This window comes from Apium graveolens, chromosome 10, assembly GCF_009905375.1.
Source record: "Apium graveolens cultivar Ventura chromosome 10, ASM990537v1, whole genome shotgun sequence".
Taxonomy (NCBI): Eukaryota; Viridiplantae; Streptophyta; class Magnoliopsida; order Apiales; family Apiaceae; genus Apium; species Apium graveolens.
Window position 1 is genome coordinate 35,111,116 of NC_133656.1, and position 72,089 is coordinate 35,183,204.

General features: G+C 36.3%; 1 protein-coding gene and 1 non-coding gene across 2 annotated transcripts; one reads left to right on the top strand and one right to left on the bottom strand.

Annotated features, from left to right (window-relative positions):
- Window positions 1-5,219: 5,219 nt before the first annotated feature.
- Window positions 5,220-5,326, top strand: LOC141694795 (small nucleolar RNA R71). Its single transcript, XR_012564078.1, has one exon. It is a non-coding gene; the product is annotated as a small nucleolar RNA R71 (small nucleolar RNA).
- A 47,695-nt stretch (window positions 5,327-53,021) lies between these two features.
- On the bottom strand, window positions 53,022-54,206 carry LOC141690502 (uncharacterized). Its single transcript, XM_074495296.1, has one exon. It carries the CDS (start codon window positions 54,204-54,206, stop codon window positions 53,022-53,024), a length of 1,185 nt encoding a protein of 394 aa, XP_074351397.1.
- Window positions 54,207-72,089: the final 17,883 nt, after the last annotated feature.

Consider the following 72,089-nt stretch of genomic DNA (forward strand, 5'->3'; position numbering starts at 1 on the left):
TTGCTCCTTAGCAATAGTCTTCGAGAGAAGCCTCATGTACTCCTCCTCATCCTCAAGAGTAGAAAACCTGGGCCTCACACCACCCGCAGAAGAAGAGTCGGTGGTGCTGCTTCCAACTTATGTTCTTTGTCTCTTGGGTGCCATCAGGATTGAAGAAGAAAGAATAAAAACTTAAGTTCTTACAAAGAATTTGTGTTGAGAGGTTGTGAATTGGTGGAGAAGTTGTGTGTAAGTGTATGTATTTATAAGTGCAGAGGTATGAACTCTATAAGGAAAAGAAGTGGAAATTGATTATGGGAATTGTGGGAATAAGGGAATTGATTAGGAGAGGGAATTATGGGATGTGGAAGAGTAAAAAATTGGGCTGGAATTCATTTTTGGTTAAAAATCCCGATTTTACCTCAAAACTGCCATTTTTATATTTTTTTAGAACAGGGACCCGGCGCGGCCCCGCGCTAGGACAGCGCGGGCGCGCTCACTCTCTGAAAAACCGGCGCGGCCGCGCGCTAGTTCAGGGCGCGCGCGCTTGGCTACTGGAAATATGGCGCGGGCGCGTGCTTGTTCAGCACGGGCGCTTCCAGCTTCTGCAGTTGGCCCTGAATTGTTTTCCTTTTTCTTGTCTTTTTTGTATTTTTCTCTTTTCTTCTTGCTTCTTCTACCTACTAATGTACAATATACTCGGGTTGCCTCCCAAAAAGCTCTTCTTTTACGTCGCTAGCTCGACGTAGAATCCCTTGATCAAATGGACAATAAAATGGTAGTAACCACCTCGCGGTTTGCCGTGTTACCATAATAAAGCTTTAACCTCTGACCATTTATCTTGAATGCTTGGCTCAGATCATTCTCAAAAATTTCCACTGCTCCATATGGAAACACAGTTTTGATAATAAACGGCCCTGACCATCTTGACTTCAACTTTCCAGGAAAAAGACGGAGACGAGAGTTGAATAAAAGAACTTGTTTCCCCGACACAAATGACTTGAGCACTAGACCCCTATCGTGCCACCTCTTGACTTTCTCCTTATACATTTTGTTGTTCTCATAAGCTTGAAGCCGAAACTCGTCAAGTTCATTTAATTGAAGCATCCTCTTTTTTCCAGCCGCATCCAAGTCCATATTCAACTTCTTCAAAGCCCAATATACCTTATGCTCGAGCTCCACAGGCAAATGACACCCCTTATCATAAACCAACTGAAATGGCGACATTCCCAATGGAGTCTTATATGCTATTCTATACGCCCAAACAGCTTCATCAAGCTTTAAAGACCAATCCTTCCTTGATGGACACACCACTTTCTCCAAAATGCTCTTGATCTCTCTATTAGATACCTCAACTTGACCATTCATTTGAGGATGATAAGCCATTGCAATGCGATGATTCATATTATACCTTTTCATCATAGTAGTGAACTTGCGATTGCAAAAATGCGACCCTCATCACTGATTATGACTCTTGGAGTTTCAAACCTTGTGAATATCTGCTTGTGAAGAAAATTAAGGACCATTTTCGCATCGTTCGTTGGCAACGCCTTAACTTCAACCCATTTCGACACGTAATCAACCGCCAACAAGATATACTGATTGTTACAAGATGAGACAAATAACCCCATAAAGTCAATTCCCCCAACATCAAAGACCTGAACCTCGAAAAGCACATTAAGAGGCATCTCATCCCTCTTATACCACTTCACCTCATGTAGAAACTTCTTCCTTTGAGCATAAGATAAGTTGGGAGGCATGATATTACTCACAAGGTAGTTCATAATGTCTGCAAACCACGGTTCTTCTTCTTGCACTCCAAATATTTGCTCGTCTGGAAAAGACTCATTTATCAATGCCTTATCCAATGAAGTAGCATTAGGATTTTCTAAACGTGAGAGATGATCAACGACTTGATTTTCAGTTCCTTTCCTGTCCTTGATCTCTAGTTCAAATTCTTGGAGCAAAAGAACCCATCTAATCAATCTATGCTTCGAGTCCTTTTTTGAGACGAGATATCGGATTGCGGTGTGATCAGTGAAAACTTTCACCTTAGTCCTAAGTAGATAAGATCGAAATATCTCAAAACCATAGACAATAGCCAAAAGCTTTTTCTCCGTAGTAGTATAATTCAGTTGGGCACCATTTAGGGTCTTACTAGCATAGTAGACCACATGAAATATGTTATTCTTTTTTTTCCCAAGAACTGCTCCAACTGCATAGTCGCTTGCATCGTACATCATCTCAAAAGGCTCTTTCCAATCAGGTGCAGTTATGACCGGTACCGTGATTAGACTCTTCTTCAATGTCTCAAAAGCTGCAAGACACTCGTTATCAAACTTGAAAGGAATATCTTTCTCTAACAGACTGCACAATGGCTTCGAAATTTTCTAGAAGTCTTTGATGAAACGCCTATAGAAACCCGCATGACCAAGAAAACTACGAATTCCCTTAACAGAAATGGGTGGAGGAAGATTCTAAATGACCCCTACCTTGGCCTTATCCACCTCAAGACCCTTACTAGAAACTTTGTGCCCGAGAATGATGCCCTGCCGCACCATAAAGTGACATTTTCACCAATTGAGAACCAGATTGATCTCAACACACCTCTTGAGAACATGTCCAAGATTTTGCAAGCATTCATCAAAAGAATCGCTAAAGACTGAGAAGTCATCCATGAACACCTCCACATTCTGGCCAATCATATCAGAAAAGATGGCCATCATATATCTCTGAAATGTGGTTGGTGCACCACACAGACCAAAAGAAACTCGTCTGAAGGCGAAAGTACCAAATGGACAAGTGAAGGTAGTTTTCTCCTGATATTCTGGAATGATACAAATCTGATTATAACCTGAATATCCATCCAAAAGACAATAGTACTCATGACCGGCCAACATGTCAAGCATCTGATCAATGAAGGGCAAAGGGAAGTGATCCATCCTAGTGGCTTTGTTTAGCTTCCTGTAGTCCATGCAAACTTTCCACCTCGTGACTGTCCTTGTAGGAATAAGCTCATTCTTCTCATTTACTACCACAGTAATTCCACCTTTCTTTGGCACACATTGAATCGGGCTTACCCATGAACTGTCAGAGATAGGGTAGATAATCCCTGCATCTAGCCACTTAAGAATTTCTTTCTTCACTACTTCCTTCATGATAGGATTAAGTCTTCTTTGATGCTCGACCACAGGTGTGCTACCTTCCTCTAGCAGAATTTTATGCATACAGTAAGAATGGTTGATTCCCTTAATATCTGCTATAGTCCATCCGATTGCCGACCTGAACTCTATCAGAATCCTCAAAAGATTTTCCTCATCACTACCTGAAAGGTCAGATGCAATAATAACAGGTAGAGTAGATGCATCACCTAAAAATGCATACCTCAAATTTTCAGGTAAAGGCTTAAGCTCAAGAGTGGGAGCTTCCTCAATAGAAGGCTTTAGGCGTTTAGGAACTTTGTTCAATTCCTCCATTTCAAGAGATTCAAAAGGCATATCAATTTTCCTTTTCGAGGGAGAAGCATTCAAATATTGCAATTGTTCTTCCCCTTTGTCATCTTCACTATCTGAATTCCCCAATAAGGTTTTTTTTAAGGCATCAGACCTTAGAAATTGATCAAGTTCCGAGGTGACCACCGAATCGACCAACTCCACTTTTAAGCACTCCTCATTATTAGTAGGGAATTTCATAGCATTGAACACATTAAAAGTAACATCCTGATCCAGAACTCGCATGGTGAGCTCACCCTTCTGCACATCCATCAAGGTTCGGCCAGTCGCCAGGAAAGGTCTTCCTAAGATTATGGGAATCTTCTTATCCTCCTCGAAATCAAGAATTACGAAATCAGCAGGAAAGATGAGTTTATCAACCTTGACCAAGACATCCTCTACAATACCTCGCGAATATGTAATAGAATGACCGACCAACTGCAAGGCCATATAAGTCGGTTTGGGATCAGGTAAATTCAACTGCTTGAAAATTGACAAAGGCATCAGATTGGTACTAGCTCCCAAGTCACATAAGCATCTGACAAAAGATACTTTTCTAATAGTAGAGGGAATAGTGAAGCTTCCTGGATCTTTAAGCTTCGGAGGCAACTTCTGTTGCAGCACAACACTGCATTCCTCCATGAGAGCGACTGTCTCTAAATCATCTAGCTTCACCTTTTGAGAGAGAATACCTTTCATAAACTTTGTATAACTAGGCATCTGCTCAAGAGCCTCGGCAAAAGGTATGTTGATATAAAGTTTCTTAAACACCTCCAGAAACTTCTCATATTGCTTGTCCAGCTTTTTCTTCTACAGCCGCTTGGGAAAAGGCGGTGGAGGATAGATCTGTTTCTCCCCTGTATTACCCTCAGGCGGAGTGTGCTCAATAATAGTCTTCCTTGGTTCCACTTCTTCATCCTGCGGCACTACTTCTTTCTCAGCCCCAACTACTTCATTCAACTCTTGAGTTTGTTCAGGATTCGCAACCTTTCTAGACCTTAAAGTGATTGCCTTTACCTACTCCTTAGCTTCCCTCTTTCCTGGCACTTCAGTGTCACTGGGTAATGTACCAGGCTGACAATTTAGCAAGGCATTGACAATTTTCCCAATTTGATTTTCCAAGGTCTTTATAGAAATAGCTTGACTCTTGCACATAAGATTCAACTCCTCTAATTCAGATTTTTCATTGGTTTGTTACAGCTGGAGTTGTTGTCTAGGTGCATACTGTGGTTACTGAAAACCAGGGGGTTGTACTGTTTAGCTGGGTACTACTGATAAGGCTGTTGAACCACATTCTAAGCATTGCTCCAACTGAAATTAGGATGATTGTAGTTGTTGGGATGATAGGTGGCTGGCACTGGTTGCTGCGATCGCTGAAAGTTGCTCACAAACTGAGCTGATTCACTAGAAATTGCGCACTAATCAGTCTCATGGGCACCAGCACAAAGCTCACAGACACTAGCGATTTGATTTACTCCATAATTAGCCAAAGTGTCCACCTTCATCGTCAAAGCCTTAAGTTGGGCAGCAATAGCAGTAGCTGCGTCCAACTCCAGAATTCCTGCAACTTTCCCCTGAGTCAGTCTTTGGGAAGGATTCTGGTACTCATTAGTAGCCATCAGTTCAATAAGTTCATAAGCTTCATCGTACCTCTTAACCCACAAGGCTCCTCCTGATGTTACATAAAGCATGGGTCTAGAAGTAGCACCTAATCCATTATAGAAGCAATTAATAATCATCCAATCAGGCATGCCATGGTGTGGGCACTTCCTTAGAATCTCCTTATATCGATCCCAAGCCTCATATAGAGATTCCCTTGTTTGCTGAGCAAACTGGGTAAGAGCATTCCTGATTACAGCAGTCTTCGCCATGGGGAAGAATTTAGTGAGAAACTTTTACGCAAGATCTTCCCAAGTGGTGATAGATCCTGCTGGCAGAGAGTATAACCAGCACTTAGCCTTGTCCCTCAGAGAGAATGGGAACAGGCGTAGCTTGATAGCATCTTCAGTCACATCATTGAATTTGAAAGTGTCGCAGATCTCGATGAAATCCCTGATGTGCATGTTGGGGTCTTCAGTAGGAGAATCCCCAAACTGAACTGAGTTCTGTATCATCTGAATCGTGCTTGACTTGATCTCAAATATGTTAGCCCTGATGGCCGGTCTGATGATGCTTGACTAAATGTCATTAATCTTAGGCTGAGAATAGTCCATCAAAGCCTTCGGATTTTCTGCTTGATCTCCCATTGCTACTACAACCGGTTCTTCGACTTTCTCTTTTTCTTCTACCTTCTTTTCTTCCTCAAAATATTCCTTATGAACTACCACAACTTCTTCCTCGGCTTTATCTAGTGTTCTCTTACGAGTACGCGAACGCGTATGCATACACCCTCGCTAGAGTACCTGAAATAAGACAAGGAAACAGATAAGTAACAATGTCTGAGTCAATGAACTTTAACGACCACTGATGGAAAGTATATAAACTATCAATTAATACTGCAGTCCCCGACAGCGGTGCCAAAAACTTGTTAGTCGCTAAACACGCGCTAATAATACACACAAGTATACGCGTTCGCAAGTAGTATAAAATCATTTCTAGTTCATTCCCACAGAGACTGTATTAGTTAACTAATTAATTCACACACTTAAGCAATAATGTATGGTTATTATTCAATGCTAAGACGATAACGCAGCGAGGTTGTTTATAATTATGAATTAAACTAATAATTATAACTACGAGAATAAGATTGATTTAATTAATAAGTATGACAAATATGGGATTCTAACTTCATAAAATACTTCATTCAATAGACTTATTGTTCTGAATCTTAGCATGCAATGGTGATGACACTAATCAGATAACGCGAAACTGATAAACGCCAACTTTCGTTGCACGAGTACCATATTGCCAGACATCCATAAAAGAGATAAAAGTTGAATAGACACTAATTATATTGAGACCCTATATGTCTATAGAATTTGACAACATAATGGTTTAAGCACAAGTTATCTATCTTGATTACATAAGGCAAGTAAGATGGTTAAAATTACCTATGAATCATGCATGACAATACATGAACCTATGCTAGCATGGCAAGTTCTAAATCTTTAAATTCACTTTCGCTTCATTAAGAATTAACACACTATCTTATAATTTCGCGACGCTCATAAGACGAATACGCACAACCAATACTAGGATATCATACAATCACCACATATTAAGGCATCAAACAATTTAACTAAAGAAATCCATAAATAAATCCGCTAGAACCCTACGATAACGATTAGCCCATAATCGGGCTCATCATCAATGTAGATTCTGATGAAAGCATGGTATATAAAACGTAGTCTTTATAATGAATAAATAAAACCAAGTACAGATAAGAGTATAGGTTCAACAAAACAAGAACGAGCATCCAAGATTACAACTCAAAACAAAGATTCACAAGAATAAACTAGATCGTCTTCACCTTTGTTGAATTGTGCTATAGGTCTCTTGTCGTCTTCTCCTTTTGCTCTGGTAAGTCTCCTTATTAAAAAAATCTTGAGTTATCAATATATAGCAGTCCAATCAATCCAGGAGTCGAGAAAACAAAATTGTAATAGAATCAGGATTTTATTATCCTGACACGGCGCGATCGCGCGCTTCATCAGCGCGGGCGCGTTGGCTTCCTGTACTTCGGCGTGACCGCACGCTTGTTCAGTGCGAGCGCGCTGGGCTTCTGCCAGAAATAACTTCTTTTCTTTTTCTTTATCTTGTAGCTTCAAGCCGGCTTCCACGAGCTTTTATTCCAACACCTCCTAGACACCATATTAGCACCAAAATAATGCTAATTCACCTGATTCACTGATTAATTACTGAAATGCAAAAACACTAGAAAACACGTTAAAACACTTACAAACTTGAGTACAAATGCATAAATCCAAAAACACTAGAAAACATGTTAAAACACTTACAAACTTGAGTACAAATGCATAAATCCAAAGCTTATTAGAGCATAATAAAGTGTTATAAATGCCACTCAATAATTATCCTTAGTTACTGATTCTTGATCACTTTCATCATCACTGTCATCACTAACCATCTCTACATTATCAAACACAACATGTACTGATTCCATAACAATGTTGGTTCTTAGATTCTAGACTCTATATGCTTTTCCCACAGCATATCCAACAAAAATTCCTTCATCTGCTTTAGCATCAAACTTTCCATGTTGATCGGTTTGATTCCTTAAGATATAACATGTGCAGCCAAAGACATGAAGAAAATTTAGAGTTGGCTTCCTATTCTTGAACAATTGGTAGGGTGTCATGCACTTTGCTTGATTTACCAAAGAGATATTTTGAGTGTAGCAGGAAGTATTCACAACTTCAGCCCAAAAGTATGTAGGTAACTTTAATTCTTCTAGCATTGTCCTTGCAGCTTCAATAAGAGATCTGTTCTTTCTTTCCACCACTCCATTTTGTTGTGGAGTTCTTGCTGCAGAAAACTCATGCATAATCCCATTCTCTTCACAAAATGATCTCTTCACAGAATTCTTGAACTCAGTTTCATTGTCACTCCTGATTCTTCTTACTTTAAAATCAGGATGATTATTGACTTGCCTTATGTGATTGATGATGATTTCATTAGCTTCATCTTTGGACTTTGAGAAATATGTCCAAGAGAACTTTGAGAAATCATCCACAATTACTAGGAAAAATCTTTTTCTTGAGATGGAAAACACATTGACTGGTCCAAACAAATCCATTTGTAACAATTGCAAAGGTTCTTCAATTGTTGAATCAAGCTTCTTTCTGAATGATGCTTTGATCTGCTTTCCTTTCTAGCAGGCATCATACAGTCCATCCTTAGTAAACTCCACTTGAGGAATACCTCTAACCAGTTCTTTCTTGACAAGTTCATTCATGGTCTTGAAGTTTATATGGGACAACTTCTTGTGCCAAAGCCAACTTTCATCTTGACTTGTTTTACTGAGAAGACAAGTGACTGATTCTGCATTTGATGAGTTGAAGTCAGCTAAGTACACATTTCCTTTTCTCACTCCAGTGAGAACCACTTTTTTTTGTCACAACACAGGATTCTGAATTGAAAGTAACTGAGTTGCCCTTATCACAAAGTTGGCTGATACTCAACAAATTATGCTTAAGACCATCCACTAGGGCAACTTCTTCAATCATGACATTGTCTTTTGAAATCAAGCCATATCCCACAATATAACATTTTCTGTCATCTCCAAAAGTAATACTTGGGCCAGCTCTTTCCTTGAAATCAGTGAGCAGGGTAGAATCTCCAATCATGTGCCTTGAGCAACCACTATCTAGATACCAAAGACTCTTTCTATTTCCTAGCACACATCAAAATCAAATCAAGTAGACTTTGGTACCCAAGTTTCCTTGGGTCCTGCCTTGTTAGCTTTTTTCTTTGGTTTCTTAGGTTTGATCTCATTTGAGTTGAGAATTTCTGATTCATCCTTAGTCATCTGAGTTGGACCTTTGAAACCAGTCATTAAAGCAGAATTATCATGCACATTTTGATTAACAGGGAAAGGCATGCTATTTGCAAACATGTTATTCCCGTAAGGCATGCTAAATGGAATTTGAGGCATGTTAGATATATTTGTGATGTCATGTCTAATAATGATTTGTGTTTAGTTTTCAGATCTTGAATAACAGGACAAATCAGGACTTAACTGGAAATCAGTACTTATACTGAAGTCAGAACTTAAGATATCAGAACTTAAGTTATCAGAACTTAAGAAATTAGAACTTAAGTTATAAGAACTTAAGATATCATAAGATATTTATCAGGAGATAATATCAGGACTTAAGAAGACATTCAGATAAGGAAGGCGACTGATTGAAAGGAAAGAAGATCAAGACTAAAATAAGAAGAGATATGCATGGAGAAGAATTCTATGAAGAATAGAAGACTTGGAAGAAAAGATAACTAATTGATATATTTTTAGGATGCAGACTTATATTCGATATCAATTAGAAGATTATCTTGTAACTGTGTGTCTATATAAATACATCATAGGGTTTACACTATATGTGTTATCTTAATCAAGAATATTATTCATTGTAACCCTAGCAGCTCTCATGATATTTGTACATCACTGAGAGAGAACGATTTCATTGTAATACTGTTTTATTAATAAGATTATTCTGTGTTTCATACTTGTGTTCTTAATTCGATTTAATTGTAGTATACACTGTATTCAACTCCCTTCTACATTGTGTGTGACCTAACAAGTGGTATCAGAGCAATTTGTTAACACATATACAGTAAAGATCCAAAACAATCATGTCTGAAGATGAACAAACTCCAACCAAGCCCACCAAAACTGAAAGAACTCCAAAAACTCAAATCCATAATCGATATGAGACTATTAGGGTTCCCTTACCGAAACCTTCTGAGTATCCCATATGGAAAGTGAGGATGACTATGTTTCTGGAAGCTACAGATCCAGAATACCTTGACAGAATTAATGAAGGACCACATAAGCCAACCAAGCTCTCTGTTGTAGTTGCAGATCAGCCAGTAATAACTGTACCAAAGGAGAAAAGTGAATATACAGCTGAAGATATCTCATTTATTGCCAAGGATGCAAAGGTAAGGCATTTACTGCATAGTGCCATTAATAATGTTATGTCAAACAGGGTAATAAACTATAAGACTGCAAAGGAGATATGGGATGCCTTGGAAACAAGATGCCAGGGAACTGATGCAATTAAGAAGAACAGGAGGACTATACTCACTCAAGAGTATGAGCACTTTGACTCAAACCTGATGAGTCATTAACTGGTTTATATGACAAATTTGTCAAACTCTTGAATGATCTGTCACTGGTGGATAAGGAATATGATCTTGAAGATACTAATCTTAAATTCCTTTTAGCTCTTCCTGAAAGTTGGGATTTGAAGGCAACTACTATAAGAGACAACTATGCTCTTGATGAAACTACTCTTGATGAAATTTATGGTATGCTCAAAACTCATAAACTTGAGATGGATCAAAGAAGCAAGAGGCATGGGAGAAAGTCAAGAACAGTGGCTCTTAAGGCTGAGGAGGAATCCCCCAAAGTGGCTGTCTCAAAGAAAGGCAAAGGAAAGGCTCTCATCACAAAGTCTGATTCAGATTCATCAAGTTCTGATGATGATGAGGATTCAGAAACTGAAAGTCTATCTGAGATGGATGCTGATGAAGAGATGATGAAATTGTGTGCTCTTATGGTGAAGGGTATCACAAAGATAGCCTACAGGAAATTCGGAAGGGGAAAGAAGTTTTTCAGGAAAAGTAAAAGTTCTGATAAAAAGGGATTCAGAAAATCTGAAGGCAAAGCAGGAAAGTCTGACATAGGAGATTTCTCAAATGTCAAATGCTACAATTGTGGTGAGAAAGGCCACATATCTCCTGATTGCAAGAAAGGAAAAGGTGACAAAGGCAAGGCACTTGTCAAAAAGAAGAAAAGCTGGACAGATACTTCAGATTCTGAAAATGAGGTGAACTATGCCTTGATGGCAAATGCAGATAGCAGTTCTGATGCTTTTCATATTGATGATATTACTGAGTTGAGATCTTATCTTAAAACAATATTCATTAGCTATAGAGATCAGACTTTAACATGTGATAGGTTAACTTCTGAAAATATGTGTAACATCTGGGAAATATCGTATAATTATTTATATCAATATATGATTATTATGTGAATATTATATGAATTTTTGGTGAATTATCTGGTGTTTGATAATAATATTTGGATGTTTGTATGTAATAAAATGTGAGTATGTTAATTTTAATATGTCCAGAATAAAATATAGATAATTAAGGTATTTTTCTGGTAATTTTTGGAGTATTAGATGATTTTATAATAATTTATGAAATTATTAATTATTTTCTGAATAATTACAAAATTATTTTATAAAGCCGGGAATCGTCCGACTTCAATCGTTTTTACGTTTTTACAACCCGAAACTCTTCCGAAAACTCCTTCCTAACCTAATCTGATAATTCTGAACACTTTCCGTGTTTTGACTTTTTCAATCCGGAGTACAGTTTGACCTGTACGAGTCCCGGTGTGAAATTTTCGATATGCAAACCATTTTATATATCGATAGGAACCCATATTCTCAAAAGGCGAGATATTATTACCTTAATATCGTATAAATTATTTTATAGGAAGCTCTGTTTTGATAATTATCCAAATTTGGTATTAAAGTCGTATCGTCTTTTCAGTTACTTAGCGGCTAAGTAACCTATTTTCGGATCCGGTCTGTAAAGGTAATTATCGAATTACTGAATAAATAAAATGTGTGATGGGTCTGTCGGCTATGTGTTGCTGTATTATTAATTGTTTGTGATTTGTTGGACACGAAGATTAATTTTATAATTAATTTTCGAGCTATATGTATTTAGTTCATTTTAAAGTGATTTTATTGAACATTTATTTCAAAAGAATTATTTTTGTGTTCTATAAATTCATTTATTATTTTAGGGGTTTATAAAATTCAGAAATCAATATTTTATTTATTATTTAAATTTAAATAAATTTCTGATCTCATTTAATTATAAAATCAGTATTTAATTCCAGAATTTTTGAAAATTTTATTTTATTGACTTTCAAATATTTCGAGCATTTCAAAAATTATTCCGGCAATTTTATGACTTTTATTCACCCACACATTTATTCGTTAAATCGATAAATACAGGTACGTTACGCATCATTAAAAATATTGTAAAGAATTATGAAAATTTTATTTATTTAAATTTTAATTACTTCGATAAATTTTAAATGTTATTTTTGGGAAAATTTCGGAATTATGATACTCGTAATTACTCGTCAGATATTCTAAATTTTGAGTATCGTGTTGTTCGTTAATTCAACAAGTAATAAAACGAAATAAAGAAGGGGGGGGCCGATTATTTATCGGGTTCAACCCGTCTATTCTCTTCAACCCTCAATCAATCTCTCTCTTCAATCCTCTCTTCCTCTCTCTCAACATCAATCTCTCCAACCCCTCTGTTCTTTTCCCCGTTTTCTGGTTGAGCCGCCTCTGTTTCCGGCCATCTGTTTCACGGCTTCCCGCCGCTGTTTTTTTTGTTTGTTTTCCGTTGCCGGCGGTAGTCCGGTGATTCTGTCACCTTGGTATCGGATTAATTATTGGTTCAGATGCATATACACGCACATGCGAGTGTATATATCTCTGTGGGAGTATTGTGGTTGTGCCGTTATTGTGTCTGTGTCTGTGTGTTGTTGGTTTTGCTGTGCTCTGTATTTTCCGGTTGGCGCGTAGGCGCGTGTCTATGGATGTTAACTGTTGGTTCAGTTATGTCCTGTATAAATATTTTATTAATTTATCTTATGTTCTGCAGGATATATTTGATTAAGGTTTCGTGAAATATAATTTATTGTGCGGGAATAATTATTTATTTAATCGATGAAATTTATGTAGGAAACCCGAAATTAATCGGGTACCCGTAAATTTTATCGCCGTCGGCGATGAGCCTCGGCGAGCCGACGGTGGGCGATGATGATTTTTATCTGAGTCCTACATTTATTAATTAAATAAATTGGTTCGTGTTATTAATTACAAAGTGAAAACGAATAATAACTAATAAATTAAATTCGTACTGGTGTTTGGAAATTGTGAATTGTAGTTATGGATTGGATGTGATTATTGATTGTGGTTGACGTCGAGATGATTCGACGGGCAGGCCGATAAATAGAGGAAACGATGTCCGATTTTCGGAAAATTAATTCCGAAAATACGGAAACGTAACCTGTAATTGTCAGAGACGTCGAACAAGGATATAATTGAACTTTAGGAAACTGACTTGTGTGATGTGACAAGATATTTTGTGAATAATCGATTACCCTATTTTTTTTTCAAAATGACAAACATACGTATTTTCCGAAATTAAATACCGAACCGATTTTCGAAGATGTGAACCGTAATTGCTATGTGTATTTCGATAATACATATAAACATGAATTCGGTTATGAAATCGTATGGGTAAAATAGAATAGTGATTTGATGTAAGCTTAAGCGATTATCTGAATTAGGGTATTTCAACCCTGTAGGTTTTAGACGGAAGACCCGAGACGTGACATCGGACTAGGAACGATCTAGTGATTAGACGTCGAGATCAACGAAGTTCCAACCAAAGGGTCTGAATGTTGGGATCGTATCGAGAATAGGATAGTAGGTGCATGATAAAGCCGAACGATCTAAGTCGAACCCAAGTCAACCAATAATAACGGTTAAAGCTTATTGAGGCAAGTATCTCTATCATCACTTATTGTTCAAGTGATATTTATTTTAAATTTTATCATGCAAGTATTGCTTTCCCTATTCTCAGTTTAGAATCGATAAACATATCGCTGAATTAAATAATTCTGTTTATGCAAGTATTCCCGAACTTTCTTTTAAATACTGCAAGTATTCCTAACCTTTCTCCTTAAATACTGCAATTATTTATTCTCTCCTATTCTAGGTTCAGAATAGTTAACTGTTTTATATTTCGCTGCAATTATTCTTATTATGCCAGTTCTTTTAAATTCTTGTTCCTATAATTCGATTGCTCTCTTGAGCAAATACCCATTCGTTCGGGTTATTTGCGAACCCTAATTTGGGATGTTTTGAAATCAGAATGATTTGATATCAAAATACTCTACGGGCTGGATGATTTTTATGAGGACCAGTGAGGAGCTGGATCCTATGGGCCGGAGATGGACCGGACCCTTTAGGCCATAGTTGCCTGGGTGCCCCATATGTTGGTTGGGTCTATGCAGTTGGGTATAGATCCGCACTATCTTCTGACTGATCAGCAGGTTATAGTGCATATGTTGGTTTCTATTGTTCAGTCCAATTTGTTGTTGATCGCCATTAACGGCATTCCCTCTTGAAATAAAATGTGATTATGGGTTAAAGTTATTCTTTCTTAGCACTCAGTTTTGGGAAATTACAATGTTTCTAAATATATTCGAGGTTCAGATTGTTGCTGCAGCATTAGTTGCTCAGTGATAGTTAGGATCTCGAATGAATTGAGATCTTCTTAATTATTCAACCCGTCCTTATCAGGCTGGTTTAGCAGGCTAAGTCTATGGAAACTTAGTCGATAATGATGGATACTGAATAGTTATGAATTTCTTGAACGTCGTTTTATGAATAGTTATTGCATCCATTGCTCAATTATGAAATGATACCAGAAGCTATTTTGAAAACACGCGATCTCTAAAAGCTCTGACAAAAATGTCATTATGTCCTAAGTGATTCATAGCAATGTAAATCAAATTGATTTTAAGATAACGAGATATATCCTTCAAATGATTTCGTGTTTCGCTCTACAAAATATTTCAGAGATTTTGTCTGGAAGTTTTCTTTAAAATTAATATTTGAAACTCAAATTATATACTTGCTGGGCATTTTTGGCTCACTCTTGCTTTGTCAATTCTTATTTCTGCCAGAAACAGATAAGGACTAAAGTGAATAGCCTTGATAGACAGCAGAAGTTAGAGAAGTTCCGTTGCGAGAGGTTGAAGGTGTTAGAAGAATGTGACAAGAGCATTAGTTCAAAGGTATATATACTTGTATTATAGTTGAAGTGAGTTATAGAAGGTTAGATTCTTGTTTCATACCATGACCTGTAAAAGATCCGGACTTGAGGGGTTATTTATTTATTTCTTTACTTTATGTAATAATGGTTTAGTAACACCAAATCTTGACCCCGGATTTGGGGCGTTACAGTTTGGTATCAGAGCCGCAGGTTATTGGTCACTGAAATAAGAATAGGTGAGAGTAGGATAGAAATGATAGGTCGTACAAGATAGGAAAGTCCCTAGGCATATTCAGGACAAATTGAGTTGAGTGCGAATTAGGGTTAGCAGATTCGATAAGGAGTTGGTAAGATAGGATTGATGAGAAAGTGTAAGGCGAATATCACAACATCATAGGTATATTGAAACCTCAGATCATACAATAATGAGAAATCGACTGATCGATGGAGACTGGGTATGTTACCCTACTTTTCATGTGGTTTTGAAGAAAATGCGATTGATTTTGTGAGCACTTGTAAAAGAGATGCTAGGTGAGCTTTAGTACGGGTTGACTTAGGTATTAGGACGAGTTACACGTCGAAGGCAACCAGTGGATGGAAGCTGATAAAGAACTAACGTTGCGCGTTTCGAAGGAACCACCGTTGCGAGAAGATTCTTATCACTTATCGGGAGCTGCATGAGGAATAATATTTACCTTCCTAGATATAGGTAAGATTAGCAAGAAGATGCGACCCTATTCACATACAGAACGTCGAATTGCGTGCGTGGTTGTAAGCATAACGTCGAGGACGATGACATGAATATGAAAGACAATGGCAGACGTTAGCGTTGAGTCCAAGTTAGGAATAAAATGGCATATAACGGTGAATGAAGTTTTGTCGGCTAATAAGTGCATGTATAATCCAAGGAAAAGTGGAAGAAGTACCAAAGTAGAGAGACCTTATATGGATATTCTTTTAATTAGACATTTTATTGGTAAATCAGGAAGATAGCAAGTAATTTATATAGTAATGACGACCAAATATTTAATCTTTAAAACTTTAAAATCAGATTTCGGAAAAGATTTTCTTTATCAACTTTCAGAAGATTTTTGCATGAAATGAGTTTTACAAATGATTTGTCAAACTACTACTTATGTTCTTGTTATTATAAAGAGAAAATGATCCAAAAAGAAGAACGAAATTAGACTCAGTGTTGTTATTCAAAGGGCCAAGTAGACCCATCAGCAGGAAGAAGGTTTAAGGTTGCTGTGAAGAATGAAAGTAAACGTTGTTTAATAAAACCAATAATTGAATCAACGTATTAAAATATTATTTCCCCACTTTATAAGATTAATAAAGTTTAACAAGATTCGTGAATCGAACGAATGAAGGATGATTGAAGGAAATGGCAGAATCTTCTAGATGGTGGAAGAGGAATCATTTCTATCAATGGAATAGAGGCATTACGTGATCAATGGGTATTTTACACGACATAGATGAAATCTGAAGCTGTGATTTTAACTTCGGAATGACGCGATTAAGATTAAATTATTGAAGCATTTGGTGTGAGGGCATTTCCAGGAAGCATTTCAAAGCAATGATGTGACTTGAATCGTGAACTTGTATCCGCACGATCCTGAAGGCATACGTAAGTGAAGCGTGGAAGGTGATCGGCATTGATATTCTTTCTTCTAATACGATAGCATATATTCTTCTCGTGTTTGAATATGTATGAGCTTCTTCTGTTAATAAATCATATGAGGCGGAAACGAAAGAACATTCTTGTATCCCTTCTGAATTGTTTCTCTTCTCAAACAATTGATTCCTGATTGAGACCACAGTGTTATGATATGACGCTTTGTCGAAATGACAAAGAGTCGGGTGGGACGCCACCTAATCATGTGCTGTATGCCATATAGTATGAAAGACTGGCCATCTTGAGTATGAATATGGTTGTCTCATCCTTCACTCATTTTTCTTCCTTCAATCAGTTGTTGCATTGTTATTCCTTATTCCGTTTTTCAATCAAAATCATGTTTACAACCTCTCCTCTTGCATCGAGTCTGTTCTTTGACGATTCCAAAAGAAATAGAATAGTCAGTGCGACAGGTAGAATTACGTGTCAAAGGAGAATATGATTGTAAGTTGATAAATAATGCACTTCAAACTAGAGGATTTCGACGCGAAATGAATGGTTAGTGAATCGTACATTTATTACAAAATAAGGAAGCAGAGTTGTGTGTGTTAGACGAAGGAAACGAGTATCGGGACGATGATCAAAGATCAAGGAAATTCTGAACGATGACTCAGACAGGCGGTTAATACACGAGGCATCCCTTCGTCATGAAAAGATATTAGTCGTCAAATAAAAAAAAAAAAATCGAATTTCGAACGTGTTCTTCAAGAAGTTGTGAAGATCCCTAACTTAGACAATTGATTGTGAATGCAATGCTCCTACCCGGGTCAGTAACGGAAGTTCGATGCGAAGCCATAAATAGAGATGAAGCAATAGTGACTCGATTGTGAAACTTTTCAAGAAATAATGATCTAACGATTGAGTTTCTACCAGATTGTGATGGTAATAATGGAGACCATGCGCAGTTATTAAAAGATAAACCGATTAATAATGATCAGAAATAAATTAACAGAATCATGAAATCAAACCTTAAATTCATTAAGAACAATTCGTAATATTCTAAGAAAGGTATGGTTATATTAATCATTGTGGGTTTCAGATCCAATCCCAATTAAAAAGAGATATGCTATACTAGTTAGATGCTGATCAAAGGTGAATTGTGGGAATTGATGATTTTGGTTAATAAAAGTGGGTGGATATGAATGTGGATGATCTGGTTGATTGATGATGTCGGCTTGAATCCGACTGGTAGTCAATGGTATTGGGGAAGTGCTGCCCAAATTTTCAGAAATTATCCTATAGTTAAGAACAAAGAAATATATTATCGTTCTCGTCAGTACTTCAAATAATTGCAATCTCGGTGCTTGAGAAAGTTGTTATGACCAAAACCGACTTTATGTAATTGGTCTTTGATTCCAATTAGCTAGTCAGCACTTGGTTTAAGTGATCATTTAAAAGGAGTTGATTGATCCACTTTGCCAACTAATGGTTAGTTAAATGGAAATCGATTCCAATTAGATTGAGTCAAACTCTAACATGATTTCCAGATCCGAAATTAGAGTGATAAGAAATTTGGAGAAAGTAATGGCGTTAACGTAAATTAAAAGGCCTAGTTCAATTAACGTGATGTTATTGTAATCAGGGGTAAGGTGTGATCCAGAAGAATATGCTCTTTTTGATGAATAAAAAGGAATAGGAAGTTATTGGTTCATGCTAGTAAGAAGAATATTTCAAGACCGGAAGGTATGAGATAAAACCAAGAAATTATATCATATGCAATAGCGTTCCAGGAAAAACTTGGGTGTGTACCCATATCGAATGACGAATTAATAAAATATTTGAATGTACACTTCTTTTGAACGGCGGTTGAATAGAAGTTGCTGTAGAATAATGGAAAGCTCGCAAATTCAAGCATCCAATGAAAGACGGAGATTGATGAAGTCCGTAGGTGAACTCAGGAAAAGAGATGATAGTCAATGAAGAGAAGTCAAACACGCGATTTGTGATACACCAAGCAAGGATAAGAAACTAGCTAACGAGGAAATTCGATAATTCTATTAGTAAGAATTTAAATAGTACATATAAAAGCCTTCATTCTAGTGTGAACTTCAGAAATGACCTATCCAAAAATAAACAGAGTAATATTACTAAGAAAAAGAAATTTGTTATGTATGAAAAAGATAATGAATAATGAAAACAAAGAACTAATCAAGACAAGAAGTGGAATCAAAAGGATGATAAAGAAATTTTATAAAATAATCCAGAAAATATATAAGTTGAGAACGTCGGTTGTGCCAGAACTATTAAGAGAATAAGATGGAACATCGATAGTTGAAAATAGGAGTTCGTTCCAAGAATGCATGTAAGCAGGGGAATGAATAAAGGGATAGGAAAAGTTAGAAATTGAGAGCAGGTTTGATCCGACTTCTGGAATTTACTGATACTTATTTTGTTGTTAAATATCAAACGTGGTATTAATATAGATGATTGGTGTTGACTTCAGTATGGAATGTTGTTAGCATCAAAGTTCATATTGATATCTAATTTGATATGACAACAAAATTTAGTATTAGTACCAAGAGTTCGGTTTTGAATAAAGTTATGGTTCATTCTATTCCAAATTAATATTCCATTTAAAAAATAAAAGATTTCACTTGATGAATCTACTTGTTAATAATTAAAAAAAAAAAAAAAAAAAAAATTTGAAAAATACTACAAAATGGTGAGTTAAATGCGATGGTCGAGATTGCCTTTTTTAATTGTTAGTTTTAATATATTCAAAACATTTCTAAGTATTAAACGCCATGAGTTTAGTATATCGGGCGGATACGGAGTGAAAGTACAAGAAACCAACTAAAGGTTCTCGAATACGATTAAAAACAATTATAGGCCAGATTAACCAAACAGAAGGAGACGCGAGAAGTAAAGTTGAACAGTCAGGAAAATAGAAGGTGCATAATCGCAAATTGTTAAAATTAGAAAAAAAAAATCAGATTGGTATAACTCAAGTTAATCCATCAAGACAATGAGATAGATAGAACGGTTACGAATGAGCTGACCCTTTTGTTATAGGCATAACGAGTTCATAAGATATTTATATATATATGGCTGAGAAAGGTAATTTCGTTCCCTACGTATAAAAATGAAGGGTGATTCAGGTTATGTGAGTAACTGACAGATTTAATGTCAGTGAAAGACCGCTAAATTGTGATTAAAATAATGAGACCGAGGAATTATAGGAAAGGTACTTGGGGAATATCATAGTTAACGTCAGAAGGCCAATGCGCCCCGGTTTCCATGCATCATTTACAAATGAAGAAGAAAATTACAGGAACGGTTACCTCCAGTGCGATAGGAAGTGATTACAAATTAGATTATTTGAACGAAGAAACATATGAGGACGAGATTCAACACCAAGTAACAATTGGAAATGCACGTAGGCACGAGTTATTAGAATTAGAAAGAAAAAGAGAATTAAGATGTGTTATGTTGTTCCTCCTAAGTAGTAAATAGACATGATAAGTAGAAGTGAGTTGGCTTCACCGTTACTCATACAGCGCATTCATAAGGCGTTTATCTGTAGATATTCGGAAGAAGTAGGTTAGCTCCAGTATATATAGGAGATGGAGAGTTGAATTGAGTTATGCAAGCAATAAATAAAATATGATATTAGCAAGAGGCTATAAAGGAAAGATTGGTATTATACGTTAAAGTTATGAAAAATTATGAGGTTGAGAGATTAACCTGAGAAAATGAAAGTTATATACTTGAAAAATATTAGTATTATTCCTTAGCGTGATTCTGAGGACAGAATCCTTTTAAGGAGGGAAGGATGTAACATCTGGGAAATATCGTATAATTATTTATATCAATATATGATTATTATGTGAATATTATATGAATTTTTGGTGAATTATCTGGTGTTTGATAATAATATTTGGATGTTTGTATGTAATAAAATGTGAGTATGTTAATTTTAATATGTCCAGAATAAAATATAGATAATTAAGGTATTTTTCTGGTAATTTTTGGAGTATTAGATGATTTTATAATAATTTATGAAATTATTAATTATTTTCTGAATAATTACAAAATTATTTTATAAAGCCGGGAATCGTCCGACTTCAATCGTTTTTACGTTTTTACAACCCGAAACTCTTCCGAAAACTCCTTCCTAACCTAATCTGATAATTCTGAACACTTTCCGTGTTTTGACTTTTTCAATCCGGAGTACAGTTTGACCTGTACGAGTCCCGGTGTGAAATTTTCGATATGCAAACCATTTTATATATCGATAGGAACCCATATTCTCAAAAGGCGAGATATTATTACCTTAATATCGTATAAATTATTTTATAGGAAGCTCTGTTTTGATAATTATCCAAATTTGGTATTAAAGTCGTATCGTCTTTTCAGTTACTTAGCGGCTAAGTAACCTATTTTCGGATCCGGTCTGTAAAGGTAATTATCGAATTACTGAATAAATAAAATGTGTGATGGGTCTGTCGGCTATGTGTTGCTGTATTATTAATTGTTTGTGATTTGTTGGACACGAAAATTAATTTTATAATTAATTTTCGAGCTATATGTATTTAGTTCATTTTAAAGTGATTTTATTGAACATTTATTTCAAAAGAATTATTTTTGTGTTCTATAAATTCATTTATTATTTTAGGGGTTTATAAAATTCAGAAATCAATATTTTATTTATTATTTAAATTTAAATAAATTTCTGATCTCATTTAATTATAAAATCAGTATTTAATTCCAGAATTTTTGAAAATTTTATTTTATTGACTTTCAAATATTTCGAGCATTTCAAAAATTATTCCGGCAATTTTATGACTTTTATTCACCCACACATTTATTCGTTAAATCGATAAATACAGGTACGTTACGCATCATTAAAAATATTGTAAAGAATTATGAAAATTTTATTTATTTAAATTTTAATTACTTCGATAAATTTTAAATGTTATTTTTGGGAAAATTTCGGAATTATGATACTCGTAATTACTCGTCAGATATTCTAAATTTTGAGTATCGTGTTGTTCGTTAATTCAACAAGTAATAAAACGAAATAAAGAAGGGGGGCCGATTATTTATCGGGTTCAACCCGTCTATTCTCTTCAACCCTCAATCAATCTCTCTCTTCAATCCTCTCTTCCTCTCTCTCAACATCAATCTCTCCAACCCCTCTGTTCTTTTCCCCGTTTTCTGGTTGAGCCGCCTCTGTTTCCGGCCATCTGTTTCACGGCTTCCCGCCGCTGTTTTTTTTGTTTGTTTTCCGTTGCCGGCGGTAGTCCGGTGATTCTGTCACCTTGGTATCGGATTAATTATTGGTTCAGATGCATATACACGCACATGCGAGTGTATATATCTCTGTGGGAGTATTGTGGTTGTGCCGTTATTGTGTCTGTGTCTGTGTGTTGTTGGTTTTGCTGTGCTCTGTATTTTCCGGTTGGCGCGTAGGCGCGTGTCTATGGATGTTAACTGTTGGTTCAGTTATGTCCTGTATAAATATTTTATTAATTTATCTTATGTTCTGCAGGATATATTTGATTAAGGTTTCGTGAAATACAATTTATTGTGCGGGAATAATTATTTATTTAATCGATGAAATTTATGTAGGAAACCCGAAATTAATCGGGTACCCGTAAATTTTATCGCCGTCGGCGATGAGCCTCGGCGAGCCGACGGTGGGCGATGATGATTTTTATCTGAGTCCTACATTTATTAATTAAATAAATTGGTTCGTGTTATTAATTACAAAGTGAAAACGAATAATAACTAATAAATTAAATTCGTACTGGTGTTTGGAAATTGTGAATTGTAGTTATGGATTGGATGTGATTATTGATTGTGGTTGACGTCGAGATGATTCGACGGGCAGGCCGATAAATAGAGGAAACGATGTCCGATTTTCGGAAAATTAATTCCGAAAATACGGAAACGTAACCTGTAATTGTCAGAGACGTCGAACAAGGATATAATTGAACTTTAGGAAACTGACTTGTGTGATGTGACAAGATATTTTGTGAATAATCGATTACCCTATTTTTTTTTCAAAATGACAAACATACGTATTTTCCGAAATTAAATACCGAACCGATTTTCGAAGATGTGAACCGTAATTGCTATGTGTATTTCGATAATACATATAAACATGAATTCGGTTATGAAATCGTATGGGTAAAATAGAATAGTGATTTGATGTAAGCTTAAGCGATTATCTGAATTAGGGTATTTCAACCCTGTAGGTTTTAGACGGAAGACCCGAGACGTGACATCGGACTAGGAACGATCTAGTGATTAGACGTCGAGATCAACGAAGTTCCAACCAAAGGGTCTGAATGTTGGGATCGTATCGAGAATAGGATAGTAGGTGCATGATAAAGCCGAACGATCTAAGTCGAACCCAAGTCAACCAATAATAACGGTTAAAGCTTATTGAGGCAAGTATCTCTATCATCACTTATTGTTCAAGTGATATTTATTTTAAATTTTATCATGCAAGTATTGCTTTCCCTATTCTCAGTTTAGAATCGATAAACATATCGCTGAATTAAATAATTCTGTTTATGCAAGTATTCCCGAACTTTCTTTTAAATACTGCAAGTATTCCTAACCTTTCTCCTTAAATACTGCAATTATTTATTCTCTCCTATTCTAGGTTCAGAATAGTTAACTGTTTTATATTTCGCTGCAATTATTCTTATTATGCCAGTTCTTTTAAATTCTTGTTCCTATAATTCGATTGCTCTCTTGAGCAAATACCCATTCGTTCGGGTTATTTGCGAACCCTAATTTGGGATGTTTTGAAATCAGAATGATTTGATATCAAAATACTCTACGGGCTGGATGATTTTTATGAGGACCAGTGAGGAGCTGGATCCTATGGGCCGGAGATGGACCGGACCCTTTAGGCCATAGTTGCCTGGGTGCCCCATATGTTGGTTGGGTCTATGCAGTTGGGTATAGATCCGCACTATCTTCTGACTGATCAGCAGGTTATAGTGCATATGTTGGTTTCTAGTGTTCAGTCCAATTTGTTGTTGATCGCCATTAACGGCATTCCCTCTTGAAATAAAATGTGATTATGGGTTAAAGTTATTCTTTCTTAGCACTCAGTTTTGGGAAATTACAATGTTTCTAAATATATTCGAGGTTCAGATTGTTGCTGCAGCATTAGTTGCTCAGTGATAGTTAGGATCTCGAATGAATTGAGATCTTCTTAATTATTCAACCCGTCCTTATCAGGCTGGTTTAGCAGGCTAAGTCTATGGAAACTTAGTCGATAATGATGGATACTGAATAGTTATGAATTTCTTGAACGTCGTTTTATGAATAGTTATTGCATCCATTGCTCAATTATGAAATGATACCAGAAGCTATTTTGAAAACACGCGATCTCTAAAAGCTCTGACAAAAATGTCATTATGTCCTAAGTGATTCATAGCAATGTAAATCAAATTGATTTTAAGATAACGAGATATATCCTTCAAATGATTTCGTGTTTCGCTCTTCAAAATATTTCAGAGATTTTGTCTGGAAGTTTTCTTTAAAATTAATATTTGAAACTCAAATTATATACTTGCTGGGCATTTTTGGCTCACTCTTGCTTTGTCAATTCTTATTTCTGCCAGAAACAGATAAGGACTAAAGTGAATAGCCTTGATAGACAGCAGAAGTTAGAGAAGTTCCGTTGCGAGAGGTTGAAGGTGTTAGAAGAATGTGACAAGAGCATTAGTTCAAAGGTATATATACTTGTATTATAGTTGAAGTGAGTTATAGAAGGTTAGATTCTTGTTTCATACCATGACCTGTAAAAGATCCGGACTTAAGGGGTTATTTATTTATTTCTTTACTTTATGTAATAATGGTTTAGTAACACCAAATCTTGACCCCGGATTTGGGGCGTTACAATATGGCTTTTAAGAAAAGGAATGACTATTTAGAAAAGGAGTTAGTTATGTTCCATCAAACTCAGAAAGAAAGAGATGATGCTTTTTATGTTAGAGATGAAGTGTTAAAATTGAATCAATCTCTAAAAACTGAGTTAGAAAAGGAAAGAGAGATTATCAGGACTTGGACTAACTCTGGCAGAACAACTCAGAATTTACTAATTAGGGGAAACTGGAAAGAGGGCTTAGGTTATGGAGATGATAAAAGTGAAACAGGAAATGAAAAAATTAAGTCAATTACTGTTAAACAGACTTATAAGCCAAAGGTAAATCCTGTTAAGTTTGTAGCTAAAACTGTAAAGTCTGATTCTGAAAAGATGAAAGCTATTGAGACAAAAGTTAAGGTAGAGTCAACTTCTGATAAGTTAAAACAGGATAAACCAGCTGAAGTTAACATAGGCTTAATGACAAAGAAGTAGCTTAAGTATAAGCTGAAAGAGATTAAGAATGTAAACAAGGTAAAGCCACCTAGGCAAAATAGGAATGGAAAGGAAGGTATGAATAAAAGCAATAATTAGATGCCTGTTCCTAATGCTCCTAGAAAGAAATACTATAACTGTGGAAATTTTAACCATCTGGCTTCTTTTTGCAGGAAGAATAAGAATATAAACTCCTTAGCTTCTAAGTCAGGAGTTAAGAGTCAGTCTGTTAGGTTTAAGCTACAAAATCCTTGTTTTCATTGTGGTAGTTTATGGCATTCCATTTATACTTGTAAGGAATATCATAGTTTTTACTATGATTATTATCAAATAAAACCTTCTTTAAAGAAAGTTAGCATTATTCCTTCTAGTGTAAGTTCTGATGCAAAGTCTGATACTGTAAATTCTGATAAGAAAAATGTTAACATAAACTCTGATGTTAAATTCACGCAAATGTTAATAAACTTAATAAGGCCAAAGGATCCAAGCAAGTCTGGGTCCTTAAAACTAATCATTAGTGGTCTTTGTGATTGCAGGGTAATAGGAAAAACATCATAGTTTTGGACAGTGGATGTTCAGGACATATGATTGGAAATAAAGCCTTGCTATCAAATTTTGTGGAGAAAGCTGGCCCAGGAGTTTCTTATGGAGATGGCAACATGGGAAAAAATCTGGGATATGGAAATATCAATCTTGGGAATGTCATCATTGAAAAAGTAGCTCTAGTCTCAAGATTTAAATATAATCTGCTTAGTGTTAGTCAAATCTGTGACAGAGGTTATCATGTGGATTTCTTTGAAGAACACTATAAAGTTGTAAGCAAATCTACATGCAAAGTTGTTCTAAAGGGATACAGGCATGGTAACATTTATGAAGCCAAGCTTTCAACAAATTCTGATGGTTCTGCAATCTGTCTGCTAAGCAGAGCATCAATTGAAGAAAGCTGGGATTGGCATAAGAAACTCTCTCATTTAAATTTCAACAATATAAATGAACTAGTCAAGAAAGATCTTGTGAGAGGACTGCCAAAATCAGTATTTGCTCCTGATGGCCTTTGTGATTCATGTCAAAAGGCAAAAAAAAGAAAATCTTCATTCAAGGGCAAGAGTGAATCTTCAATTCTTGAGCCTTATCACCTACTGCATGTTGATCTATTTGGTCCAGTGAATGTCATGTCTATTGCAAAGAAAAAATATGCTATGTTCATAGTAGATGAGTTTACCAGATACACATTGGTGTATTTTTTGCACATAAAAAGTGAAACTGCATCTATCTTGATTGATCATGTCAAACAACTGGATAAGTTGGTCAAAGACTCTGTGAAAATCATAAGAAGTGATAATGGCACTGAGTTCAAGAATATGATTATGGAAGAGTTCTGCAAAGACCATGGAATAAAGCCGGAATTTTCTGCTCCTGGAACTCCACAGCAAAATGGAGTTGTTGAAAGAAAGAATAGAACTCTTTTTGAAGTTGCACGAACTATGCTTGATGATGCAAAGTTACCAACCTACTTTTGGGCTGAAGCTGTGTAGACTGCTTATTTTACTCTGAATGCAACACTTATCAACAAGCATGGAAAGACACCATATGAGATGGTGAAGAAAAAGAAGCCAAATCTGAAGTACATTCATGTATTTGGATGCAAGTATTTTGTTCTTAAGACTCATCCTGAACAGCTATCCAAATTTGATCTAAAAGCTGATAAAGGAATTTTTGTTGGATATCCACTTTCCATAAAAGCCTTCAGAGTCTACAATTTAAGAATAAGGGTAGTCATGGAATCTATCAATGTCTCATTTGATGATAAGAAGATTACTAGACTTGAAGATTTCAATAATCATGATCAGCTGAGATTTGAGAATGAAGTTTTAAATTCTTATTCTGTAAATTCTGATAGTCCAAATCCTGATACTGCAAATTCTGATGGGTTAAACTCTGATGTTATTGAAACTGTGGTAACTACGCCAAAGGAAAATGCACCTGTGCAGAGGGAGCATATTGAAGATCCAACCACATCTCAAGAAGCATCAGAATCTAGAACAGGCTCTTCAAGTTCTGATTCATCAAGTTCTGATGGGCCAAGTTCTGATAATTCTAGAAACTCAAATTCTGAAGGATCCAACTCAGAGAGCATAATTTCAGGGGGAGTATCAGAAAATGTTGATGGAGACAGCATGGATCATGGGGGAGCATCCAGTTCTAGAGAGAACCTTCCATCTGCAAGGAAGTGGACTAAAGCACATACACCTGACTTGATAATTAGAGATCCTGAAGCAGGTATTAGAACTAGAACAGCAACATCAAATGAATGTCTCTATCATTCTTTTCTTTCTCAGGCTGAACTAAAGAAAGTGGAAGAAGCTCTTCAAGATGTTGATTGGGTGCAAGCAATGCAGGAAGAGTTAAATGAATTTGAAAGAAATAAAGTCTGGACCCTAGTGCCAAGACCAAAGAATAGATCTGTTGTTGGTACAAAATGGGTGTTCAGAAATAAAACTGATAGTGATGGCATAATTATAAGGAATAAAGCAAGGCTGGTTGCAAAAGGATATTCTCAACATGAGGGAATTGATTATGATGAAACATTTGCACCAGTTGCTAGATTGGAAGCCATAAGAATATTTTTGGCTTATGCTGCTCACAAAAAGTTTACAGTCTTTCAAATGGATGTAAAAAGTGTTTTACTTAATGGAGAATTGGAAGAAGAAGTATATGTTGAACAACCTCCTGGTTTTGTAGATTCAAAATTTCCTAATCATGTCTACAGACTTGATAAAGCACTTTATGGCCTTTAGCAAGCTCTAAAAGCATGGTATGAGACATTGGCTCAGTTTCTTCTGGAAAGTGGATTTAACAGAGGGACTATTGACAAAATTTTATTCTATCTCAACCATGGAAAAGACTTACTTTTGGTGCAAATATATGTTGATGATATCATTTTTGGTTTTACAAATGACAGACTTTGTAAAAGGTTTTCCAAGCTAAGGCAGTTAAGATATCAAATGAGTATGATGGGAGAACTTAGCTATTTTTTGGGCCTTCAAGTCAAGCAGAATGAAGAAGGAACTTTTTTTGTCAATCTAAATATGCCATAAATTTGTTGAAGAAATTTAGAATGCAAGATTGTTCAAATGCATCCACTCCTATGGCCACTGCAATAAAATTGGATAAGGATACTGGTACATCAGTAGATATTACTGATTACAGAGGTATTATTGGCTCATTACTCTATCTAACTGCAAGTAGACCTGATATCATGTATGTTACATGTCTTTGTGCAAGATTTCAAGCGGATCCAAGAGAACCTCACTTAACAGCTGTGAAAAGAATTTTTAAGTACCTTAAGGGTAAGCTGATCTAGGATTATGGTATCCTAGGGAATCAGACTTTAAGCTAATAGGTTACTCAGATGCAGATTTTGCAGGGTGCAAAATTGACAGGAAAAGCACAAGTGGAAGCTGCCAATTTCTTGGAGGAAGATTAGTTTCTTGGTTTAGCAAGAAATAAAAGTCCACATCAATTGCAGAGACATAGTACATTGATGCAGGAAGCTGTTGTGCACAGATTCTTTGGATGAAGAATCAGCTACTGGATTATGGGTTAGAATTTTCTAAAATATCTATTTACTGTGATAATCAAAGTGATATTGCTATGACAGGTAATCCAGTGCAACACTCAATGATAAAGCACATCAGCATTAGGTACCACTTCATAAGGGAACATGTGATGGAAGGTACAGTGGAATTGCATTTTGTTCCAACAGATCAACAACTAGAAGATATCTTCACAAAACCACTATGTGAAGCTACTTTTACAAGATTGGTAAATGAACTTGGAATGGTTTCAGGTTCTATCTCTAAATCTGCTTAGTTTATGTTCTGATACATCAGACTTTATAATCAGTATTTACTGATATTACTTTCCTTATGTAATATGTGCTTACATTAAAATTTACTGAAGTACTGCTTGTTGTCTGATGTGAATTTCTAAACTCTGATAGTGATATGAATGTTTCTGTGACTATTCAATCCAATGAGGATAACTGTGCTAGAGGCTGACCTAGTAGTCTTTAATATACTAATGATCACATGTTTGAAGTAATTATTTATGTGGAAATCTTTTAACATAAGCAAATTCTGATATTGAGCTTGGCTAGGTTTACTTTGTGTATCTTATTACTAAGTCAAAAATTAGAATAGTGCTTCTTATCTCTTAAGTTCTGATGTTGGTAAATCTTATGGATGTACTAAGTGCTGATAAGCCTCACTTATCAAAAGAAAAAGAAAAGAAAAGAAATAAATACCAGGTACTCCTTTGAGATCTAGAGAAAAATATATGTGGAAGGGAAGACCCAGGTGCATTGCTGGTATTAAGTAATATGCATTAGAAAAGCAAAATAAAATTTTCTTGGTGACTTTACACATTCTCTGATTACTGGAGAAATACTCTGATAATAGCATAAATTCTGATAAGTAGTCGTGACTCACTTACACTAAGAAGCCACTGTAAAAAGGAATTTCAAAAGATGCATAAAATGAGCACAAAACAGTTGAGGGGGACTCATGCATGAACTCATTCTATAGTAGACTTCAGACTAATGACAGATTTGAAGCAAAGTTCTTAGTTATGCTTTATTTCTGAGATGTACTGAAGTGAATCAGACTTTACTCTTTATCTGATATTTATCTTAAAGCACACACTTACACTCAATATAAATGATGAAAATTATTGGGGTGATCAATGTTGTTTTAGATAAACATATTAAGTGTCAGTTGCATAAATTCCGAGGACAAGTTCTGATGGAAGTTCTGATGATTAAGTTCTGTTGAAACCATGTCAGTGTTTGTGTGAAGAATTACAGAAATAAACATTCACTTTTTGAGTAAAGAATCCATATTCTGATGACTTTTAAGTTATGATAAAAATCAAGTTCTGATGCTGACGTGGCAATATTTATTTACTTGATTTATTTTTGGTCAATACTTCAACGGTTATATTTTATCAGAATATTGGTTTATGTGAGATAAAGACAGTAATAATCATTTGTTTAGTGGGAACAGTTTTTTTTTGAAAAACTGCATGTACATAGTAATCATTATTTATTTCCCATGCCCATTCACTTTTGTCTTAACTACTGCATGCCTGACAGGTGTAACGTCTGTTCCACTTTCTCAATAATTGTTGTCACGAGGGGTGTCTAAGTAAAAGAGATAAAATATTTTCAAATCTTTTATTTACATTTCTATTCTATTTACTCTCTCTCTTTTTCTTATTCTCTTATATTTTCTGAAGGTTTACTATACAGACATTTTATCAAACACTTTTCAGGCATTCTAACTTCTCACCTATTTTCAATGGCACCCAAGGATATAATCTTTAATGGAGCAAAGTTCGTCCCCAACAACTATGCTGCCATATAAGAGTGAATCTCCTTCGGAACTTTATTTTATTCAGGATTTCTTATCTCATAGTGAAATTGGGTTCGCATTGACACAGCCATCCAGTATATCTGGAACTCAAGTTCTGACATTCTGGCGTATTGGACATTATGATGATGGTGGTAAGCATGGGACTCCGAGCATCGTATTTACAGCAAATGAGGTTGAGTATGTTGTTACTCCGGGAGCAGTTCAAAAAGCTCTACACCTACCCGAATTCTGTCAATTCAGTTCTCCTGTGGAGGAGCCTTTGCTACAGCAAATGATGGCTAATCTTGGATATGAAAAGAGTTTGTCTAAGATGGGTCAACTCAAACACCCATATATTCGAAGGGAATGGAGCTTCTTCTTCGATTGCATCACGAAGACGTTTGCCAACAAATGCTCAAATTTTGATGCCATTCCCATTCTGACACAACAAATTGTGTATGCACTCCTAAACCAGACTCATTTTGATTATGCAAAGACTGTGTTATGTTTTATAGGAGATAGAATGAAATAGGACAGGAATGTAGTTTACTTTGCTAGGTTCTGTCAGTTAATTTACAATTACTGTACATCAGATGAACCACAACTAGAAGGTGAAATCATAGAACCTTTATGTTAGCAAAAAGGGCTTTTACTGATCTTTTATCTACTGACAACAAGAAGGGAGTTTTGAGACCCCTTAGAATTCCTTTATCAGTAAAGCAAGCTCTGGTAAATGCTGATTATGCAACCTATTCATTACTATATCCTGATGTCCAACCCACCAACACATAACAGCCATCAGAACCAACCACCACCCAAACACAGAAACCACATACATCAGCACATGCCAATCAACCATCAGCACCTACATTGCAGCCTTCTTCTTCTAGAGGAAAGAGGACTAAGATAGTACCTCAGTCACAGAAGAAAAGAAGGAGGATGATTTTGAGAGATGAATCAGAAGATCAGGCACAGGTTCAAACATCATAACCTGTTGCAAAAGCAGCTGAGGAAGTGTCTCCTCAAAAAGCAAAGGAAACTGGGAGTTCTAGGCCCCTCAAAAGGCTTATAAAGATAAATTCTGATGACAAAGCTCCCAAAGTCTATCCACCCTTGAAGAGATTAAAGAAACAAAGAGCTAACAGGGACATAGCAGAGGAAGCAGCAGCTAAGGAAGGGGATCAGGATTCTCTGATCCCAAAGGAGCCAATTGTGATTGAATCCCTTCCAATTGTGATTGAATCCCTTCCATCTATACAACCAGAATTTTATCAGAGGAAGCTGATTCTGCAGGCTTTGTAAGTTCTGATGCTGCAAATGCTGACAATACTGGTGAAGCTGCTACAAATCTATATGTTGATGCAATTGGTCCTTCAGGACATGCACCTCAACAAGTTCTAGGAAAAGTTGATCTAATCAAGAACTTTGTCAGAGAGGATGCACCAGTATCTTGGAGTGAAACTCCAAGAGGAAAAGAATGGATCAAAGAGTGGAACAAAGTTGATTGTGTTCCTACTGCAAATATTCTTGCTGAGCACCTAGCTAAAGCTGATGAGATGTTGGTGAATGATGACTTCAAAGCACGACTCAGAGTTACTGCATTGAATACCAGGCACCTTCAAGGTCAACACTCAATAACTCAAGCCAAGGTGAACAAAATTCAAGAAACACTGATTCAGCAAGACATGAATGTCAAATTGGAAAAGAACAGGTTTTTAAGCCAGCCTTTGACCGCATTGGGTATATAGAAAAGACTCAACAAAAGAAGCAAGCTCAAATATCTGATATTTTAAAGAATCAAGCTGCTCAACAAGATCAACTCAATAAAATCCAAAACTATGTGGAATTGCTTGTCTCTCTCCTTCTACCAGATGATGCCAAAAATGGGGAGAAAGTGATTAAGTCCAAATGCAAAACTGATCAACCACTGAAGGGTAAGGATGATGATAATGAAGACCAGGGAAACTCTGAAAGGGGTAGAGGTCATGGTCAAGGCAAAGGCTCTTCATCTAGGAAAGCAGGAACTTCTACACAGAGATCAAGCTCTGATGCTGATAAAAGAATAAGTTCTGATAAGCAAGTTCTGACTAAGCCTGATGTTCTGATACAGGGTGAGAGTCAAGAATCACAGAAGTTTATGCAGACACTGAAGCTTAAGGGGAAGGAAATAACAGTCTACTATCAAGACCCCAAGTTACAGAAGCTGGATGAAGAAATTTCAAAAAGACTATTTCTCAAAGACAATCCAGGAATGGACTTTGAATGTCTGAAGAAAGAAGAAGCCAGACTTAAAGCAGAAAATGTCAAATCCAAGTCTAAAGCTTCTATTACTGCAAAGAAACCTCCAAAGCCTAAGGGCATTGTGATTAAAGAGAAGACAAACTCTGAGGCAACCAAATTTGAATCCAAAGCCAAATCACAAATAGAGGTAGATCCAAGGTTCAAGGAGAAAGCTAAAGTTGATGATTCTGTAAAAATCTATCTTCCAACCATGGATGAACAAGTAAATTCTGATGAAGATACTAGTCTAATTTTGAAGAAGAAGAAGAATATTCAAACAACCTCTGACAGAGCTCATGTTGTTCAAGATCAAGACTAAGTAAATTATGATATGACAATGAAGCAAGCAACCTCTGACAGAGCTCAAGTTGTCTTGATATCAGAAGATAAAGGTAAGGAAACCTCTAACATTGCTCATGTTAAACCTTCAAAAATTCTACTACCTGGGTTTACTAAAGCTTAACAATCTACTCAACCTTTGAAGACTACATCAAGTGGTTTTGAAGAAAGAGTTATTAGAGGAAAGGAAGCTAGAGACAAATCAGGATTGGGTAGTTTTGAAGAAAAGAGAGTAAATAATACTACCTCTGATCCAACCTCTTTGAGTGAACCAGGAGTAGGAACAACTCCTGAAAGATTGAATCAACTAGAGTCTGTACAAATGGTCTACCACTCTGTGCTAAAAGAAGATATCATGTTATATTTCATGACAGATGGGAGGGTATTCCATATAAGAAAGGATGCTATTCGTTTGAAGTACTTTGAAGAATTGCAACATGTGTTATTTCTACTTCAAGTGAAAAACAAATCAACAGATGGTGTTGCCAGATACATAAGGTCTAATATTGAAAGACAGAAGAAATTATACTCTATAAAGTCTGACAGACCATACTATCCTAAGTAGAGAGCTCACAATGGTGATATAGTTTAGATGAAGCCTAATACCGTCAAAATCACTACATTTCTTGGTATTAAGGGTCTTGAATTCAATCTAGAGTTTGATAAAGCCTATGTCATCAGACTGGATCAGGAGATAAGGAAAGCAAAAATAAATGATCTCAGGGCTGCTATCTTTCAGACAGGAGAAGATACAGTTGAACTTAAAGATGCAAAAAGGAGGATGCAGAATGAACTTGAATATATTGAGAGAACTCTATTGAAGAACTATTTCAGAACAACTCCTGACATTAAAGAGATCACACACTGAAACCAAGTCAAGAACTACAGCTGATAAATTTTGAAGTATATACAGGCTAAAGTTGATATCAGACTTTAAGGATGGTAAAAGCTACAAGGACTGTAAGTTGTGGTTGTTTAGTCAAATTCTCATATGCATTTGTACTTAATGTTTTTAACATCATCAAATATCTATTGAACTTGTATATTATGCTAATTTACAAGTTGGGGGAGATTGTTAGATATATTTGTGATGTCATGTCTAATAATGATTTGTGTTTAGTTTTCAGATCTTGAATAACAGGACAAATCAGGACTTAACAAGAAATCAGTACTTATACTGAAGTCAGAACTTAAGATATCAGAACTTAAGTTATCAGAACTTAAGATATCGGAACTTAAGTTATCAGAACTTAAAAATATCAGAAGATATTTATCAGGAGATAATATCAGGACTTAAGAAGACATTCAAATAAGGAAGGCGGATGATTGAAAGGAAAGAAGATCAAGACTAAAACAAGAAGATATATGCATAGAGAAGAATTCTATGAAGAATAGAAGACTTGGAAGAAAAGATACCTAATTGATATATTTTAGGATGCAGACTTATATTCAATATCAATTAGAAGATTATCTTGTAACTGTGTGTCTATATAAACACAGCATAGGGTTTACACTATATGTGTTATCTTAATCGAGAATATTATTAATTGTAACCCTAGCAGCTCTTGTGATATTTTTTCATCACTGAGAGAGAACGGTTTCATTGTAATACTGTTTTATTAATAAGATTATTATGTGTTTCATACTTGTGTTCTTAATTCGATTTGATTGTAGTATACACTGTATTCAATCCCTTCTACAGTGTGTGTGACCAAACAAAGCATACTAAATGCAACATAATAAGGATTAGGTGCAAATGGCATATTAGCAAATTGTGCATTCATATTTTGAGCAGATATAACATTCATAGGCATGGTAGTCATGTTGGGAAAAGAAGAGGGTGCAGACATAAGTGTAGGCATGGCAAGTTTGCAATTAACAGACAAATGATTGACACTAAAACACTTAACACAGATTTTTCTTGGTGCATATTTATCAGGTGTGTAGTTGTTATATTTTTTAATTCCTACTTTCCCATTTCTATTATTTTTTCTTTTTAGCTTCTGTTTTAACCTCAATCTTTTCTAATCTGCCATTCAATTGCTTGATAGACAGATGACCAACATTAACTTTCTTTTCCTTCCTGACTTGACTTGATTCTCCAGGAATAAAGTTCTTAGAAACTGATCCATATTTCTCATTCAACTTAGCTAGATTAGCTTTGCTAACTGGTTTACTCACATCCGACAGATGTGGCTCCTTGTCACTCGACAGATAATCTTTTTGATTATCCGACGGATGATTTTCATCATCCGTCGAGTCCATATCTGTAAGTAATCCTTCAACCAAATTGGACTCAAGCTTCTCTTTACTCTTCTTCCAGGCTGCATCACAAAAGGACTCAATACCTTGAACTTTAGTGATTTGAGCATGGACATCTCTGGATGATTTCCATGCCTTAATCACTTCTTGTTCTCATTCAAGCTGCTTCTTTAAAATCTCTTCTTTCTTCAAGAACTCAGTAATTCATCCTTAGCAATCTTACACTCAATTCTCAATTTCTCAAAGTCAATAAACTGAGACTCTAGCACATTATTCCTCTCACTTAAAAATAAATTATTTTCTTTAATTTTAGCATTTTCCTTAGTGAGGGACTTAATTGTAACACATAGGTGATATAATTCTACGGACATATCATTTATTGCATCATTACACTCAGTTTTAGATAAATGTGCTAGGTTAGTGGTGATTACCTGATTGCTTGAAGAACTTGTTTATGTTTATCAGATTTGGCCATTAGGGCTAGATTGACATAGCTTGTTTCTTCATCTTCATCTAATCCATCTACAGCGCAATCATTCTCCTGTGTGATGAAAGCCCTTTCCTTTTGTTTGAGCACTTCAAAGTATTTTTGTTTATAATCAACACGCTCAAACTTCTTTTTGCTGGAATCAGACTTTCTACATTCACTGGAAAAATGACCAGCCAAACCACATTTGAAACACTTGAATTTTGACTTATCAACCATATATCTGTTTGACTTAGCTGCTCCAAAATTCTTCTTAAATTTGACCTTGGAAAATCTTTTGGATAAGAATGCTAGATGTTCATCAGTATCATCCATGTCATCTTGGCTCAAGTGATCTTCATTTTCAGCTACCAGCCTTTTACCCTTATTTTCACAGACCTTTGATGTATACTCAACAGCTTCTACCTTCATCTCCTTTTCCTTTTCTAACTCAGAAACCAGTGTTATGGACCCTCCTTTCTTCCTACCTTTCTCCATCCTCTCATCTTGCTCTATTTCAAGGTCATAGGTTTTCAAGATGCCATACAGTCTCTCCAAGGTGAACTCCTTGTAATCTTGTGAGTTTCTCAATGAGACTGTCGTTGGGTTCCACTCTTTTGGAAGCGATCTAAGGAACTTGAGGTTAGAGTCTTTTGTTTGATAGACTCTTCCATGCAATTTCAGAGCATTTAGTAGCTTTTGAAATCTACTAAAAATATCAGTGAGAGACTCACTTTCTTCACAGTGGAAATGCTCATATTGCTGAATCAATAGCTGCATCTTGTTTTCCCTTACTTGCTCAATACCATCACAGATAATCTGGATTATGTCCCAAACATCTTTGGATGTTTTGCAGTTAATGATGTTATCAAACATATCACCATCAACTCCATTGAACAATATATTCATGGCCTTATTATCTTTCCTGACTTGCTCAATATCAGGGTCTGACCATTCATGCCTATGTTTTGGAATAGATGGTTCATTTCCAGTTGCAGCTCTCATTGGTACATGAGGACATCTCTCTATGCAATCCACATAGGCCTCATCTTAGGAAAGAAGATGTAGGTGCATCTTCACCTTCCAGTGGTGATAGTTGTCTTTGTCCAGAAATAGAATCTTTACTCTAACATCCTTTTTGTTCATCTTGTTGTTTGTTGTGATCTTTATACTCTTTGTTCTTCAAGAGCTTGCTTTGATACCAATTGTTAGTCCCTAACAATACAACAAGAATTATAGAAGGGGGGTTGAATGTAATTCTGCCTACTTTTAACTTTAAAGAATGTTCTAACTTGATAAATATAACAATGTTTGATTAGCAATGGTGGGGAATAAAAGAGTGATAGAAATCAAAACACTAAGTAATAAAAATACAAGCTTTTAAAACTTTCTGGTGGATTTAAGAGTATCCACCAGATATATATATATATATATATATATATATCAAATGATTACCCTGTAAAGCTTTGAATAGCTCACAACTGCTTACAAGTTTTAATAACTAAACTACAGAGAAATGCTTACAATATACAGCTTGATTTGTTTCTCTGAAAATAGGCTTGCTTAGTTGATTGTTCTACTTGCTACACTTGGTTTATATATCACCAATTTTACATGATAATAAGATAAGATAATAAAATAAAACATATCTAGTCTAACTCCTGCTACTTCACTACTCTATTCCAGCATCTTTGAATAACTTCATAATTGCATGGAAATGGTAATGCTTCTTTGTTCTGAAATTCCTGCTTAACAGGCTGCCACATTCTTTTTGCAAACACCCAAAGCATGTGACTGTGTTGTCACTATCAACAACTATTTGAATTTGATCATCCGTCGGGACTATGCTTGTCATCCGTCGGGAGCTTTGTTGATCTTCCGTCAGGAGCCTTTTATGTCACTTGACTCCATTTCATTTATACAGAATTACAAGACATCTTATATTTACAATTAGTCACCCTATTCTGTATATCCACTAGTAGTCAACATGACTCATATACTCCTACAGAATCTACATAATGTTGCTTGCAGAAATGTGCTACAATTCTTATTTGTTGCATAAGCTACTCACTCGATGGATGTCAATTTGTCATCCGTCGGGACTATATAGTTCATCCGTCGGGACTATATTTGATCATCCGTCGAGTGCTACAAAATTCACTAAGTTAAATCTATTAAGGTGTTTTGTTAACTTATCATCAAGTTCACAACATATTCCTAACATTTGGCTTCATAAATGTTTCCATGTCTATAAGCTTTGAAAACAGTTTTCTTTGTGATCTTATGAACTACTTCACAGTGTGTATCATAGAACATGATATAGAAACCTGTGTCAGTGATTTGACTAATGCTCAACAAGTTGTGCTTTAGTCCATCTACGAGAGCTACGTTTGAGATGATGACATTTCCAATGATAATATTGCCATATCCCAGTATTTTTCCTATATTTCCATATCCATAGGAAACCATTGGGCCAACCTTCTCCTCATATTCAGACAACATGGATTTAGTTCCAGTCATATGTGATGAACAACCATTGTCCAAGACAAGCACATTCTTCTTGTTTCCCTGTAATCAGAAATATAGAAATCAGTCAAAATTTTTTAGAACCCACACTTGTTGGGTCCTTTTTGACATCTTATGTATTCTTACTTACCAGACTTCCTGTCAGGATTTTATCCATCAGGATTTACTCCATCATGATTTGTCTTGACATTTTTGATTGTATAAGATATATGCACATTCATTTTAGCAGTTCTATTTAAAATAACAATTTTATTAAATTTTGGAAAAGGATCATAATTGTCGTGATACAAACTATGATAATCTTTACAAGTGTAAATAGAATGCCAACTGCTACCACAATAAGAACAAGGATTTTGTGGTTTGTATAGTATTGATCTACCACTAATATCAGACTCAGAAATTTTAGAAACTTTCTTTTTAGGCTTCCTTCAATCAATAGCAATATGACTAGTATTACCACTGTTAAAACAAGCTTTCCCAGGAGCATTAGGAATGTACTTATAGTTGTTTGCCTTGTTTATTCCTTTTTTTCCATTTCTACCTCTCTTAGACCTAGGTTTGGGAGACTTAGAAGTTACCTCACATATATTTTTGTCTAACTGACTCTTAGAGAGAAATCCTATATTTTTTACTTTTCATTTCTTGTATTTTAGGATCTTCTTTCTTTTTAGCAGGGACTCTAGGTTCAACATTTTCTTCAGCATTGTTCTTAGAAGTAGAACCAAATTCATAGACATACTCAACTCCTTTTTCATCAGTTCCAACAAACTTAACTGGAGTAGTCTTATGGATGTATTTTATAACACCCTCCAAATCCGGGGTATAGATTTGGGGCATTATTAACAACAATTACCAACTATACCTGCACAAGCGGAATATAAATATAATAATTACCCCGAACTATCACTACTCAGGATCTTTTAAGGTTTGAGTTTGGAAACAAGAATCATGCACTACACTTTATTACAAACCCAACTAAATAAAACCTGTCTCAAGAACTCTCTTTATTACAAAACTTTATTCTATCTACAGTTTCACTACGCAATCTTTTATTTAAACTACACAAGACTTTTATTCAACCCAACATTACTACTTATCCTGCTACACCTGATCTGGCAATTCAAAACTCTCTTCGAGAATAGGAAGGAACACTCTTGGTATAAGAGGGTCCCGCTGCTTGACTCGCTTCTTGACTATGCGGGTCCTGATGGGTTTCATTCTCTACCTTAACTGTAAAACAATAGGAGTGACAATAAAAGAAATGAGCCAAAATTGCTCAACAAGCCTGCAACAATATATATATATATATATTATAAAGAGAGAGAAATAAATGAACCAATAAGCTGCTGGTTTGAACAACCATCTGTATCTGTATATGATAATAATTTGCCAATGATGGCGAGTGCCAAATGAACAAGACTGGAAACAAGAACCAACATATGCACTATAATCTGCTGATCAGTCAGAATATAGTGCAGATCTATACCCAACTGCATAGACCCAACCAACATAAGGAGTACTCAGGCAACTATGGCCTATTAATTAATGGTCTGGGAAAAACCCAGCCTTTATAGTAACCATCCAGTCCAAGGCTGAGCATCCGGAACAATCGGTATGCTATTGATATATCCCAACACCAGGATATACCAGAATATATGTAGGGTAAAAGAATTGAAATATGAACAGGGAATTTAATAAATTGGGTAAATCAAGAATTGAAATGAAACTGGAACAAGTAATAATAAATGGATAACAGTGTATATGAACAATGATTATCAAAGAGAATTGATATGATAGAAAAGAAATATAAATCACTATTCTGAATTTAGAATAGGGGAAAAACTTGCCTTGCGCGTACTTAACCTGGTTTAACTCACTGCCTTCTGACCCTAGCTTGCTCTGCCTTGCTAACACTGAACAAATTATGGAAAGATAGGTGTTTAGATAATTTACTACATACGTGTATCTTGAATTGATATCACGCAACCTTATCAGTCTACCCATGCGTTTCTATCTGACTCGCATATATATATATACATACATTTATACAGCACATCTATTCACATAATCACATAAAGCACGTAGCACGTAAAGCACATAATTAATTTCTAAATTTATAATTATTTTTAGAATCAATTCTGGGCTTATACCTGCATTACTAGTCGTATCTGATTTTATTATAATTTTTCGGGATTTATTCGGCTCAATTATATCCCTACTAGGACCTACGAACTATCAATTATTACCAAACCACTCTTTTTCAGAAGAAATTATAACTTACAACCATTTTTATTGGATTCGTCTCATTTTTCTGAGTCTAGAGGTCTTCGTTTCACTCAAATCGGACTAACGGTTGAATTGTTATGAAGTAAATACGGATGATTTAATTTATTATTCAATATAAATAATTATTACAACCTTTTAAATCCTAAAATAATTTTTACATAATTATTTAAGAAAAATCAAAGTCAAAAATAATTTTTTTATAATTTTTGGAGTTAAAATGAAGAAGTTACGATTTATTGAAAATTATGTGATTAATTATCGAAATAATTAATCACTTTTTAAATATTGAATAAATAAATAACTAATAAATAATTAATAATTGCTTATTTAATAATCTAAAATAATAAATCTCTAATTATCAGGATTAATCACAATTTATTATAATGTTTATAACTTATCGATATTTATTCGATTAGATCGATTATTTACAAATAATCAATCAACTTAATTAACCGATACGCTATTTATCGAATAACTACAAATTACTCGAATTATAAATCACTTAACGATTAATCATTCGTATAACTACGAGCTACTCGCAATTCTCGAATAACTATCGAATCGTTATTATTACTATACCTATACGATTAATTAATCACTTGATTATCTATATTTAATTATTACATACGAATAATTATTACGATATTCTTCGAACAATTATCGGTCGAATAATAATTCTAATTATCGAATTACTATTCGCATTATTAACTAATTATTAGATTATTAATCATATCACTTAATTATTTCTAATTCTTATTTATTAATTAATTACCTAATTATTAATTAATTACCCAATTATTAATTAATTAGATAACTAATAAATAATTAGATAAATAATTAAATAATTAAATAATTAAATTAGAATTTGTAAATTAATAAAATAATTTAGAAATTAATAATACTATTTTTCAGAATTTAAAACTAATTTTTAATTAATTATTAGAATTATTAAAACTGATTTTTAATTACTAAAATATAAATAAATTATTAATTTAATCAGAAACACAAAAACAGGAACAGGGGTTGGACTTTTAGGATCAAACCCGGGTCGAAACCGGGTTGGAAACCGGGTCGACGCCGGGTTGAACATGAACACGCCGGCCGGCTGCCTGAACTCGGCACCGGCGGCGAAAACTCCGGCGAACCAAAACACAGTCAAATCGAGTGATTTCAGTTCGATTCTTCTGCGTTTCTGAGGCACAACAACATAGACGACGTCCCCCCACCTTTCTCCTTCGTCCTCGTCGACCACCAACCCAGAAACCGAAACACAGCCGCCGTTGACGGCGTTTTCCGGCGACCACGAACTCAACACGAAACTCAGCAAACCCGGTACCAATCAACAGGAAAAATGACGATCTAAACGTTTCTAACAACCATAACATCAAACAATAACTAGAAATCAAAACCCGAATTCAAGAATTAAAACCGAAAATACGAATCAAAAATCAAGAAATCAGACAACAAAAACATTTGCATAATCAGAAACTACAGATCATAAGCTTCAAAACGAGTACTCACACGACTGATTTGGATGCCAGAATCACTATCAAACTTAGCTTTAATTCCAGGAACTTCAAGAACCCTAATCTCCCTTTCTGAATTTTCTGAATTATTTTCTGATTTTTTTTATAATTAATTAATAGATAATTACTGAAAAATCAGATATTTATACTATGTAAAATAATACCCCTAAATAAAATTAAGGGTCTAATTACACTCCTATTAAAAATATTTGGCCCCAATTTTTATAATTTTTGGGTATTAATATTGAATTTTTAAATATCCAATAAATACAAAATAAATACTAAAAATTCCCAAAAATTGTGAAAAATACAAAAATACAAAGAAAAATGATATATGATAATTTCATAATCATATAAAAATAAAAATGTAATTTTTGTGGGGATTTTGGTACCCGAAGGGGTCCGGAAAAGTCGTTTTTCGCGAAAAAGGTCAATTTGTAAAACGTCTAGGGGTTCAGAATAGCGATACGGTATAGGGCATTTTTGGCAAAATAGGGCCAATGATTTTGTTTGAAATACGGGCTTTTAAAACATAGTTTTGAGCTGTACAGGTTTCAATATAATATATATAACTGACGATAAAACGTTCAATAAATATCCAAAACACGTTTGGATCAAAACAACCAACACATAACACATAGCAGTTAGGGTTCAACGACTTAACACATTTAATCACATAATAATACACATAATTTATTATTATTATAATATAATACAAGCGTAATTCCTCGGTCGTTACATTCTCCCCCCCTTAACAAGATTCTGTCCTCAGAATCTAATTATGCAAATAACTGAGGATACTTTTCTAGCATTTCACTTTCAAGCTCCCAGGTTGATTCTTCAACCACTGGATTTCTCCATAAAACTCTCACTAATGACACAGACTTATTTCTTAATACCCTCTCTTGCCTATCTAGAATTCTTATTGGCTGTTCTACATATGACAAATCTGCATGAAGTTCTACTGGTCCATACTCTATTACATGCCTTGTATCAGGATTATACCTCTTAAGCATAGATACATGAAATACGTTGTGAATGTGCTGCATATGGGGTGGTAGAGCTAACTCGTACGTAACCTTCCCAATTTTCTTCAAAATCTCAAATGGTCCAACGTATCGTGGCTTCAATTTCCCTTTATTGCCAAATCTGGTCAATCCTTTCCATGGCGATATTTTGAGCAATACGTGTTCTCCTTCCTGATAGTCCATATCCTTCCTGGCTTGGTTTGCATATCTGCTTTGTCTGTTTTGTGCTGCCTCGATTCGTTTTCGAATAAGATTAATCTTTTCTTTTGTCTGCTGAATTAATTCTGGACCCAAAATCTTGCGTTCTCTAACTTCATCCCAATGCACGGGTGATCTGCATTTCCTCCCATATAATGCTTCATACGGTGGCATTCCAATACTGGCGTGATAGCTATTATTATAAGAAAATTCCACTAGGGGTAAATGTTCATCCCAACTGCCTTCAAAATCGATCGCACAAACTCGTAGCATGTCTTCAATCGTTTGAATTGTCCTTTCACTTTGGCCGTCAGTTTGCGGATGATAAGCTGTACTCATATTCAACTTCGTTCCTAGACATTCTTGGAATTGTCTCCAAAATCTTGAATTGAAACGAGGATCTCGATCCGATACAATTGATACTGGTACTCCATGACGCATCACAATTTCTTTGAGATACATGTGCACTAATTTGTCGAGCGAAAATCTTTCATTAATTGGTAGAAAATGTGCCGACTTCGTAAGTCTGTCAATGATTACCCATATCGCATCATGATTTGCCCTAGTCCTCGGTAGTCCTACCACAAAATCCATCGCTAGATGTTCCCATTTCCATTCTGGAATGTCTAATGGTTGCAATAACCCACTCGGACGTTGGTGTTCTGCTTTAACTCGCTGGCATGTGTAGCATTTACTCACCCATTCTGCTATCTCCTTCTTCATATTCGGCCACCAAAAGTTTTCCTTCAAATCGCGATACATTTTCGTGCTTCCTGGATGAATGGAATACTTCGAATTGTGCGCATCTCGCATAATTTCTTCTTTTAATTCTGCCACGTTAGGGATCCAGATTCTTGACGCAAAACGTAAAATTCCTTCATTATCTTTCTGAGTTGTAATCTCTTCTCCTGTTAAGTTGTCGTCTTGACTCATCACTTTTTCTTGACAACGGCGAATCTTTTCCAGCAATTCTGGTTGGAAAGTCATAGCGTAGATAGTTTCTGCAGATTCATTGGGAATACAAATTTCGATTTCCAATTTATCGAATTCCTTGGCCAATTCTTCGCATGAAGTTAACCGATTCAATCTTTCTTTTCTGCTTAGCGCATCTGCTACAACATTTGCTTTTCCTGGATGATAACTGATTGTAACATCGTAATCTTTAATCAATTCCAGCCATCGACGTTGTCGCATGTTTAGTTCCTTTTGCGTGAAGATATACTTCAGACTTTTATGATCCGTTTAGATTTCACATTTTTCACCGTACAGATAATGTCTCCAAAGCTTCAATGCAAATACAATTGCTGCCAATTCCAGATCATGCGTAGGATATTTCTGCTCATGAGGTTTAAGTTGTCTCGACGCATATGCAATGACGTTACCATGTTGCATCAACACACATCCTAAACCACGATATGAAGCGTCACTGTAAATAACAAAATTTCCTTGCTCGTCTGGCAGTACTAATACTGGTGCCGTCACCAACCGATTCTTCAATTCTTGAAAACTTTCTTCACACTTACTATTCCATTCGAACTTTTCACTTTGTCGAGTTAACTTGGTCAGTGGTGTTGCTATTTTCGCAAAATCTTTAACAAATCTTCGATAATATCCTGCCAAACCTAAGAAACTTCGAACCTCTGTCGGCGTCTTTGGTCTTTCCCAATTCAACACAGCTTCAATCTTTGTTGGATCCACTTGAATGCCTTCTCTGCTGATGATGTGCCCTAGAAACTGCACTTCTTTCAACCAAAATTCGCATTTGGAAAATTTTGCATAAAGCTGCTCCATCCGTAATATCTCCAATGTCGTTCTTAAATGCGCTGCATGCTCTTCTTCCGTCTTTGAATAGATCAAGATGTCATCAATAAATATAATGATAAACTTATCCAAATACTTCTTGAATATTCGATTCATCAAATCCATAAACGCTGCAGGTGCATTCGTCAATCCAAAAGCCATTACAAGAAATTCATAGTGTCCGTACCTTGTTCTAAACGCTGTCTTTGGAATATCTTCGGCCTTGATCTTTAACTGATGATAGCCTGATCGTAAGTCGATTTTCGAAAACCATGCTGCTCCTTTTAGTTGATCAAATAAATCATCAATGCGAGGTAAAGGATATTTATTCTTGATAGTTAACTTGTTCAGCTCACGATAATCAATACACAGTCGCATACTACCATCCTTCTTTTTCACGAACAATACTGGCGCACCCCATGGGGATACACTTGGCCTTATAATTCCTTTGTCAAGAAGTTCTTGCAACTGCTTTGCTAATTCCCTCATTTCAACAGGTGCCATTCGATATGGAGTTTTCGAAATTGGTTCAGTCCCTGGCGTCAAGTCAATAGTGAACTCGATTTCTCGATCTGGTGGAAGTCCTGGTAATTCGTTCGGAAAAACATCAAGAAATTCACAAACTACAGGAATATCTTCAATCTTCAAATCTCCCTTATCAACATCCCGTACATAGGCTAAATAAGCTTGACATCCTTGACGTAGCAATCTTTTCGTCTGCATTATTGATAGGAATTTCTGCTTTTGCTTCTCACCTTTAAATATTACCGTTTCATTTTCTTCAGTTTGCAATTTCACTCTCTTATTCGCACAGTCAATTTGAGCATTATAACTAGACAGCCAATCCATTCCTAAAATAATATCAAACTCCCCTAACCTAAAAGGTATCAAATCAACTAAAAAATGACATCTCCCTATCTCAATATCACAGCTCGGACATACTCGATCTACTGCAACCTGATCAATATTCGCTAATTTTATGACTAACACTTCATCCAACCATTGAATCTCACAATCTATCTTAGAGATAAAAGCTTCAAAAATAAAAGATCTAGTAGCTCCTGAATCAATCAATACCAAAGCATTTACGGAATTTACAGGGAGTGTACCTGCAACCACATTCGGACTCTGTACCGCTTCCTTCATTGACATGTTGAAAGTCCTTGCTCTGGGCTGATTTTGCTGTGGTAGTGGAGGTGGAGGTAATGCTAAAATTCTTGGAATACTGGCAGCCATTGCAATTCCTCTGCAGTCTTTGGCGATATGTCCTTTTCTCCCACATTGGAAACAAGTAACTTCTGCCTTTCCCATTGGACATTCTCCAGAATAGTGTCCCCTTTGCTTGCACTTGAAACACGTAACATTTAGCTTGTTGCAAACTCCTGTATGCTTTCTACCACACGTTCTGCAATCAGGTATAAGCGGTCGGATAAGTCTCTGCTAAATTGAGGCTGGAAGTCGATTTCCCATCCTCTGATTGTTCTGCTCTGGCCTTTTGAAAATTTACTTTTCCCCGAGCTTGAAATCCCGGCCTTTTGTTGAAACGATTCTGAAAATTCCCTGGTCCTTTCTCTTTCTGAGCTGCTTCGCTTTCTCCTTCAATAATCATAGCCTTCTGAACAACAGCCATATAAGTTGTCAATTCAAACACAGCTACCCTGCTACGAATCCATGGTTTCAGTCCTTGCTGAAATCTCTTGGCCCGCTTCTCGTCCGTATCCACCTGCTCTGGAACAAACCTTGCCAATTCAGTAAACTTGGTTTCATAATCCGCAACCGATAAGTTGTCTTGTTTCAGCTCCAGGAACTTGATCTCCATCTGGTTCTTCATAAAACGAGGAAAATATTTCTCCAAGAAAAGATCAGTGAATCTGTTCCAGGTCACAACACCTTCTTCCAAAGCTTTCTTTGATTCCCACCAGTAATTAGCTTCGCCTTTTAGAAAATAGCTAGCGAAATCTGTCTTCTGCTCTTCCTCAACCTTTACCAACGAAAAAGCCTTTTCCATCTCTTTCAGCCAAGCTCTCGCTTTTGTGGGATCTGTGGAACCCATAAATTCCGGTGGCTTCACCGACTGAAATTGCTTGAAAGTAATCGTAGGTGCTACTGGTGGTATTTGATGTCCTGGATGAGCGGCTTGCTGTAACATCTGTTGCTGGAACTGCTGTTGCTGTTGCTGCATTTGTTGTTGCATCATCAACATCTGCTGTTGCATGAGATTAAACATCTGATCCATCTGTTTATTATTGTTTTGGCCATCGGTGTTTCCATTCGATGAGTCGGGCTGCGCTTTTCTCTTAGGTGCCATTTTTCTGGTAAATAAATAATGGATCTTATTTAATAACAGTATATTAAACATATATTAAAACAGTCGATTCGAGAAATAAAATAACTTATTAAATAACTGAATAGATAAAACAGTATGATATGTTTTAAATTTAATTAATTTTTTTTTTTCAACATGATCGTGAATAAAACTACATTTGTAAATATGCAATGGTACTGAAATAAATGTAAATGCTTAAATGATTGGGAATAAAATAAAGAAAACGTGCAAAAGATTATCTCATATATATATATAGGTAGAACACCAGCTACAGGTGTCAATGCTTGATACAAAACCCTATGATATAACAGTCGTACTGCTACTACTATCAGTCAGAGTCAGTAGCTACACTCATACAATACTATACTGCCTCTATCTACAAAATATACATAATACAGCACTCATCGATCTGCTAATCTCAAAATCCTGGTGGTACATGGCTCAACTCCTCCTGCACTGCCTCTAGCACTGCCTCGGTAAGTCCCAATGCTCTGTGATATGCTGTCTCCGCACTAAGATCCTGCTGTCTCAAATCAGTAAGCTGCTGCGAACTAACCCGGTGAATATGATGTAGTCTCTCTCTCAGTATATAATCCGGTCGTAATGCTCTGACAGGACCATCCGTCTGTGTCTCATACAACCCAAGGATCTCCCTACACTGGTTCTGCCATCTAATCCTCTCCTCCCTCTCTGCCTGAAAGCGCTGGTAAGTCACGGTATGATGCTCATGAAGATCAGTGCTGGAACCTCGAGAAGGTAATGATCCATCTACCACGATCTCATCTATAAACTCCGGCTGAGGAAACTGATAAACTCCTGGAACAGGTGCATAAATGGCTAATGGGGCAGGAAATAAAACAGGCTGCTCCATAGGCGCATACACGGGCGGCTCTGCCTCTGGCTCCATCGGTGACATCTCTGGAATCTCGACTGGTGGTATAGGAATCTGAGGCTCTAAATCCTCCCACTGCGGAAGATCAACCATATCAGGAATATCGAACCTCGGGAACTCTAATGGTGGAAAATCTGGTATCTCTGGCTCAAAATATGGAAAATAATCTGCAAAACCTGGTACCTCTGGGGGAAGTGGTATCTCTGGTGCTGGCTCAGGTGGCAATGGAGGTAAGATCTGCTCTGACACTGGGGCTACTACCTGTGCATCCACTGCATCTGTCTCGGTCCTCTCCGTAGATGATGATAAAGAAGCCATCTAATATACATAAAAATAATAACACAAAAACAATCAAATCACAATCCTAAACTCATAACTTCTAATCACATAGACAAACAATCCTAACACTCTTAATCTCATCCTATCTCATTTTCCTATCTTATCTTAGCCCTAACGTTCTTGTTTTCAAAGGTCAAACCTAGGCTCTGATACCAACTATAACACCCTCCAAATCCGGGGTATAGATTTGGGGCATTATTAACAACAATTACCAACTATACCTGCACAAGCGGAATATAAATATAATAATTACCCCGAACTATCACTACTCAGGATCTTTTAAGGTTTGAGTTTGGAAACAAGAATCATGCACTACACTTTATTACAAACCCAACTAAATAAAACCTGTCTCAAGAACTCTCTTTATTACAAAACTTTATTCTATCTACAGTTTCACTACGCAATCTTTTATTTAAACTACACAAGACTTTTATTCAACCCAACATTACTACTTATCCTGCTACACCTGATCTGGCAATTCAAAACTCTCTTCGAGAATAGGAAGGAACACTCTTGGTATAAGAGGGTCCCGCTGCTTGACTCGCTTCTGGACTATGCGGGTCCTGATGGGTTTCATTCTCTACCTTAATTGTAAAACAATAGGAGTGACAATAAAAGAAATGAGCCAAAATTGCTCAACAAGCCTGCAACAATATATATATATATATTATAAAGAGAGAGAAATAAATGAACCAATAAGCTGCTGGTTGAACAACCATCTGTATCTGTATATGATAATAATTTGCCAATGATGGCGAGTGCCAAATGAACAAGACTGGAAACAAGAACCAATATATGCACTATAATCTGCTGATCAGTCAGAATATAGTGCGGATCTATACCCAACTGCATAGACCCAACCAACATAAGGAGTACTCAGGCAACTATGGCCTATTAATTAATGGTCTGGGAAAAACCCAGCCTTTATAGTAACCATCCAGTCCAAGGCTGAGCATCCGGAACAATCGGTATGCTATTGATATATCCCAACACCAGGATATACCAGAATATATGTAGGGTAAAAGAATTGAAATATGAATAGGGAATTCAATAAATTGGGTAAATCAAGAATTGAAATGAAACTGGAACAAGTAATAATAAATGGATAACAGTGTATATGAACAATGATTATCAAAGAGAATTGATATGATAGAAAATAAATATAAATCACTATTCTGAATTTAGAATAGGGGAAAAACTTGCCTTGCGCGTACTTAACCTGGTTTAACTCACTGCCTTCTGACCCTAGCTTGCTCTGCCTTGCTAACACTGAACAAATTATGGAAAGATAGGTGTTTAGATAATTTACTACATACGTGTATCTTGAATTGATATCACGCAACCTTATCAGTCTACCCATGCGTTTCTATCTGACTCGCATATATATATATATACATACATTTATACAGCACATCTATTCACATAATCACATAAAGCACGTAGCACGTAAAGCACATAATTAATTTCTAAATTTATAATTATTTTTAGAATCAATTCTGGGCTTATACCTGCATTACTAGTCGTATCTGATTTTATTATAATTTTTCGGGATTTATTCGGCTCAATTATATCCCTACTAGGACTTACGAACTATCAATTATTACCAAACCACTCTTTTTCAGAAGAAATTATAACTTACAACCATTTTTATTGGATTCGTCTCATTTTTCTGAGTCTAGAGGTCTTCGTTTCACTCAAATCGGACTAACGGTTGAATTGTTATGAAGTAAATACGGATGATTTAATTTATTATTCAATATAAATAATTATTACAACCTTTTAAATCCTAAAATAATTTTTACATAATTATTTAAGAAAAATCAAAGTCAAAAATAATTTTTTTATAATTTTTGGAGTTAAAATGAAGAAGTTACGATTTATTGAAAATTATGTGATTAATTATCGAAATAATTAATCACTTTTTAAATATTGAATAAATAAATAACTAATAAATAATTAATAATTGCTTATTTAATAATCTAAAATAATAAATCTCTAATTATCAGGATTAATCACAATTTATTATAATGTTTATAACTTATCGATATTTATTCGATTAGATCGATTATTTACAAATAATCAATCAACTTAATTAACCGATACGCTATTTATCGAATAACTACAAATTACTCGAATTATAAATCACTTAACGATTAATCATTCGTATAACTACGAGCTACTCACAATTCTCGAATAACTATCGAATCGCTATTATTACTATACCTATACGATTAATTAATCACTTGATTATCTATATTTAATTATTAGATACGAATAATTATTACGATATTCTTCGAACAATTATCGGAGGAATAATAATTCTAATTATCGAATTACTATTCGCATTATTAACTAATTATTAGATTATTAATCATATCACTTAATTATTTCTAATTCTTATTTATTAATTAATTACCTAATTATTAATTAATTACCCAATTATTAATTAATTAGATAACTAATATATAATTAGATAAATAATTAAATAATTAAATAATTAAATAATTAAATTAGAATTTGTAAATTAATAAAATAATTTAGAAATTAATAATACTATTTTTTAGAATTTAAAACTAATTTTTAATTAATTATTAGAATTATTAAAACTGATTTTTAATTACTAAAATATAAATAAATTATTAATTTAATCAGAAACACAAAAACAGGAACAGGGGTTGGACTTTTAGGATCAAACCCGGGTCGAAACCGGGTTGGAAACCGGGTCGACGCCGGGTTGAACATGAACACGCCGGCCGGCTGCCTGAACTCGGCACCGGCGGCGAAAACTCCGGCGAACCAAAACACAGTCAAATCGAGTGATTTCAGTTCGATTCTTCTGCGTTTCTGAGGCACAGCAACATAGACGACGTCCCCCCACCTTTCTCCTTCGTCCTCGTCGACCACCAACCCAGAAACCGAAACACAGCCGCCGTTGACGGCGTTTTCCGGCGACCACGAACTCAACACGAAACTCAGCAAACCCGGTACCAATCAACAGGAAAAATGACGATCTAAACGTTTCTAACAACCATAACATCAAACAATAACTAGAAATCAAAACCCGAATTCAAGAATTAAAACCAAAAATACGAATCAAAAATCAAGAAATCAGACAACAAAAACATTTGCATAATCAGAAACTACAGATCATAAGCTTCAAAACGAGTACTCACACGACTGATTTGGATGCCAGAATCACTATCAAACTTAGCTTTAATTCCAGGAACTTCAAGAACCCTAATCCCCCTTTCTGAATTTTCTGAATTATTTTCTGATTTTTTTTTATAATTAATTAATAGATAATTACTGAAAAATCAGATATTTATACTATGTAAAATAATACCCCTAAATAAAATTAAGGGTCTAATTACACTCCTATTAAAAATATTTGGCCCCAATTTTTATAATTTTTGGGTATTAATATTAAATTTTTAAATATCCAATAAATATAAAATAAATACTAAAAATTCCCAAAAATTGTGAAAAATACAAAAATACAAAGAAAAATGATATATGATAATTTCATAATCATATAAAAATAAAAATGTAATTTTTGTGGGGTTTTTGGTACCCAAAGGGGTCCGGAAAAGTCATTTTTCGCGAAAAAGGTCAATTTGCAAAACGTCTAGGGGTTCAGAATAGCGATACGGTATAGGGCATTTTTGGCAAAATAGGGCCAATGATTTTGTTTGAAATACGGGCTTTTAAAACATAGTTTTGAGCTGTACAGGTTTCAATATAATATATATAACTGACGATAAAACGTTCAATAAATATCCAAAACACGTTTGGATCAAAACAACCAACACATAACACATAGCAGTCAGGGTTCAACGACTTAACACATTTAATCACATAATAATACACATAATTTATTATTATTATAATATAATACAAGCGTAATTCCTCGGTCGTTACATATTTTTTGATATTCCGATCAGTAAATTTTATATAACCTAGACATTCTTTCCAGTTTTTATCACTAATGAAATCATGAACTTTCTTTCCTGAGGTCATCCATGTTTTAAACACCTCTCTTTCTTTTCCTAGAACTGTCTCTAGTCTGGCATATCTGATGTTTATCTGAGTTTCATTATGTTGTGCCTTCTTATATGTTTTTTCACTCCTATGCATGCAAACTAACTCAGCTTCTAAGAAATCATTTCTTTCTTTAAGCCTCTTATTATCACCAATCAAACAATCACATTCAATAGTCTTACTTTTAAAAGTAACTTGCAAAGAGTATAAGAAAGTTTTAAGTTTTGAAAAATTATCAATATCAACAGGAAATATAACTGAAGGTACCTTATTAGTTCCCTGAGGCATCCTCTCCATGAGTTGCCATGAGTGCATAGCATTCATCATCATTGTCAGTTCCTGATGAATCCGTCCAGTCTCTGTTGGAGTTTGTTGTGACAAAAAAATTTCCAGTTCTCTTGGGGCACTCATTAGCCAGATGTCCCCTTTCATTACAGTTGTAACATGTAATCTTTGTCTTGTCAAACTTCCTTTCCTTGGTGTACTGACCATCACTCTTTCTGAACCTGTCTTTTCCTTGACCAGAGAACCTTCTAATGAAACCACCTTTTCTCTGTGGTTTTGTAAACCTCATCCTTCTGAATCCTTTCACAAGCATTTCAGCCATTTCAACCACTTGAGGATCATCCATATCAATCTCAGAATCCTTGTCAGTATCTGTGCCAGGATCTGATACATCATCAATATCTGACTCTTCCAAAATGTTCATTCTCCTTGACCTCTCACTCATATTTTCCTTGCCTTTTTGAGTCTCAGCATTAAGAGCCACAACCTTCATCTTCTGACCTTTTCTATTCTTCCTTTGCTGGATCTCCAAGTCATGAGTTTTCAGCATCCCATACACTTCATCTAGATTCAAAGAATCAAGATCATATTGATGCCTGATTCTTGAGGCATGAGTATCCCAATCTTCTGGAAGAGCTATCAGAAACTTGATGTTTGAGTCTTCTCTTTCATATTCTTTTCTAGCCAATGATAGATCATTCAATAGTATCAGAAATCTATTATATATGTCACTAATTAAATCATCAGTCTTGACATCTAATTGGTCATATTCTTGCATAAGAATAGCTCTTCTATTTTTCTTTATTGCCATTGTACCTTGGCACTGTGTCTCCAAGGCATCCAATATCTCTTTTGTAGTCTTGTAGGAAATAACTTTGTTTGACATTACATTGTCCAAACTGTTGTGCACAATATTCCTGACTTTGGCATCCTTAAGCATTGCAGCTTTTTCAGGATCTGACCTTTTTGATTTTTCCTTTATGGCATAGTGTTCAGGAGCATCTGCAGTCATAGCCACAATTTTCATAGAGTATGGAGGTCCTGTTTTGATGATATCAACATATGAATTATCAATAGCTTCAAGGAACATCAACATCTTTACTCTCCATGTAGAGTAATCAACTTTCTTTAGGATGGGAATTTTCACGCTTTCATACTTAAGTCTAGACATCTTGACCTTTTCAAATTAACTGTTAATTTGACCGCTCTAATACCACTTGTTGCCCAGTAAAGTAATTATTTAAGGGGGGTTGGATACAGTTACTAAACAAATCGATGTATAATGAAAGTAAAGTAAGAACGGATGAATCAAGTAATAGTTTATATTGATCTTTAATAAACTGTTAAAAAACTCTCTCAAGAACAATATTCTTAAGAGCTTCTAGGTTATACGAATACTCGAGTTCTGCTCTCCATATATTGTGATAGCCTATTCTGTGTTTATATACTACACATATACAAATCAGTCCTCTATCAATTACAAAATATGTTACAATATAATTCTAACACTTTACATATCTAAATAAACTACGATCCTATAAATCAGCACCTTCTGATCTATCTCGCAGTCTTCACTTATCATCCAAGTCATTCTCAAAGGATAGCCTGATCAACGGATAAATGTTGTAGTTTCAATGAATAGTCATTTGTATATATCAATGGATGGCTAAATATTATCAACGGATGATAACGAAGCTTCCAATGGATAATCATATCACAATAGTTGATCATATCCTGATTGTTAGACGGATCCTGATTCTTGACTTAGCCAATTCTCAACAGACATTCACAGGACAAAATAAATCCATATGGATAAGTTATAGATAAGCATTTATAGAGTTTATAGTTTTGCTTTCGTGACTTAATCTTTTCATATTTCCTTTCTAACAAGCTTCACAGACTTCATCTTGTACAAACTCTAATGCTGGCATGTCTCTCACTAATTCTCTTTTCACAAGTGTGTTGATTGCCTTGAAGTTTATGTGCGAAAGCTTTTTGTGCCAAAGTCTGCATTATTCACTTGATGCTTTGGTGTAGAAGCTACACACTCTGTACTTATCTGCTGACTTCATGTATGCAACAAATAGGCTTCCTTTCCTTACTCCTTTGAGAGTAACTTCACCAGTCTTCTTCTTTGAGATTGTACAGTCTTCTCTGTCAAATTCAACTTTAAATCCTTTATCTGAGAATTGACTGACACTTAGAAGATTAACCTCAAGTCTTCCAATCAGTTCTACATCTTGAATGACAACATTACCACAAACCAAATTTCCATATCCCATTGTGAATCCCTTGCTGTTGTCTCCAAAGGTCACCAAAGGGCCCACCATCTCCTCAAACTATAATAGCAGGGATTTATCACCTGGCATGTGTCTGGAACAACCACTATTAATGATGCACATGATTTTATTCTTCTTGCCCTGCACACAATGAGTTTAAGTGTTTTTAGCTACCCAAGAAATGTTGGAACATTCTTCTTCTTTGTAGAGTTAGCAGGAGTAGAGCTTGAGTTATCAAAAGAAATAGTTTTCGTAGGTTGATTAACATTCACATTTTTGACCTCAGATCCAAGATTGGTTTCTTTTATATCTTTTCTTAATTTATGGAAGCTAGTCATGACCTTAATGTTATAGGGAATGCAATAAAACTTGTCACAAAAAGAATAAGGATAACCAGTTCGTGCTTCATTATACTTGCACGCACCAGACTTTGGCTCACTAAAAGTCTTTCTACAAAGATGAGTTAGGTGATTTATTGAGCCCCATTTTTCACTATTTTTCAGGGGCATCTGCAACATAAACATAATTTTTACTTTTGTTGACTCTATTCTTTCCATTCATGTTTTTCTTGTTCTTCCCTGTGCTTTCATTCTTTGCTTCAGTTTTAGATGTCTTGAGAACTGGACTAGTCTGAGGTTTCTTCTCACTTTCAGTGATAGTTCATTTGAAAATTTTCTTGCTTTCATCATCATTTACAATTTCTTGCTTGATGATAAGCTCTTCTTCACTGAAATTCACCTTATAGGCTTTGAACAAGGGTGCATTCACCTTTTGAAGCACAACAGGAACTTCCTTGTTCACACTTTGTTTTCCTTTATCAATTTGATTTTTCTTTTGAGATGAGCTAGCATCATAGTCTAGCCCAATTGCTACATTAGCACATAGTTTGTTATTTTCATGATATTGGCCAACTAATTCAGAAGCATTTTTAAATGACTTAAGTGTTTAAGTTCATTTTTCTTAATCTTTTCTCTTAGCACAGCCGCAATCTCCTCTACACATTTCAACTTATTTTTAAGATATTCATTTTCTTGCCTAACAGATTCTAGGCTTATAAGCTGTAGTTCTTGTTTCTCTATTTCATGTTTCTCATTCACTTTAGATAGTTTGTCCATTTCCTCAATGGCAGCCACCATACTTATGTAAATATGAAACATTTCCATACTCATCTTTGTAACAGTTTCTTTATATTGAAAGGCATTCAAATCAATGTTGGTTAAGATGGGTACCTCAGATTTTAGTGTAAATGATTCTGCTTCCTCCAAGGCCATAAGAGCATGGTTTCCATATTCTTCATTTTCATCTAAATCATTTGTGTCATCCCAACTTTTTCCCTCATCAATATAAGCTTTTCCCTGTTGCTTTTTCAAAAGTTCTTCATACTTAGCTTCAAGCTCCAGGTATGATTTATATTTCTTCAATTTCTTTGGATTTCTGCACTTTGTGGAAAAGTGACCAAGCTCATTATAGTTATAGCATCTAATTTCAGAGCTGTCCACAGATCCTGACTTGTAGCCACCTTTGTCAGTTGTCTTTTTTTGAGTTCCCTTTCCATTTCTTGTTGTAGGAGGATTGACCTAAATACATGGGATTCTTGACTCTTATATTTGAGAAGTGTCTTGCCATGTAGGGCATAGACTAATCCATTTCATCTAAATCATCAAGAGTATAGTATTCGTCCTCTCTCAGTTCCAAAATGACTTGTTTTTGAGGTTCCTTGCATTTCTGCTCAACAAGATGTATAACTTGAATCTGAGATTCAGTTTAAATTTTAGTCATCTTTTGATCATTTGCTATCAAGGCACTTGATACATCAACTACATGTCCTTGATTTAGTGTTAATAATTTTCTCTACATCATCTCAAGTTCATAGGTTTCTAAAACTCCATATTAAACCTCCAAGGTTATCCTACCTAGATTTATTCCTTCCCTTATTGCAGAAATTTTATGTTTTAAGTTATTAGGAAGAGTGGGTAATAACTTCAAGTTGACCTCCTCCACATCATATATCTTGTCATGCAACTACAATTCATTTATCATTTTGTTGACCCTCTCAAACACTTTAGTAATGCCTTCTTTTGGTTTGGCCATAAAACCCTCATATTGTGAGATCAAGACTCTTCTTTGGTTTGATTTTACTTTTTCAGTACTGTTATGGATTAAAAACTAATATATATAATTGTTGTATTTATAACAAAGGAACGTGAGCTTCGAGGCTCGATTTGACTGCTCTTGTATTCGCGACTTAATTTGCCTTAACAAGATGCCTACGTACTTTGCTGATTGCCAAGGATCAAGTCAAAAAATGTAGTTCTTATTTGTGGGGTGAGGCCCCTTATATAGATGTGGGAGTCCTTGAATTGGACTTGGTATAGGAGACTTGGTGGTTAAGTCTCTGAATTAGGATAGACTTAGGAGTCCTAGGAAGTAGGAAGCTGATTCCTTATCCTATGAGGTTCCTTGGAGGCCAATCTACAAGGATTTACATCCCCACTAGGACTTATCTTAATAGCTATTTTTCTCCCTTATTAATTAATTACGAAATTAATTAATAATCAGGGTTTTGGGCCTTCTTTGTTCCATCAGGCCTGATCTGGTCCATCAGGCCTGATCAACATGGTAACCTTTCTGGTCTGAATATCATACATCTTCTTATTGGGCCTAGCAGCCCACACCTTGTACAATCAGAGTAATATTTAATTATACAATCAGGATTTATTTATCCCTATCATTTGCCCCCAACTTTTGGAAACATTGATTAGGTTTCGCAGAAGTTAAGTCTATTCATTCCCTTACAGGGTTTCGTTTTTGCGTAAAGTGTGGAGCGACCTACACATTTACAATGACTTTTCCTTTATTTCTTTTATTCAGGAATTATCTTAATTTCCAGGAATTTTTCCCTTAATTCTGGGATTTTTCCCTAATTTTCTGGATTTTTCCCTTAATTACTGGGATTTTCCCCTAATTTTTCGGATTTTTCCCTTAATTTCTGGGATTTATCCTTAATTTTCTGGCTTAAAATCGATCAGAATGTATACCAAATCGATCCGGATTCCTGATCGATTTCGATCAGGATCCTGAACGAACTAGCTCAGAAAGTAACACTCTAGTCGATTAAATCTTCGACCAAGATCTATGCAGAATCGATCAGGATTCCTGATCGATTTCGGTCAGGATTCTGATCGAACCAGCCCTCAAAATAACACTCTAGTCGATGGTATCTTCGACCAGGATCCATGCAGAATCGATCAGGATTCCTGATCGATTTCGATCAGGATTCTGATCGAACTAGCCTTCAAAGTGACACTCTAGTCGATTGAATCTTCGACCAGGATCTGTGCAGAATTGATCAGGATTCCTGATCGATTTTGATCAGGATTCTGATCGAACTAAGTGAACTTCTACCCTTCTGATCGAATAAAATATCGATTAGGATTTTCTCTTTTGTCGATCAGGACTCTGATCGAACTGAGTGAATTTCTACCCTTTTGATCGAATGAAATATTGATCAGGATTTTCTTTTTTGTCGATCAGGACTCTGATCGAACTAAGTGCATTTCTACCCTTTTGATCGAATGAAATATCGATCAGGATTTTCTCTTTTGTCGATCAGGACTCTGATCGAACTAAGTGGATTTCTACCTTTTTGATCGAATGAGATATCGATCAGGATTTTCTCTTTTGTCGAGCAGGACTCTGATCGAACTAAGTGGATTTCTACCCTTTTGATCGAATGAGATATCGATCAGGATCCTTTCTTTTTTGTCGATCAGGACTCTGGTCGAATCATTTTAAGATTCTGGTCAATTTTCGACCCTTCATTTTCCATTGGAGCTTCTAGATTATTCCTAACACTTCTTGTAAATGGGCTTTTTAAGTTGGGCCTGGCTATATGGGACTAAAAATGCCTCGTATTCTGAGCTTTTCGCTTATATAAGTGAAGTGTGAAGTGAGAATCCTCACTTCACTCCTCATTTCTCAAACTTACTCTCAAAATTCTCTCTAGAGTTCTCTTTTTAAGAAGGCGATTTCCGGCGACTTCAGCCACCGCAGCTCCACCTTTCTCAAGTTTTTTTCTGGGTTTCGAGCATTCAACCGAAGCATATCAATGGAGGATCGTGACTTGGCTCGTTTGGGGAAGATGAATGTTTCTAAGAGAGGTACAAACATTCAAATTCAATCTCTGTATACTTCCTTAATTGATATGATTAACTCTAGAGGTGATGAATATCCCTCTCTATCTGAGTTAGATTCGTATAACCATGGTAACACCTTTCATGAGTTAGATGGTAGAATCGAGTCCATGAACACCATGTATAGACTTCCACCCTACCTTAGGATTACTCCAGCCGCCCCTGGAGATAGGACATGTAACTGGGAGGGGGATACCCTATTTATTTATCGAGAAGCCCTGACCGTGGGTCTTAGGTTCCCATTCCATGAATTTATTCCTCGTTTACTTGCTGATGTACAAATCAACCCTTGTCAGCTCCCTCCTAACGCCTGGAGGAACATTATCTGTTTTATGGTCCTTTGCCTTAGAAACAATTTTCCTCTTTCTGTAGCTGTCTTTAGGAAAGTTTTCCAATTCTATAATAGCTCCATGAGTCAATCGGGCTGGGTTTTAATTTGTCAACGGCCCAAAATCCCCCATATCTTTGTTAGTAATTCTATAGTTGAGAACAACCCCAAATGGAGGGATGAGTTTGTTAGGCTGACCTGGGCTGGGGGTGATTGGGCCACACTCTTCCGTAGGCCCTTTTGCAAAGTGTCAGATGGGAGTCCAGGTAGCATCAGGTTAACTGATGAGGAGGAGGTGGCCTATCAAGCCTTAATTTCAGATGATGGGAAAATAGACACCCGGACCCTTTTGGAGGAGTTTTCCTTGAAGAAAGTTGGTCTCTCTCAGGCCAGTGATAAGGGTAAATTTATAACTGTGTAGCTATTTTTCCTTCCCTTTAATTGTAACTTTTTTATCTTCTACAATTTAATATTCCTTCTATTTTTTCTTTCAGCTTGCGAGGCTATTAATAACAACAGGCCCAAGGAAGGGGAATCTGGCCGCCAGAAGAGGGCCAAGCTAAACAGGGACCCCAGGAGCAAGCCTGATGCTCCTACTTTCCTTAAGCCCCATGTCCCGGTGGTCGAGCTGGGGGACGATGTCGATCCTCCACTTAAGGCACATTCCTTCAGGCCTAACTGGGGCTTAAGAAGGAGCGATACGGTGGTTGGATCCACCAAACATGCTAAGGATTGGTCGTACCATTCCATCACTCCCCATGATTTCACTGACATTGTTACGGGGAGTGATATCGAGACTATTGAGCTTCTGGGTTCTCAGGCCCAAGCTGCGGTAACTTTCTACTTTCTTTTTTCTTTGAATTCCAACTTTCTACTTGCAGAGTAACACCTATTTCCAGGCGGCCCTCCATCAGGCTAGGTTCTGGAAGGGTAACTCTGATCAGTTTGAGAAGGAGATGAAGAAATGGGAGGAGAGAGCTAAGGTCCTGGAGAAGAAGCTGGACACGAAGAAGGAGGAGCTGGCTAAGACTCATTCTGAGCTGGTGAAACTTAGGAGTGATAAGGAAAAGCTCATCGATGACTACATGAATTCCGACAAGTTTAAGAATCTCATGGAGATTCATGATGAGGGTCTTTATTCCCTACAGTTTACTCAGGGATGGGATGCGGCCGTAAAGGCGGTTTCTGAGAGGCATCCGGGCTTAGTCGACCCTAAGGACTTTATAAGTCCTGAGCAGGCTGAGACGGAGGACAGCATAGATGCCCTCTTCGACTCCCCTCAGCCAGATGATCGCATCTTGGATCCTAACACTGCTTCTCCTCCCGCTTATCCTACGAAGGATGCCGAGGGTGCTAATAAGGAGCAAGGGAATGAAGGCTCCCGCATGGAGGAGTAGTTTTTTATTTTGTATTTTTATCCTTAACTTATGTTTGAACTTCATTTGTATCAGAAGTTGTTACCCTTCGGGGTTATTTCATACGTTGCCTTTCTTATTCGCATCTTTCTCCTTTATCTATCCAATACTTAATATTTGTTTAGCCTTGAACTAATTGAACCTTTGAATTGTGCAACGTGCACTCTTATAAAAGAATCCTTGAAGTCTTCCTTTTTTCAATGATCAAAGCATGATTTTTAAAACCACACAAGGTATTATCACAACTTAAACATCCATAGGTTGAAATAATTTCAAACTTATTAATATGAAGTCTAGTTTTCCAATACTTTACATAGTATAGGTTCGACCCCTATCAATGATGACTCGACAATGTAAATTCTACTAGAATATAAAATCCTATGCAAGCAAAGCTTCAAGGTGCTTTTCAACCTACTCATCATCCTGACAAGTGAGAATCGTATTCAGTTGCCCTACACATAGTAAACCTTCAGGTTTTGTGCATGCCAAGTTCTTGGGACTTCAAAACCATCCATTGTCTCTAGCTTGTAGGTTCCTCTACCTTGAACACTCTTGACTTTGTATGGCCCTTCCCAATTCGGGGAAAGCTTCCCTTTTTGTCCTACACCAGAAGCTTCTATCTTCCTCAAGACTAGGTCACCTTGTTTGAAAAACCTTTCTTTAACCCTTAGGTTGTAGTAGAACGAAGCCTTTTTCTGATATTCTATTATCTTTGCATGTGCCTCATCTCGCACTTCATCAATTAAGTCCAGATCCAACCTTTGTCCTTCCTCATTTTCCTCAGCATTGAAAGCTTGAATCCTTGGAGAGGAATGTGATATCTCCACGGGAACAACTGCTTCTGCCCCATATGACAACATGAAGGGAGTTGCTCTAGTCGTGACTCTACAGGTAGTCCTATAGGCCCATAATATTGGAAGTATCTCATCCACCCAATTACTTCTTGATTTCTCGATCCTCTTCTTTAGTCCATCCAGGATTATTTGATTTGCTACCTCCGTTTGTCTATTGGCTTGCGGGTGAGCCACAGAGGTGAACCGTAACTCAATTTCATTTTCTTCGCAATACTTCTTGAATTCCTCGTTGTTGAATTGTGTTCCGTTGCCGGTGACTAGGATACGGGGAATTTCATACCGGCACATAATATTTTCCCACAGGAATTGTGCAACCTGTTTAGTTGTGATTTTGGCCAAGGGTTTGGCTTCAATCCACTTGGTGAAATAATCAATGGCTACAATCAGAAACTTTCTTTATGTCATGGCCATGGGGAAAGGCCCCAGAAAATCCATTTCCCACAAAGCAAAGGGGATGAGCGAGTTGATAGAGGTCAGCATCTCGGGGGGTTCTCTAACAACAGGTGCATGCTTCTGACAGCGGTCACACTTCTTCACATATTCTTTGGCATCAGCCATCATTTCTGGCCAATAAAAGCCTAAACGGGTTATCTTATGAGCCAAGGCCCTGCCCCCCAAGTTTTTCCCACAAATACCTTCATGCACTTCTTCAAGAGCCAAGCATGCCTCATCGGGCCTGAGACACCTTAAGTAAGGAACCACGAAAGATCTTTTGTACATAATCCCATCTATCAAAGAGTACCTTAGTGCCCGAACAGTTAACTTTCGTGCTTCAGTTGCATCGCTTGGCAACCAATCAGTTTGAATGTGAGCCTTAATGGGATCAATCCATGACGTCCCCAGGCCTATAGGAGCCACAAGTTTAACATCTATGCTTCGTGTCTTCAAAACACGGAATTACACACTTCCTGAACTTTCTTCTATCTCGGATGAAGCAAACTTTAATAATGCATCTGCCTTAGCATTTTCCTCCCTTAGAATGTGCTCAACATGGCATTCATTAAATTGGGTCATCACAGCCCTTACATACTTAGCCATCATATCATCCTTTGCCTCAAATTCTCCCTTTACCTGGGATATGATCAGCTTCGAGTCTCCACGGACCTTTACATTTTTGACTCTAAGTGTTCCAGCTAGGCCAAGACCAGCTATCAGAGCTTCATATTCTGCCTCATTATTTATGGTTGGGAAGTCTAGCTTCATAGCATATTCAATTAAGAACCCATCAGGGCTTTGTAAAACCAATCCTGCTCCACTGGAGTTTGTTTTTTATGCTCCATCAAAATAGAGAACCCAATATTCTTTCTCCTTATCATCCTTCTCTTTGTCCCCATTATCGACTCTCTTGTCTTGAGGTATGGTATCTTCCTACCCCCCACTTCTTGGTTGGGTATGGTACATTCCACCACGAAGTCAGCTAGTGCCTGGGCTTTTATTGCCGTTCGTAGCTTATACTTGAGATCGAACTCTCCCAGCTCTATTGCCCACTTAATCAATCTCCCACTTGCCTTGGGACTGTGAATGATATTTCTCAGGGGCTGATTTGTTAGCACCTCAATCTGATGAGCCTGAAAGTAAGGACGCAGCTTTCTCGAAGCCATTACCAAGGCTAGAGCAAATTTCTCAATAGTCGGATAATTCAACTCAGCACCATATAGAATTTTGCTGACATAGTATACGGGTTTCTGGATTTTCAATTCCTCCTTAACCAGCACAACGCTCAAAGCACTTTCTGAAACGGCTAAGTACAAGAATAAAACTTCATTCAAAGCTGGCTTGGCCAACAACGGGGCCTGGGCCATATACTTCTTTAACTCTTCGAATGTCTTCTGGTTTTCCTCATTCCATACAAAGTCCTTAATGTTCTTTAGTGACTTGAAGAATGACAAGCATTTGTCTCCTGACTTGGAGATGAATCGTCCTAGCGCAGCAACCCTTCCTGTGAGCTTCTGAACATCCTTGACGGTTTTTGGTGGTTCCATGTCCAGGATTGCCTTTATTTTATCGGGGTTAGCCTCTATCCCTCTCTTGGAGACCATCAATCCCAAAAAATTTCCAGATCCTACTCCGAAAGCACATTTTGTAGGATTTAACATCATCTTGTGGTACCTTAGGACCTCAAAAGCTTCCCTCAAATGGGTTATATGATCAGTCTTTACTAGACTCTTGAATAACATGTCATCAACATAGACTTTCATAGTCTTACCAATAAGATCCTTAAAAATTTTATTTACCAACCTTTGATAGGTGGCTCCTGCATTCTTAAGACAATTTGGTTAACAAGATAACAATAAACACCAAAGTCAATGATGAATGATACCTTTGGAATGTCATCCTTGTGCATCTTAATCTGATTGTATCCGCTAAATCCATCCATGAAACTCAGCATCTCATGCCCAGCAGTGGCATCAATCAAAGTATCAATCCTTGGCAACGAAAAACAGTCTTTAAGGCATGCATCATTCAGATCAGTGAAGTCTATACACATCCTCCACTTTCCATTAGCCTTCCTCACCATTACAGGGTTTGCTAACCATTCCGGAAATTGAATCTCCTCAATGAAACCAGCCTCTAAGAGCTTTTCTACTTCCTGTTTTATAGCCTCTTGTCTTTTCGGGGCAAAGTTTCTTTTCTTTTGTTTTACTGTCTTCCGGCTCGGATCCACATTTAACTTGTGAGTAATCAGCTCCGGCTCTATGCCTGGCAAACAAATCACTATTTTCTTGTAAAAAATTCACCAACTTCCCTCTAAGAGGCTCCTTTAATGTGGCTCCAATGAAAGTCATCCTCTCAGGATTCTCGGGGTCTAAAGGAATCGAAACCAAGTCTTCTGCTGGCTTTCCTCTCTTTTCATCATTTTCTCGGACATCCATATCTTCAATAGGAAGAACCTGTCCCCCGACTCCATCTACCCTCAAAGAGGCCACATAACAGCTTCTAGCCATTTTTTGATCTCCTCTCTCTTCTCCAATCCCGTTCCGGGTGGGAAACTTCATGACTAAATGGTAGGAAGAAGGGACTGCCTTAAAGGAATGTATCCTTGTTCTTCCCATGATAGCATTATAGGTTGAACTAGCATTTACCACCACAAAGTCCAACATCTGCGTTGCTTGCCTTGGTTCCGTACCTATGGTGGTTGGCAACTTGATTATCCCTTCCACAGGACATTCTACTCCTGCAAATCCATATATCGGCATGTCGGTTGGTGTCATCTAGGAGTCGTTATACCCCATCCTTAGAAAGGCGTCATGGAGCAAGATATCCACTAAGCACCATTATCCACAAGGACCCTCTTGACCGGGCTATTTCCTATCACCGATGTTATGACCAGCGGGTCGTCATGAGGAAACTTCACACCCTCTAGGTAAGAATCATCAAAAGCCAATATTACTTCTGTCCTGGCCCTCTTCGGGGATTCTCCAACGATATGCGTAACCTCTCTAGTATATGCCTTTCTGGAATTTTTGGATAATCCAGCAGCAGTTGGACCTCCAAAGATCGTGTTTATCACAGGCCCTCGAGGTCGCGACCCTCCATAAATTGTGTTTATAACTGGTCCTCTAGGCTAGGGGTTTCACCCCTGATCGTCTTGATCCCTCCTACGATCTTCAAAGTTCTTCCTTCCATTATTATTCATGTCCCCTCCTTCTCCAGTGTATTTGTTCAATCATCCTTTTCGAATGAGGAACTCAATTTCATCTTTCAGCTGCCTACACTCATCGATGTCGTGACCAACATCTTCGTGAAATCTGCAATACTTGCTCTTGTCTAGCTTGGCAGGATCAGCCTTCAGGGGCTTAGGCCAATGAATATCTCGATCTTTCTCGATTTCCATCAAGATCTGGCTTCTAGGAGCATTCAGCTTAGCGTATTCGGTGAACTTTTGCCCAGGTCCTCCCTTCTTGGGGGTTGTATCAGGGTTTTGCTCGGTTCTAGGATACTTGTCCTTAGTGATATACTCCAGATCAGTCTTCCGCTTCTTGCCTACAGCGGGCTCATTACTCACTACGGTCTTCCTCATGCCTTCTTCGACTTTGATATACTTCCCTGCCCTCTCCTGGAGCTGCAACATGCTTTCAGGGGGGCGTTTGGCCAAGGACATCTTAAAAAACTCATCCCTAGTTCCTTGTTGCAGTGCTATCATGGCCACCTTATCATCAAGGTCTGGGACTTTTAAAGCCTCCTTTGTGAAATGATTCAGGTAATCTCTCAAGGATTCCTTTGTCCCCTGCACAATGCTCATAAGAGATGCAGAACTTTTTTCATGAACTCTCCCACTGATGAATTACTTAATAAAAGCCTGGCTTAATTCTCTGAACGACCCAATAGAGTTTGGGGGCAAGCGACTGTACCACCTTTGAGCCATACCCGACAGGGTTTGAGGGAAGGCCCGACATTTTATAGCATCATTCACGGACTGCAACAGCAGTGCATTAGAGAATATTCTAACATGATTAGTGGGATCTCCCGTGCCATTATAAGCTTTGATAGTTGGCATCTTGAACTTCCTTGAGATATGGGTATTCATTATTCCTTCAGTGAAGGGCGGAGTAGGATCATCAGGATCTCCAAGGGGAAGAAGATTGCTTGGATCAGCCCTTGGGACAACAACCCTTCTCTGCACCGGACCGTCCAGGTCTATGATGGGAGGAGGATTTCTCCCTCTAGGAGGTGCTTGGGGTCTGGTAGTCTGGTGCGCCTCCAAGTCGTGCCTCAGCCTTTGAATCTCAGCCTCATGAGCCTTGATCATTTCCTGCACTTCTTGGGGATTCGCCCCTTGGGTGCTTTGAGGGTGTTGGCTTCCATCAGCCATCAGCTCTTTGCCAGCACGCCTCCTTCTTGGGGCCACTTCATCATCCGAAGATTCGGAGTCTCTCTCAGTGTAAGGACCAGAAAATTCCCGATCCTCGGGGATAGGAGCCAAACCTCGTATGTAGGGGGCGATTGTCCTTGTGCTTCACTTTGCCCAGCATGTCCGCTTCCTCCAACCTCGGGGTAAAGGGGCATCCCATAAGGGGGGTTAGTAGTAACAACAGTTGAATATTCATACCCGATGGGTCGAGAATTCACAGGTACATGTACTTGTTGAACTTGAGGATTCGTACCTTGAATAGCCGGGGGAATCGTCCCTTGTGGTTGAGTTGCCCCTATCTGGGCTTCCCCTTGAGTAGATGCATAAGTTGAGTGAGGGGGTATCTCCACGGTTGAGGAAATCACCTGGGTTGCTCCTGATGGTGTTCCTTCCTCCAGAACTCTAATTGTTTTCTGTGTTCTTACCATGGTTGTTGTGCTTTCCCACAGACGGCGCCAAATGTTATGGATTAAAAACTAATATATATAATTGCTATATTTATTACTAAGGAACGTGAACTTCGAGGCTCGATTTGACTGCTCTTGTATTTCGTGACTCAATTTGCCTTAACAAGATGCCTACGTACCTTGCTGATTGCCAAGGATCAAGTCAAAAAATGTAGTTCTTATTTGTGGGGTGAGGCCCCTTATATAGATGTGGGAGTCCTTGAATTGGACTTGGTATAGGAGACTTGGTGGTCAAGTCTTTGAATTAGGATAGACTTAGGAGTCCTAGGAAGTATGAAGCTGATTCATTATCCTATGAGGTTCCTTGGAGGCCAATCTACAAGGATTTACATCCCCACTAGGACTTATCTTAATAGCTGTTTTTCTCCCTTATTAATTAATTACGAAATTAATTAATAATCAGGGTTTTGGGTCTTCTTTGTTCCATCAGGCCTGATCTGGTCCATCAGGCCTGATCAATGTGGTAACCTTTCTGGTCTGAATATCATACGTCTTCTTATTGGGCCTAGCAGCCCACACCTTGTACAATCAAAGTAATATTTAATTATACAATCAGGATTTATTTATCCCTATCAAGTACCTTTACACAAGATCTCTATCTTCTCCCAGATTTTCTTGGATGACTCAGTTGATAATGCTGCTATATATAGCATTATCTAAAGACTCAATTAAAATAAATTGCAAGCCACTGTCAAGCGAGACATTCTCTTTCTCTGGCTCAATGTATGTAGATGGATTTTTTGGAGCATACTGACCAGAAATAACAACATCATCTTGTATTACTTCAGGTACCCTCACCATAGAAATGAAGGGTCCATGCTTGAGAATCTCAAGATATAGGGGATGAGCCATCCTGATGAATAATATTGTCTTCTTCTTCCATAGATGTGTAGTTTCCCTTGTCAAAGACATGGATCTTGATACTGCTAAGTTATTGTGCACTCATACTTCCAATATCTAATCTGTTTACTTTAAAATTTTGCTCATATACCACTTGTTAGGTATGAAATGCATACGAGGGGGTGGATGTGTGTTTCTTGATTTTTTTTAAAAACTTTATAAATTGCTTTCAAGAAAATCAAATTTGTGTTTTAGCTTTGGAACTCGATAGACTATATGAAATTTGTAGTGATAATCAATTGACTATAATAGACATAGAAAACAATTATCAAAAATTACTTGATCTATATATTAAAAATCAAATATGTTGTGCTACAAATATGTGTTCTTAAATATTTAAGAACTCAACTACTTCTTGATAGAATACAAGAATTTGTAGACTGTATTACAACTGGAACAAAGGACTCGTGACATATTTTATAGATCAACATGCACAGTTTATAAGAATTGCACTAAAATAGACTAACATATTTTCTAAAGTCATTTTGTCTATTTCTATTTTAAGTGCTACACATCTGCATGCAATCTTCCAAGTCTATTACCCTTCTTTGTCCAATTCATTTTGGCCCTTGATTTTGCATTCTTCAAGCGACATTTGTTGACTTTCCATTTTAGTGATAAAATGGTTTGTTGACAGATAATCTTGAATCTTCTGGATAGATACATTTTTTAATTTAGGCTGTTATCGAGATCTTCAAAGTGTGTAGAGATGTTGTATCATGATGTAGAATAGCTTATCGATATCTCCACTTCTCTATATGTATAAATGGATTGTCAATATCTCAACTTCTCTACATGTGTTTTGACTTGTCGATATCTCCACTTCTCTACATATATTTTGACTTGTCGATATCTCCACTTCTCTACATGTGTTTTGACTTGTCGATATCTCTACTTCTCTACATATATTTTGACTTGTCGATATCTTCACTTCTCTATATATCAAACTGACTTATCGACATCGTTATTTCTCTATAGGTCAAATTGACTTGTAAAAAACCCAAATTTTTGACATCAAAAAAAGACCTTCATGAATAGTAATATTGCGGTTTAAATAAAAACTTTTATGACCACACTGTGTACGAGTATTTAAATTAAGATTTGGAGTTGATATTACATTTTTACGTTACAAATGAGTGTATGTAAAAGTCGTTAGTTTTCATAGAAAATCGTATTTTAAAAGGACGTTTTCTACAATAAATCAAGGGATACGAGAATTATATAATGACCATGTGAATATAAGAATTATAATTTCATAAATTCAACTAAGTCCAAGTAAAAGAGATAGTAAGGAATTTATGATAAAAGAATTTATGAAGCAAAACGTTTTCAAGGAATAATCGAACTTGCGAAAGGAAATTAAGTATTAAGCGTATGTTGGAAAGTTGGAAAGTAGTACATCCATGTACAGCATGCAACTATAACATTAGAAGCTAACCAAGGTAATTAGAAAGACAAATGGGAAGTACAAAACCAGACTACACTAGTTAGGGGAATAGTATATGTATAGTACTTGAATAGTGCAAAGGGTAACTTGAAAAACACACACATGCAAGCCTCACAAATTAGTAATGATATTATATATAGCTATAAAACATATATACATCTCAATTTATCATAAAAAGTAAGATCAAGAAAGCAAAATACTTTCCACCCTCTCATCTTTTCATTTTAGCCATTCAAGAACATCCATCAAGAAATTCAAATCCCATGTTGTACTCATTCATTAATCACTAAATTTTAACCATAGCTTGTATATATTATAGATAATTTACGTACCAAATTTTAAGGCCATCCATTGAATTTTCAACTTATGAAAAATATTTGAAGATGATGGTGAATAGTAACTCCAAAAATTTCTAACTAATTTCTTGATTTCTTTTGCAAGTTTAAGAAGGATAAGCATAGTTAAAGGCTCCCTAAGGCTTAAAATCTCACCTCAGTATGTTTAAGGATTCAAAAAAGGTATAAACCTCCTCCACCCCTTGTATTTATTTAAGATTTTAGCATAGTTACAAAATATGTTCAACTATAACATGATTCTTAGAGAATGGAGTTTGGATTGTTAAATCTTAATGGTTAATTGTTATGAGTTGATGTTGATTATGTTTTAATAGAATTAATGAACTGATCTTGAAATAAACTTGGTGGATTTAACTATTGGGTTGTTGGTTAATAGATTTAACATAGTTAAATTCGGGATCGTTACACGTGTAGCCGTTATAAGGTCTGCTCTTATTCAGGACTATTTTGAAGCACATTTTTAAACTGTGAAATCCATATTTTTACCAATGGACATGAATGTAAATTTCTTGGTTTTTAGTTTGTAATTATGTAAAGACCGTATCGAGACGATTTACGGATAATGAGAAAAGTCCGTTTTAGTGAACGTGGTTGAGAAAACTAAACTGCTACCTAGTGCTGACTTTGAGAGTATAATTAAGGCCCTTAAACATTGTTTAAACTTATGAAAATTGGGGAGTAACTGAATTATACAGTGAGGAATATCTATTTAAAATTTGAGCTAATGATGTTAATTTTTAGATTTTATAAAAATGTCGGAGCGAAGGTCGCGCAAAGTGAGAGCACCAAAAGGACCACAACGTAGCCACTTCCTAGAACTGCTACTTCGGGAACTTGACCCCTCTGCCCAGAAAACCGTTTTCTATTAATCTATTTTAAATTTTTTCTAGATCGTGCATGTGAAAATGGTGCGTTGATTGAGTTAACGGTTTGAGAGATACCAATATTTTAGTGAAAGCGGTATTAATAGTAAAACTCCATAGTTAAGCGAACTTTTAAAATATTTTTCACCTATTTAAATTCATGTTTTCAAAGTGAAACTTTTATGATAAATATTACAAACACTCAAAAATCTCTTTGAGGTGGTTTTGTATTTAAATATTAAATTTTCAATTTATTAAAAATGTTGGAGTACAAGTCGCGTAATAGTAATATTCGTTAAAGTCAACTCTAGGAGACCACTTTGACCCTCCATTACGACCAATGGTTTATAGTTATTTCGAGTTGGTCAAATATCAAAAATTTTAAGGTAATACACTTATTAGTAAAATAAGTCACTAATGGTATTAGGAATAGTGATTAAGATTATGATATTTGTTGATTAGAAAACCCGGAATGATTGGAAGTCGAAAAACGTACCTTGGACTCGAGGAAAGTTTTCAAACCCTACATTTACGAACTGTTGTGTTGTTAATATATTAAATTACTGTGATATATACCTGATGTTGTATTACGATATTTGTGACGCCCTCAATCTTTGGGTTAGGAAATGAGGACCCACACACCTTTAATCTACCAATTAAATAAGCATAAACCCCGATCAGCAACTAACAAGATCAAACAGGATTAAGTATGAGACAAGATTACAACTACCAATCATAGATTATAACTTACAACCCAAAATAAAACCAAATACACATAGTCGATCCCGGCTTGGAACCGACAGATAACCCATTGTATCTTACAACACTCTCTGGCTAAGCGCTTGCTCACTCACAAACTGTACTACCTACTCTGGCAACTGGAAGCCCTCAACACGATAGGGACCACCAGGTACGCTCTTACGAGCAGTACTCCTAAGTCTGGCCATCTTCTTGTTTAACTGCCATGACAAGTAACTAAACGGCAGTTCTAAAATATAAAATCCATAATATACTTTACTGATCTCAGGGCATTCTACTTTATCAATTCTAGGTGGCGGATTTCTATCTATTAGGCTATGAAAGAGATTATGAAGAAATTT

What these genes read in the sequence shown, in the direction of transcription:
- LOC141690502 (XM_074495296.1), bottom strand. Translation starts at nt 54,206, where the DNA reads ATGTCTAGACTTAAGTATGAAAGCGTGAAAATTCCCATCCTAAAGAAA.